This window comes from Glandiceps talaboti, chromosome 2 (genome assembly GCF_964340395.1).
Source record: "Glandiceps talaboti chromosome 2, keGlaTala1.1, whole genome shotgun sequence".
Lineage (NCBI taxonomy): Eukaryota > Metazoa > Hemichordata > Enteropneusta > Spengelidae > Glandiceps > Glandiceps talaboti.
In genome coordinates, this window is record NC_135550.1 from 15,991,353 (window position 1) to 16,052,300 (window position 60,948).

The 60,948-nt window shown below is 36.0% G+C and overlaps 4 protein-coding genes across 4 annotated transcripts in view; all 4 read right to left on the bottom strand.

Moving 5' to 3' along the window:
- LOC144447076 (neuroglobin-like) overlaps positions 1 to 4,425 on the bottom strand; it is a 55,297-nt gene extending 50,872 nt beyond the window's left edge. Inside the window, exon 1 of the mRNA XM_078136984.1 lies at positions 4,133 to 4,425. Within this exon, the coding sequence (XP_077993110.1) occupies positions 4,133 to 4,320 (188 nt within the window). The 5' untranslated portion in view covers positions 4,321 to 4,425. The remainder of the gene's footprint in view (positions 1 to 4,132) is intronic.
- An 18,482-nt stretch (positions 4,426 to 22,907) lies between these two features.
- On the bottom strand, positions 22,908 to 33,939 carry LOC144444726 (carboxypeptidase A2-like). The gene is made up of 4 exons (XM_078134256.1): positions 33,909 to 33,939; positions 23,924 to 24,132; positions 23,358 to 23,442; positions 22,908 to 23,092 (listed from the first exon to the last, which is right to left on the bottom strand). Exons 1-4 carry the CDS (start codon positions 33,937 to 33,939, stop codon positions 22,908 to 22,910), a joined length of 510 nt encoding a protein of 169 aa, XP_077990382.1.
- A 394-nt stretch (positions 33,940 to 34,333) lies between these two features.
- On the bottom strand, positions 34,334 to 42,771 carry LOC144444737 (carboxypeptidase A1-like). The gene is made up of 7 exons (XM_078134264.1): positions 42,677 to 42,771; positions 41,592 to 41,667; positions 40,170 to 40,418; positions 38,308 to 38,409; positions 36,880 to 36,987; positions 35,387 to 35,500; positions 34,334 to 34,519 (listed from the first exon to the last, which is right to left on the bottom strand). Exons 1-7 carry the CDS (start codon positions 42,769 to 42,771, stop codon positions 34,334 to 34,336), a joined length of 930 nt encoding a protein of 309 aa, XP_077990390.1.
- A 3,472-nt stretch (positions 42,772 to 46,243) lies between these two features.
- Positions 46,244 to 57,580, bottom strand: LOC144452012 (carboxypeptidase A2-like). The gene is made up of 10 exons (XM_078142999.1): positions 57,249 to 57,580; positions 54,660 to 54,735; positions 52,809 to 53,042; positions 51,701 to 51,802; positions 50,971 to 51,075; positions 50,085 to 50,195; positions 49,538 to 49,628; positions 47,992 to 48,200; positions 47,686 to 47,770; positions 46,244 to 46,800 (listed from the first exon to the last, which is right to left on the bottom strand). Exons 1-10 carry the CDS (start codon positions 57,359 to 57,361, stop codon positions 46,613 to 46,615), a joined length of 1,314 nt encoding a protein of 437 aa, XP_077999125.1. The 5' UTR covers positions 57,362 to 57,580; the 3' UTR covers positions 46,244 to 46,612.
- Positions 57,581 to 60,948: the final 3,368 nt, after the last annotated feature.

Sequence of the window (60,948 nt, forward strand, 5' to 3'; positions counted from 1 at the left end):
TAGTGGGATACATGGTCAACATATTTTAAACACAAAACTAGCGATGATTTTGAATATATTTTTACAACATTTTCGAGACTTTACACTGCACATACAAAATAACATATATGTTATTTAGTGTTTCATTAAAGTTCTCATGAAACCGCAAATACGAGATCATTGTAATCGGAATGTTGTCATTTCTTGGACAATTAAAGAACGGATGCTAAATTATAATTAGCTAAACACTATTCGTAATACGCATACTATAACCGCGGCTGTATTTCTTTCTTCATATTTAGTTACATATGTTAAGAGTATTGAATAAATACTGTAACGGTAAAATACATTTAATAGATTTGCCTTTCTATAGACGCAAGCACTTGTATCCATCTTTGATGGTGTTGGCTAAAGCTGATTGAGTTGAGAATATCCAGAACGAATCAGGAAAGAGTGATTGGCACACGTGACAAATCATAAGCGTAAGTAAACCGGAACTTGGTAACTTAGAACTTGCAACTACCAAGGTATTTCGATATACAGACTTTCAATTATCAATGCAAGTATTATCAATCATATATTCACCTTGTTTTACATCAGATTTGTGCAAGTACGTTTATAGTATGCGTATTGCAATCTGCTATGGCCTTTAGGAAACCATCAATCATAAGAAACTAATTCACATATCGAAGTTTAGATATTGTACTCAGTAAATGAGAAGTACGACGGGAAGCCATTTGGTAAAATCTGATTACAAATAACGTGAATCCATTATCATTAAATTAAGTCTTCGTAATATGACAGTAACAAAGAACTGCGCTCAGAAACAAATTAATAAAATTGATGGTCCTTTTATACGAACGATTCCAATAATACGTCAATTTTTCAATCATACGGCAATCACTGTGTGTGGTAAAGCACTGAATAATATATTTCCTAATGACGATAGGTAATGCAGGACATGATTATATTATTTTTTGTATGAATAATTGGCACATCATTACAAAATGAATAGGGTTTCTAAATGACATAGTTCTCTAATAACCTGCAGTTGGGATAACAAGAAGGTCAAAATGGGGTAATTGGTTCTCTCTTTTGTGAAGAAAAGTTTTTAACAATCACTAGCTAGCAAAAGTTGAAATTGTCCGAATAGGCCGATCCTAATGGAACCCTGACAGTCCTTGTGGTAGACATGGTAGAGGTCGTAGTTGGAAAAATAAAAGCGTACATGGATGTACAGTATAGATACATGTAATTAGCCTCGGTAAATATCTAATCACCTGTGTTACCTTACACGTAGGCCTTTGCCCTTCTGTATATATATATATATATATATATATATATATATATATATATATATATATATATATATATATATATATATATATATGTGTGTGTGTGTGTGTGTGTGTGTGTGTGTGTGTGTGTGTGTGTGTGTGTGTGTGTGTGAGAGAGAGAGAGAGAGCGAGAGAGAGACAGAGAGAGAGAGACAGACAGACAGACAGACAGAGACAGAGAGATATTTAATCCAAAGACTCGTTACTCGGAGTTTCACTCTTCTCCATTCTGGTGATCGTAGATTAGGAAACGTGAAACTCCGAGCAACGACTTATAATAGACTTATTCCTTGGACTAAGACGATAATGTTTTGGTACTAATATTTCATCGAGCACTGTTCGCTCTAGTGAGACACTTATGAATATGTATGTATGTATGTGTGTGTGTGTGCGTGCGTACACGCATACATGTATGTTTGTATGTATGTATGTATGTATGTATGTATGTATGTGTGTGTGTGTGTATGTCATAGGATGAATATATACACACACTTCCAATCTGACATCAAATGTGGTACAAAAAATAGTGACATTCAAATTATACGTTTCTTCCACTGATGACCCAGTTTCTTAGCCTAGTCACTCATAGTGTAAACAACGACTTGAGACTTAATTAACACTGACCTGTGTACTGTATACAGTCTCATAGCTGTTGGGTAGTATTAAGTCTAAAAACATTAATGAGGACATAGCAGTACAATATATTATTTAAACCCAGAATATTCTTGTCAGGTCTAGGATTTGTCTCTTTAGATGTGTTACCCTTGTAACTGTTATGTATTTGTGTATTGTATTGTATTATCTTGTATTGTACTGTATTACATTGTAATTTACTGTATAGCATTGTTTTGCATTGTATTGGATTGCATTGTGTTGTATTGTATTATATTGTATTGTATTGTATTGCATTGTATTGTACTGTATTACACTGCATTCTATCGTATTGTATTGCATCTATCATACAATACATACAATTCTTTATTTACTTTGAGCACTTTCTGCTCATCAGTTACAGAACTAGAAAAACAAAAATCGTCACAAAGAAAAGAAAACGTGGTGGAAAATGCACTAATACAAACTACGTTAATATATGCACAGAACGTAGGATGTCTGTTTGTTTTAAATATCTACATAAATTGCAAAGCTGCTTTACATTTTCCATGGATAGTAGTTGTACAAGTTTAAAGGCGGGTGGTTTTTTCTAATAATATGGCTTAATAAAACGGGCTCGTACTTTTCTGTATAATGGGCATTTGAGTATAAAATGAAATTCGTCCTCGACATCATTATTACAGTGTGGACAATTTCTCATACGCCTTAGTGTACCATGATAACGCCCAGTTTCTATGGTTAAATTATGGGACGAAAGACGATATTTGGAAATCAATTTCTTATACAAACTTGGTATCGGCTTACCCAAATAATATTGCAGACGGAATGCATCATTCAAGTATTTATAAAATACACATTTTGGCGATTCATCAATTTGTGCCACAAGGCTCTGTTGCGCTTGATCAAAAATTATTTGCTTAATAACCACAAGATACTTTTTATCCAGACACTGATTAGACCAAATACTGCCGAAACCTAAAGACAGTAACTTCTGCTTAATATGAAATAACCAGTTCACCTCGTTACCATTTTCTACTCTATCATACATATATGAATTTCATAACAACTTTTCAAAATACAGTTGTTTGTGTCTAATAATTTACACCAGTAGCTTATCATACGGTACATTCTAGTATATCATATCATATTGTATTATGTAGCATTCTATTAGCATTGTATTTTATTGCATCATATGGTATTGATGTGTATTATATCGTATTGCATCACGTATTTTGTTGAGATGTATCATATCGTATCGTTTCATTCCTATCATATCGAATCGTGTCATTTCGTGTTGTGTTGTGTTGTGTTGTGTTGTGTTGTGTTGTGTTGTGTTGTATTGTATTGTGTTGTTACATTATATTGTATTGCATTGCATCGCATCGCATCGCTCAACATCGTATTGTATTGTGTTGTATAGCATTGTATTAGCATTGTATTTTAGTGCATTGTGTGATATTGGTGTGTATTTGGATCGTATTGCAGTATGTTGTATTTTGCTGGGATGCATCATATCGTATCATTTCATTTCCATCATATCGAGTTGTGTTGTGTTGTGTTGTGTTGTGTTGTGTTGCATCGTATTTTCTGCGTATTGTATACACATACATCAGCATGTGTCACATTCTATAGTTTATCCAGGCCCCGTTGCCATAGCAAAAGTGTGAGGATATCTTCCTGTCCGATCCATTGCAAGTGACGATAACTATTTAATCTTGTTTGTATTGTCAAGAGAAAGACACCAAGTTAAACATTAACAGATAAAGAAAGGGCGATATAAGTCTTGATTACCAGGTATTAGATTGATTCTGTATACTTCTATTTGTCTCTTAAAAGTATGAGTCAGAACATAAAGCTTCTGTAGAAAGCCGCGGGGTTCTTTCCTATCGCACTGTCTATCTTACTGATAGCATGTTTAATTAGTCAAGAAAACGATATCGCCGCACCTGACTTCATGTCAATGATACTCTTAAATCCCCATTTTAGTGGACAAGTGATGGGGCTCCAAAATGTCACGAATCTTGAATTCTTTATGATTCTATTTTGTAATCCACGTTATTATCGATTTAAATAAATACTCTTCACTCCAGAGATGTGTGTCATGTACAGGCCACCAAGGAGGATTTGCTATTGAAGCCTTCATACACACACAAAACACAGACATCCTCCATGATGTTGAAGGTTCATAGTCTTTTGCCACTTACCTTATAAACATAGATTTCCCTGTGTTCTCCATGTTCCTGGCAATACCCTTCCAAGACTTTGTAATTTGGAATTTTTGCCGCGCTGTTAAGGGAAGTCTTTGGTCAATCGGTTGTGTTTTTTTGTCAATGTATGGGTCCGTGTAGTTATCCTGGTAAGCTGTGGGTGCCTTTGATACCGAACAACCCATTTTGCATGAAAGTTTGAACGCAATTGTCGCGTTTCTGTTACCTTATGGAACACAGAACAGTCGTTGACCTAAGTTATCCACGTTAAACGGTTGCTGTCAATAGGGTAGTTATACTGAATCTAGCGACGTCAAGTCGTAGCCTCAGCACAGTCACATTCACGCGTGGTAACAATGTGTACACACCACCTCAATACATAGCAGAAATCCTTGTCATATGTGTGTTTGCGCCTGTAAAGATCGTTGTACTGTCGAACCGATAAACGCACAACACGCTGTATACGTATACCACACCGCAACGTCCTGAATTAGTACTCCTGTAACCTAAGAGCTGACGTTGCCACCGCCGTGCCGCCGAATTCCTTTCAATCACAAGTAGACCTGAGTGACGTCAAGGTGGGTGTATGGAAATGAAGGTACCTTATGGCCACGTTTCAACTCTATGACGAACGGACGAATCACTTCAACACTCATGTGAAGTGAGTGGAACAATATCACAGATCAGTCTGTTGTGTTGCGCTGTAGTCTGCGTAGAAATGTAAGCATCACCTCCAGCCGTACGATAATTCTTTCACGTGCCGCAGTTGATTTGAAAATTCGGTACTGTTTCATTCAGCCTGGCGTGACCTTAATCAGATTTTTTCGTAATAACATCAGTTTTGAAGGATGCTTAATTAGCAGTATATATGCATTAAAGGAGTCAACATTTAAATATTGTGATGAGTGCGAGACTCTATTTAAAACAACACACTGATGAGAAGCGATAATGTAATCACCGCAGTGTTAGAGCGATAAAAAGGAAATTGCAAATGTTGTATTCTGCAATCAGCGCATTGAAAATAAATCGTACAAGTTTGCCCGCGGTGTACTTTTAATAAGACAGTGTTAAATCCTTACATGTGATGTTGTTGTTCCAACACAGTGGAAAAGTTCATTGGGTCCCCTAGGTCTCTCATAATAATAATATAATGGAAATGGTCTCCCCTGAAGACTGTATGTTGTCAACCTGTATGTAATTCGTCGAAACTGTATTCTTTAACCTCTGGAAGACAGTATATAGAACACGTTTAACTGTTGCTGACAGTGCATATGTAATTCGTATGCGAGGGTAAAAAAAAACACGTTTTTTGTTGCAAATGGATATTATTAGTTTGGACATAAATGCATGCTGTCAAAATAATTTTCTCGAATGACGGTGACACCAGATTATTACAAGAGAGAAACCTTATCTTTCACTGAGTATTTCGTACTAAAACGCTTAGTCGACCATTCGTCACTCATACTTCTAGGTACATGAAAGCCTTGTATCGTGTTAAGGATCGATGTGTTTCAAGATTTACTAGTTCTGTATGACGAGTTATTGAGTATGTGGTCGCAAAAGTCAAAGTAGGGACATTAAATGGTACAAAATATTACAAAGGTTAATGATCGCGCAGACAAGGTGAAAACTCCACAGCGAGGTTGAAAAGCCTACGTGTCTAATATACGATAGTAGTCGAAGTTGATCAAGAACATTTTACAGTGCAGCTTTCTCATCGAACCGTAAATCATTATATCTTTCTAACCCATGCTATTCCACAGTGAATAATATTATAATCTGTTATTCTACATTTAAAGGAGGGGAATGTCGTCCTTCGCCGTAATTGTTGTCTTCTCCAAAATGTCATTTCTATACTAAAGAAATATACAATGCATTTTCAATAAGGCATAGTGAATATATCATATTTCACTATAATGTAGGTTACATAATTCATTATCAAAAAGCTGATTTGTTTTGAATCAATATCTTGACTGCTAATATTTTTCGTCTACAACTTACATCCTTGGAGCTAAATACATATCGATTTTAATGTGTATTGATATAATCTCTATTATAATTTCGATTGAAGACTTGTTTATAATGGTGTTATTCCGCAGTGTTTCTCTGTGATGCTATTTCGCACGACGACATTGTTGCATACTGCTAAATATATCGATTCATATTCATTAGCCCAATCAATATGTTCCTCGCCAAAAAACCAACCAGTATTTACATTTAACTGAAAACTGATAAACATAATGTTCAAACATTCATCAACCTTTTAAAACCAACTATTAATAATATCGTTCTTCATATAATGTGTTATGCTGTGTTATTATTGCAACCAGAATACTTTCTCTTTTCATCGACGTATAATAGATAATGTTGACGTTCCAGGTGCATAGAGTCAGTTGTTTTCCCAGCCCCAATCTCATATATTCAATGACACCACTTATAGTTTTTCTCATGAGTGAACTTTCCGCAGATATTCATACATATCTTCTTCTTTTTCTAAATATTTTCATTTGGAAACTTAAAGTCTGGTATATACAATGTAGCTGAATAAGGTACACGACATTATATAGATTGAGTAATTTGATCATGCTGAGATTCCAGTGTTTACCTTTTAAAAAGGTGTACGTCATGTAGGAATCGAAATAGCACCAATCAATCGATCGGCACACTGTATGTAAGCATTTGTCAGGACAAAGAAATGTTTAATTATAGTCACATTCCTATGAACGTCGTTTTGATCATAATAAATGAGGCACCTATTGAAAGTCTTCCTTTTTTCATCTGTGCCAGGAATCAAAAGTTAATTTCTCACTTAGTTGCATACATGCACATTATAAAGTTATATTTAGCAATTTGTTTTCACATATGACTTAATAACAGCCACGGGTTAATAAACACATTAAGCTTCTCTAAGTAGACTTTGTATTCCCTCTTATCTTCCAAGGTATAGAGGTCGGGTAGTCGTGACATAAAACCATTCAAATAATTTTCATACCTCGCACTTGAAGCCAGTAGGGAGTATTTCATGTTTTCATTCGTATGTAGATGCATTTTAAGAGATAATGATTTATTTATTTGAGGTATTATTGGATTTAATAAGCTGATTTAATTTCAAAAGCATTTGTGTGTTTGAATATGATATAATGTTACTCCCATGGGTGAATAAGATAATGTAAGAGAATATTATGGAAATGACCCTATACTCATTATTGCTTTGTTCCAAAATTAGATCAAATTATATTAATATAGAGACGAGTAAAAGTTACCCGAACTATAATAGGGGCCGGGCATTGCACACTCTTCTCAAACCAAACAAGATGGAATGTTACCCATCACTTTCTCAATTCGTGCTCCTCGTGTTTTGAAATTTGACATTACTTCGAGTAAATTTCATTTGACAGGGGGTATTTTTTACACCAATATACTTTTCAGTATTGCCCCGTACTTTATGAGGTCAATTTTGATCGTGAGGAAACAAACAGTTGCCAACAATTTAAAAATAAATCATAATATCAGCTGGGGATGAAATGTGTGCAATGCCCGGCCCCTATTATACGCAGAGTAATACATGTTTGTTGTTACGTCTTTTATCAGTTAGGTGTTTTGTTTATATTGATAATTTTAAAAGTTAGTGTCGATGTAAACAAATACACATTATTATTATCATCATCATGATTATTATTATTATTATTGTTATCATTCTTGTTGTTACTGTTGATGTTGTTGATGTTGTTGTTGGTGGTGGTGGTGGTGGTGGTGGTAGCGGCGGCGGTTGTGGCAGTGGTGTTGTGTTTGTTGTTGATGTTGTTGTTGTTGTTGGTGGTGGTGGTAGTGGTGTTGTGTTTGTTATTGTTGTTGTTGTTGTTGTTGTTGCGGCGGCGGCGGCGGCGGCTGTTCGTGCAAGAAGCGACACGAAAAATGACAACACAACAATACGGATTCATGATTCATGCCAGCGATAGTATTTTAAGTCTGTATTTTTTCGCTGCTCTATTAATATAAAGTGGAGTTGGTCATCATATTAATATAACTATAGTCAGAGAAATAATAACAGATTTCTCACGTAGCTCTTTCTTGTTTATGAGATATATGCATGTTTTCCCATCAATTTATATTACCAAATATTTCATTTATTAATTCTAGACCGCAACTAATATGCCAATAACGACACGGATTGTCATATAATCTGCTTACTAGACAGCGTCTTTGTAACCTCCTCTCTTTGTGAAGAGAAACAATTTCAAAAGCCATGAATACATAATTTTACTATTTTGAAACCCAGACAGAATCTCATCAGCAGATTTTTTTTTCCTTTTTGAGTTTTCCTAAGAGTTTCGGCGTACACCCACTTTGTTTTCTAGAAGAGTTCAAGCCTATATATGCACTGACCTTATGTCACATCTGACTCTTCAGGCACGACCAAATATCTCAGACTCATCGGTGTTTCTATGCCAACATGGATGTGCATTATCCTTTTGTGCTCAAGTATATGAAAAGCTTCATGTTCCCTCTAGGATTGCATAAATATATCTCTAAGACCGTGACATCTCTACAATCTAACAGTGTTATCCTATGAGTACAAGAATCTTATTATTCTTGCCATAACAGTTCCATATGTAAAAGGTTTAAACTATTACATACATACATACATACATACATACATACATACATACATACATACATACATACTTGATCATTTTATACCTCGATAGACTTTTCTATGGAAGGGAAGTGTCTCCTAACATCCTGCCAACTATATAAATATCTCGAACGTTGATGTCTGCACGTACAATCTCTACAGGTTAGCTGCCCAGCGACTCATTAAGAAAATAAGGTGACGATATTTGCCACTTGTACCTTGACCTGGACTGCAACACGAACCAGAAATGGCATACGATATGTAAGCCAGAATGTGATCACCTCTGGAAATAGCATCCAATTTATGTAGCAATGCAGGTCGTTAAAGTCCCTTCTGCTCAATTAACGTACTGAAATAATCACGAGAATATGAGAACACCGGAGGAAAAAAAAGAAATCCACTTGGTTAAAGCCCTTATGTAAAAGTCGCCTGAATTTATATCGTGTGTAATTTCTTAATCTGCTATTGACTTGTTTTTCTTTACAAAAGCGCCATATATTTGGCTTAAATGGTCTTAAGGAACCATTATAGACTTGCCAATATCTCAGTCGTGAATAGGTGACAACACTCTAACTTCAAAGCAGGAAACAAGGCTATCTCATTCTATGGCTTTTCAACCTGGTTAACTGTATTCTATTAATCTACATTAAAGTCGACAAAGATAACGATGATCGTAAATGTTTGCTTTATTGAAAGTACTATTTTCAAGAAGACCCCAATCCATTCTCACTTAAATATAGAGAAGAAAATCTGGGACCATCATGCATATTTTATGAAATAGTCAAATCTATGTTAACGTTAACTGTAATATAAAGCATTTTTAGAACACCTAATGGCCACCAAATACATGTTAATTCTGTAGGTACATAACAGATTGTCAAAATCGTCGTAAACAAGACACTGAACCCCCCCCCCCCCCCAGCTAATTTCTTCTATTGTTTCAAGAGGACCAGATGCACACAATCTTGTTCCTTAGGCGTAGTCTTCGTTAAGTAGTATATCCTCTACACTGCTCTGCACTAGTTTTCTATATATATTTTCCCCCATTTGAAAGTCGTTACGTGTAATTGTTCAGTTGTCGTGCTATAAACGGATATCATCGATCTCTCTGATAACTCAAACAAAACATATTCATAGTCAAAAGCGATGCACTATCGCTAATTAAAGAAAATCAGGTTGGTCGTATTGAATGTCCAAGAAATATCATACTTTGTTATTATAAATATGCAAAAGAATGGCCTAAATTTGGCATTTGACATTCGGGGTCAATTTGAATATTTGTGTTAGAAGGATAATATACATTACTGTATGGATGAAAGCTGTTAAGTTCAGATTTTTGTAGTATAGTTGCCAAGGCTACAATTAATAAATCTTATAAAATACATATGGTACATATCGAAATAAAGTCATATACACGTGTTTAATGTGCCTTTACTTACTTCAACACTATAGTGCCAAACTGCTCGAATCAATACTTTTGAGCTATGTTCATGAGCCAATTTAAAAATGGGATGAAATGATAAAATAATACATTCGACTATAAAGATCGCTTTTCAAGAAGTGTACACGAATCAAGGTGCATTTACTATACCATGTATCATTTTTGTGTCACGTTGTAATCAAATATGCTTGAGACAGGGATATTCGTGTGTGTTGATAAACGGATAGATGAAGTGCAGAGACATATTGTCGGAGGAAAAATGACATAGTAGCTCATCTCATCATGCATTGTCAGCTAGAGGCTACATAACGTAAATGCACACAGGGTCACCTACTAAACTTGAGGTTAATCAGCTTCGTTTCTGTTCTACATCGCCCAATCAATTAGGCTTTGGTACTTACTCAAGGCTAACAGGAAAACAGGCACAGAGATGCAATCTTGCATTTTAAAAAAAATATGACTGAAGAACGCTGTGATTTGATATTTTTTTTGCTCTGATGCCTTCATTAATTGTCCTTGTCCATTATAACATTGCTAATTATTCAAAGCGTAAATATTATAATCAGCAGATATTGCCGTTATATGGTCCACATAACCATATCAGATTGCAAAGGAGACTTTTTATCCGGCGAAGATATTCAAATAACCAAGTTAATGTAATTGTGCAGTATAATTGATACAGTAATAATTAAATGTACGAGACTGTATATTTTTCCATGTGGATAACTAGAGACTACATGGAGTGAATCGAAAGAACTGAAATCCTCGCAGAGTGAATATGCAAGCTTGTGTTCAATACGGTAGAATGCAAAATAGAGAAAACAACAACTTAAAAGTCACAGTTTCAAGAGGAGAAGTCTTTTTCTAGCTAGGTAATAAAGAGAATAGATATTCAGGTACATGTTGTCATAACCACAGACATTGACAATAGTGTTTATTGTGTAACAGAAAAGGCAATGCTTAATGAAAGCAATCAGGGATTCATATCACATGATAGCAACTCCCAGTGAACAAATTGTATCTGGAAATTGTCAAGTAACAGCTGTTGTTGGTTTCCTGTGTTTTTTTAACCATCTTATTATTTTCAATATTTAACAAGGCCATTATAACGTACATTATTTGTTGCTATTCAGCTTACACAAATTTATTTGTGAAATCTATGCGCTATAAAGATCATCCATCCGTTAATAAAGTGCAACCGTTACAGTAAGACATGGTGGCAACAATAATTCGCAGTCGCTATCGCTGGCAACAGTCTTTTTCCCATTATAGGCTCGTCATTGCCATAGACACTCCAGGAAGCCAGCCTGACGCAAGGAAAGGCAGAAAAGTTGTTTTGAGCGATTGTATTGGCAGGAAAATCTGTTTATAGAACAATTTTATGGAATTTTAAGAGTAACATACCAATACAAAAAGTATATACAGCAGTTAAATGTTGTACTTGATATTCGAGTCAACCGCAGAAGTATGTAGGCAAATAACAATAATTATAATGGAATGTGAGGGTAACAGACGTCACAACGGGAGAGAAAGTTGAATTAGATTTCAACGCCCTAGATTCGTGTCGATGACATCAATTACTCTACACGTATTAAAGTAATCTACTATTTCAATACCATGGTGTTGTCGTGTCAAATAAGTTTTCAGCATTTACATAGTTTTGCTATTCGTTGGTACATGTATCCCGGAGTGAAGACAACAATGGACAGGCATTGGTCGGTTGTTGGATTAACGAGAAGTAGGAATCTCTTTATAGGTTAAACGTTGACAAGCCGATATATAATATTGAGGAAACTATGGCATATAGAATTAATATTTGACATTTATTGGGTTTGACGCTTTACATGATGCATGTTATGCAATGTAACAATATATTGGATTTCTTCTTTCTAATCACATTCTGCGATTTATATTGAGTTTCACAAAAGCTTAATGACAGTGTAAAAAAAGATTGTATTTACCAGAAATGATTTCGAGAGCAGACTCTCCGATTGGCGAGAGTAGAAATTGTTGCATATAGCATCGTTAAACCCTAGGCCTCCTTATGACAATGTCCAAGACGCAATTGCGTGAGCAGAAGCATTAAGCTCTGGACAAAAGGAGCAGTGAGCAACAAAGTGGTCTTTTCTACTCGGGATACTAAGCCTGATTTTTTTTTCTGCTGGTTACTTTCATTCCCTGGCTTATCAAATATGTAAAGAAAAACTTCTAATCTACTTCTCTTCTGACTGAATATTCACTCTCTTTATAGACTAAATAAAGACATATTTTTCCCTTAATCTATTAATGGAAACATCTTTAAACTTAAGATTACCAAGGGACCAATTACATTGACACTTTACCTTGCATCCTAACATCCAAACTTCATTGCGTGTAGGGGGGGGGGGGGTTATCACACTGAGTAAACATTCAGCCTTTGTTTATTACTTGCAAGGTCCACCGTAGACATTGCTATTGGTGTTTCAGTGTTAGGAATCGAATTCCAATCAGAATGTATCCTGATAATTATAAAATAAACATGGAATTTACAAATTAATGGTATTGCCCTTCAAAGTGCGCATGACTTTTAATGCATGTGACAGAAACTGTCATTCTCTGCACATGACAGAGGGCGTATTCCACTATGCTCCATAACACCTCTGTCACCGGCTATCTTACGTAACAAAGAAAAGAACAACACTTTGATGACGTAGTGCTATGCCATACCAGGACTATATCTCACTTTTGAACTCACGCACTCACTTGCTCCCAATTTTAAGCAAATTTGTACCGTCTTCATCTAAGTAAGAAAGTGTTTGTCAAACAAAAAAGAACAAATATGCTTAGAATTTGCCATCTTTATTATTTAAACAGGAAAGAAACAAATCAGGAAAATTACATCCAATCCATCCATCAATCAATCAATCACTAACATAATGTGTGCACTTCGGGTTCTGTCATGTAAAGAGGGTTGTACTAAAGGTATAGTGTTAGCGCAGCGCAAAGACCTTTGGAAACGAAAATAGGAAACCGCTTGTACTAAACTGTTCCATTTCAACAATGTTTACTCACGTAACCCATGGTCGCCGCCATATTGAACTCATGGTCTGCACCATATTGGATTGGATCACATGACACATGAGAAAACATTAATGTACTGGTGTGATTTATTAATGAATTAAGATTCTTGAGACGTGATAAACAAAACACATAAATAGACACGCGATAAACATGCATATAACAAGGAATAAAACAGTGTTTTCTATGGCGATACTTGCCATAGGGGATAGGCTTTATGAGAACGTCAGTTTAAAACATGACACCTAACACCGGCGCAACGTGGCAATAGTTTTTCTCTCGACCCAATCATTAAAAAATATGGAAGGTAAATCTGGTGTTCACAGCAACCAAATAGCGAGAGTAGCAAGAACAGTCAGCCACAGCTAGCAAGCTTGTCCACTTTATGAAGTTTGAATGATTATTGGAACATAACCACAACATCAGAAGTACTAATGCTACGATCGGCAAGATCTGAAAGAGCATTCACTGAGATGGACCCAATAAAGGCCGGCCGGATGTAGTCTGCTTGTTTTGCACTACATGTGCGTTGTTTACACATCTGAACACTATGATGAATCTCATCTCCAATACTGATTACATAAATCGTAATAACGCATTAAATGTCCAATCCTGACTTATTGACGAGCTTATGGGTTGAGCCCTAGTATGACCTTAGTCGTCATGTAAAAGGTACTTTGAACGTTTTGTAATAATGCATGCCTCCGGGAAGTCATGTTAATGGCTAATAGATCTTGGTTTCATATTGACGGAGCTGTGTATGAGAATACAAATTGTTCTTTATTGTGTACACATTTGACGAACTTTTAAGGTTTGAGGCAGTGATCAATTGTCGGGAAGTAATATCTCAGAGCACTGAGAGGCCAAGGTTGTTATGAAGTGTAACACTGTCTACTGACGCTGTTTTGGTTTTGTTGATGTCCAGTACTCCCAATTATTTAGATAGCGGTGTGCATTGAATTCAAATCATATACAATGCGTTGCTGCGATGCAGATTACTGTTCAATCTTCGGATACAACCACACAGAAACCAATACAAAACTTCACATGCCATGCATACAATATTGAGTGAATACAGTTTCTTGTTACATCTTTGTCGAAGTGCAATACCGTTATCTCCCAAACCAAAATACAACTTTAAATTTGTTGGAATGTGTTGTACAATGCAATGTATTGTCTGCATATATAGTGGTATGTTACTTCGTTTCAATTAGATAAAATGTTGAATTCACTCAATCTTGCTATCTTAAATTGTAGCATGCGCAATTTCTTATTGGTTTTCCATGTATAATATAAGTTACTGAACAATTCCATTCGAGTGGAAGATGTAAACTCGTCAGGTTACCTAACTGATTCTCTAAACATACCTCGTTTCCGTTTAACACTGGGTGCTTTGAGTATATAGAAAATGTCATGATGTTATATTATGTTTTGTTGTGTTATACTTTGTTGTGTTAGTTCACGTGTGTTTGTTTGTGTTTTGTTTTGATGTGTTGTGTTGTGTTGTGTTGTGTTGTGTTATGTTTGTTGTGTGGTGTGGTGTCGTGTCGTGTCGTGTGCCTTGCGTTGTGTTGTGTAGCTTTGCGTTGCGTTGTCTTGTCTTGTCTTGTATTGCGATGCCTACGGTGGTTCATTATTTGTCATGTTATATTAGGTCATGTAGTATTATGTAGTGTTGTATTGTATTGTATTGTATTGTATTGTATTGTATTGTATTGTATTGTATTGTACTGTGATGTGTTGTGCTGTGCTTCTATGTGTACAATGAAAAAGAATACTAGAATATATCGAGGTGTCCAACTGTTCACTCATAATGTTTTACTATTTCGTTTTCAGTTTTAATAGTTTGAAATATTTCCCTTTGTGTTTGAAAACAATGAATGTATGTGACATATTTTCGATGAATGATCCTAACGTTGAAAACAATGTTTCAGTCATTACTATCCTCAGCATCAAACTCAGCTGTCATAGTTACCAACTTGTCGTTGGTGTATCACCGGACACAACAACAATGTCATGAATTTCACCTCGTCATGTTGCCACATATATATTGCGTAGTACTACAGTCACAAGTTTAATAAACAATATATCTTATAACCCAGTAGGTAACCGCAATATATCCACAATGTAAGATTGCTAAGAAAAACAACTATATGCGTTACAAACACATAGTTATATTGGATTAGATTGGATTGAGGAAATTCAATTTGGAGCTTTCGCCGATGAATGATAGTATTTGCTGGTGATTCACTGCGGTTAATGTCACTGTTATGATTTCTTTCCAAATATTGGACTAACAGGATCGGTAAAAGATTAAAGTGACTGGTATGAAGCTGTAAAACCGACATCTGTAACACCACAATTCCTGATTAATACCGTGAGTGAAATAGCAATACAACATGATGACGATTCTGGATGGCGTAGCTTTCCACGTAGCTCAGTGGTTGTGTGTTCCTCCGCGAAGCCTTAACGTTCAATTACATGAATTAATTATAGTTCAAGGTTATCAGTTAATGTGACAGTCAAACACGCGTACGTATGATTGTAATCTGTGACGGGTGGGTGCATATGCGATTGATAGATGTTATTAAAGTGTATTACTCACGGGATTGCACAGAGTGTTGACAGAATCAGTGTCCTCAACGCAAAGGATAATAACGAATTTACAGGGAGATCTTATTCTCAGAGCGTCATTCTCTGCTTTCATTGAATATCCTTTATATATATATATATATGTGTGTGTGTGTGTCTGTGTGTGTATGTATGTGTGTGTGTGTTCGTTTGTTTTCACGTATTTTATCAGCTGTGTTCATGACAAAATTGATATATGATTGTTTTCTTTTTCTTTTTCAATCTAATTAATTGGCTAACAAACGCTCATGACATAATTAATCATGTTTGTTGGGTTTTGTTTCGTTTAATTAACTAGCAGCTATAGCCATCATCGTCTAATAAACAAAATAACACCTAATTCTGTGTTGTGTCTGCCAAATTCACAATTAGGAAGAATACATGTATGCGTATGTGTGTCTATGTATGTGTCTATGTATGTATGTATGTATGTATGTATGTATGTATGTATGTATGTATGTATGTATGTATGTATGTATGTATATATACTATGTATGTTTGTATGTGTATGTGTGTGTGTGTGTGTGTGGATAGATATTACATGTATACATGCATGCATGTATGTATGTATAGTAGGGTTGTTACCTGCTGTATGTCGTGCAATGTTATCCTTGATAAAGAGCTTTGATTCGAAACGTCGGATTGTATTTATTTATTCCGATTTTACAACTCGTTCCTTATGCGTTTCTATGTATGTATGTATGTATGTATGTATGTATGTATGTATGTATGTATGTATGTATGTATGCTATATAGTATATATACTATAACGATAAAGCATGACTTACCAAATAGCTAAACTGTATCAGAATTATTATTACTCTTGGTGTTTGTATTCCTAAACGAGCATATATAGTAGCATTAACTTGTTTCAAAATAACTATATAAGTATATAATTAGTTTACACTGTACATGAAGTACCCCCCTTGAACTTATCTCAATGATAGTGATCCATGGCTGTTACGAGTTCCAAAAGATAACTGTGTACATGTATGGTTAAACCATACTCGCTGATTTTCTTCGCAATAAAAACCTTCGTTGTTAGAATATCCATAAGGAAGCTTTTACGGTTCCTGTTTGTCGGTTTTGTAATGGATGACCCTAAATAGATGTACGGAATTTATCCAATTGTCGATAGATAGTTTTGATGAAAATGAGTAAATGAGAAAATGAGTATAAGAAACCTTTCTGGAACACCATTTTCTCGACTATCGATGTAATATTATAGTTATTTGTAGGTTGGCAGATGCTGTCACACATTCTTTTAATCGATGTGTACTTATCTTTGCTGCCCACCACAGAGTTAGGTTTAAATCGTACAAACTAATCGTTATGCTAATGTATGACTGCAACTCATATAGGGAACACCACTCCCATAAAATAGAGGCTTATTCATTTATTTCATACAAATTTCAAAACTTTACATCTTGATTCACACTCGCTGTTTTGTAACTGTCTTAGCTGTTATCCAGAGTTGCCTCATGAGAGTGAGCAGACATGCATATATACTCGATGAAAAATAGATAAATAGTCATGAATATTTATTGTTCACCAACACATATTTGCGTATCTGATAACTCCCACGAGGCATCGCTGGACGACTACTATGACAATGAATGTGAAGCAAATTTCAATTTGGTGTTCAATGGTGTACAACAAGACATCATCATCAAATACCATTATTCAAACATTGGGAGATTGTTTTAATTGATTACGTTCGGCTCAAATATTTAAATTCAACGGTGTTTGTTTAGTGCTATCTTATAAGTTGAACCATACTGATTAAATAGGATCATTCTTGCGTTCAGGACCAACTCTTCCTCAAAATTTCTGCCAGACAAATGTTTTTGCATACCCACATACTAATCCTTGTTAATGCCAGTGTTGTGAATAGACGAATTACTGATTTGCCTGTATTTTTAAGATCTTTTCAAATTTGTGTGGACAAATTCGAAATAGAATGGACCTCTGAATTGCATAAAGCATGAAAAGATGTTCACCATATTCGAACTCCTACATCGTAAGTCCCAGTAAGTGTCCAATAAACTTTATAACACTTTTCAGCCAACTACGTGGCACGTACTCCGTTCAATATTGGATATTACAGTCACAACAATACCACACTACTTCAAGGCAACTAACCAAACACATTGCATGATTGGAAACTCACACCTAACTGCTTCTCAATATATCTAGTGCTCGAGCTCACTTAAAATTGTCGACTGCATGCAGTGTGGGACAAAATTGCCTGCAAGCGACTTATTTGTGGTTGAGTTTTTATTCTTTTTTCATTACCTTGGACCATTTTTGATATGGCTAATTACATTGTAAAAAGAAATTCAACTCAATTTACTGCATTTGGTCTCTTGACCAATGAGCACACCGTTATGTAACAATACAAATGACATAACAACTGTGCTGATATAATTCGACACAAAAACCCAACGTGGTTGGAGAAGGTACAAATGACAGTAAATACGAACAATCAAACGTCATATATGGAAGATTTACATACGCAAATCTGAAAACATTAATGTGAAATAATGTTTGCCTGGTATTTTCGTGTGGAGTTTAACAATAAAGAATACCAGTTTATTTATCATTCATGCAGCAGAGAGAGTATCGCTTTTAACGTGTGTACCTCAAAGTGGTTTGCACAACTTGTATGTAGATCCTAGACCGCAGGCTATGCATCAGTTTTAGTGTACGCGATTTTATGAAGAATTCGTTTCAAAAGGTGATACTGCGAATGTATATATGCCATGTTCGAAGACATTTTCACTTAAATTGACAATTTTACATGATAGATGCATCCACTACGGATTCCTAACGCTGGTCACGTCGTGCTGACAGTGATCGTTGCGCAAAACAACTCTGATTCTAAAATGAAAGTTTTGCACGAAATAAAATCCTTATCTCTCATTGTCAATAGGTGGACAAGTCATATTTATTGGTCATTTCAATGCAATCATCAAGAACTTAATTATCATGGATGATGTCAAGTTCTTGCTATTGTATGTCACACAACTACTGCAAATTAAAATCAAAACAACATTTCAACCCATTGTATCTTTTTGACATATAGAAAAAGAAATTCTTCACAAAAATCGAATTCTCACATTCGGGTCTTTGTGAATATAATGTAATTATTGTTAGGCATTTTCTTTTGCCATTGTATGTATGTCAAAAACTGCAAATTACAATCGTAACCAAGATATTAACCCATAGCATCTCTTGAACTATAGAAAAATAAGCTTTCGATTTGTTTGTCTTCCCTTTACAAAAATGAATGAATAAATTATACTAGCAATGACAACTGGACGCTAGAAGTGTATAAATGTATGCACAATATATATAATCAACCTATATACTCAACATGAAAGTCCACGAGGAATTTTCTTGTAACCTGTAATACATCATCGTCCCGCGAGATACTTTATCAAACATCATTTCATCGTGACTGAATTTATATTTTTGCTATTTCTAGTAATTTCAATTAAACCCAATTGCTTATTTACTCATTTGACTTTTCAAGAATGACATAGGCAGCCATGCATGTTTTATCTAATCAAATACAAAAATGAAAATCTTGGAAGATTTACAGAGTTTAAATTTCTCGCAATAGTCCTATATATTGAGTATACGCGAACGATAGCTGCCTGAAGCACATTTCAGTCTTGCCCAATTCGAATACTTTTTTCAGTGCATGTTAGACTATTAGAATGCTAGATAGGGTCGCAATCTACGATAACCTTTCGCAATTTCAAATCTCCCAGTAAGATGCCTTTCATTCTTTCATTTCGACAGATAGGCTTCTTTACAGTACAATTTGTCATTGATTCATCCTCACGACTTTAAATGAATATCAAATTTATTACCCCCAACTGTCAGTTGATTGACCTTTAGAAACATTCAAAATTTCTTTAGCACAACCTCATGCTAATCTTGGTTTGTCACAAACACGAATTTATACGGATGTCTTCAAAACTTGTAATCAATAGAACCAAGACATTGCCAACGCATTTCATCCTCGAATGCGCACTCGATTTCGTCTAAAATGTTTGTCTCGGTAATCCCAAAGCACTTTAAACTTTAATGATAGTTCTTTGCCCTTTTCAAAAAGTGTATCCCGACTCATCAAATTTCCCATCGGAGCTTACAATCGCGACTATTCGGAAAAGATTTGTGAGAAAGCTGTTTGATTGGAGTGCTGATAAATCTACACTTCACTATCTTAACTTTTGGTAAATATAATCCAACAAGGCAAAAGACGCAAGAGACCTTACATTAAAAAAAAAAGCTCCATCGAGAGAATATTTCTTGACCAAAAATAAAACATATAGGCTTAGTCTACACTTTAATATACGATCCCTAGATTTTCTTTATTAAAGGCAAAATATGTTAATGCACAGCGTTTTAATAGGCTGGTCAGCAGAACACATAGCAGACCTCTAAAATTGCAGAAGCCTACAAATCCAATATAAGATTACATGACGAGCATTTAAACATCATGCTTCAATTGAAAATATTAACAATTTATCTGCTAAAGTGAAATTACCTGATCAATTGACCTAATGTTGAAAACGTTAGATGTTTTCAACTCCTTTTTAATTATTTATCGTCCACCAACCAGAATAAAGAAAATTAGTAATAATGGTAAATATTTTTTTTAAATATTTTTTTAAATAATGACGGCTTACAGGCGTGCGAAAAAGACACACATACATACATACATACATACATACATACATACATACATACATACATACTTGATTATTTTCACAACATATATGCGCATTTAACCTTCCGAGCATATAACTTAAGTTTCCTTCGACCTAACGTTGTAATGTCGTATGTGACTCCGTACGTGAATGTCAGGCAAAGTCAGCAATACCCACATACATATTATCGTCTTGTGATATAAACACAGTTAAAACCACGTTTCCCTGTGTGACATTAATTCATATTCTGTGAATTCTTCACTCTAATCTGAAATTCCTCGTTTACCTCATTGAAACAGATAAATGTTTAGGCGTGAGCAACAGACCCAAAAAAAGTGTATAACAAAAGCTCTCTGCTACAACGAATATGAGCATAAATGCAGTACTATGAGTCAATTTTCCTTGAATGACCAGGTTAACAGTTACTTTAAAATAAACTCCGCATTAGTTACCAGTATATTAAATTAGTTTGGTGTTTTTACAATTAAATGAAGAAGCAATTCAAGTCACATTTTAACCATCATCACAAAAAGATCCTCAGTACTATTAAATGTAAAGCTTTTACCACACCGCGGCTATTAAATAGTGTCCTTTGAAGTTAAGTGTATAAATAGTTCGAACAAGGAGTATTAATACTTTACTCAGAGAGGTGTTAACTTAATAAATAAAAGACGCTCGTGTGAAAGTCAATACTTCATGATAATGTTAGGCGAGTCTAGAGGTATTGAATCATTAATGGCATTGTGCCCGCTGGTCTACTCTAAAAATCTATGTAGTTTACGTCAACCTTTGCCAATCCAATAAACCAAACTAACTGTCAAAGTGGCTGCATTAATCCGGTGACTAGATCCTTTCACTGTGATAAACTTCTCCAGACAATCCAATAGACGACTTTCAAGAGGCCGTCAACTCAGCAGTTTGGTCAACGACCAGTTAAAAACTATGTTGGCTGTCTTTGTCCGCCATCTCTTTGTGAAGCGATAGCTTGGTGTGAAGTATCGTGGTGTTTTTTGCTCGTTAACTCATGAATGTGCTTGTGATGGGAAATTTATTGATAGACAGATGGGAGTGTGGGTGGCCGTAGTGATTGGGTGGGGGTGTCATTGAATTGAACGATACTTCACAAATTTCATATCACAAGGGAAAGCGGTATATATTAATTTGCAAAATTAACCTTGTACTTAAACACATTTATCAATATCAACATGTGAAAAAACTACAGGCTCGAATGTTGTAGTATAGTTGGGTGGGTGGGTGGGTCAGTGGTAGACAGACAGACGGACAGACAGACAGACATGTACTTATGCATGTAGATTTGCCTGTTATTCTACAGGCTTTGATTTTTAGCTCTGTTGTCAATGCTGTGGCTTTCTCATTCCATATTGATACGAGTCGTTTTCTATTTTTTAGCAGATTCTTTTGATATTTTCAGTCAAAAAATATACATTTCAGACTTCTCTGAAACCGGTAGTCGGATTGCTTTGACATTTAATTTGCATGGGATAGTCTAATTAGATTTGTTCATGTCGAGTTGACATGTGTCATTTTCTGTTTAGAGCAGATTTATGTGGTAATGTGGCATTGGGTACACCAAAGAAAATAAATTCTACCATGATGATTGACAACTATAGTAGTACTACTGAACAATTTTTTGCTACTGAAGAAATTCTTTTTCAGTATCCGTTCACAAAGCACTCTATGATCGGCGTGCGTCCAAAAGTCACAATTATCAATACACATATACCTTCTAAACTATAAGTAGATCACCAGTAAAACACCAAAACAAAACAAGTTTATAATGGCAAATGTTCAAGATTTACTCAACATATAAATGTCAGCTTTTATTACAAGATACAACCTTTGAGGATAGTTTGAACTCATGTCCAGTTTCATTGAAAATTTCTCAGCCTTGAGCGAAACTGAGTAATTTCTTTACTGTAACAGTTGCTTGACATCGTTTTCAATATTGCATCATGGTATAATTTTACGATGTTTGTTATCACGATAATAGTTCAGTTGTCTTCAAATTGCCTGACTGAATTAGACGTATTTATGAAGTTATTGTAAAATTGCCTTGTTTTTGCAATTATCAACATTTTACAAAAAAAAACAATTGGTGAAATCAGTTACGAGTTATGAAGAATTGATTAATTAATTAATTAATTAATTAATTAATTAATTAATTAATTAATTAATTAATTAGAAAAAGAATTGAAATATCATTAATAGCATGGTGCAGACATTAAACTTTGGATGAAGTCGACAAGCAACAGCAGTTTCATCTTGTCATGGATGGTCCATTATATACAGGAATGATGCTATCATTCCTGCGTACGTTTCTTTTGCTGTCGGCAATATGAATCGTTCTGGTAATAGGAAACCGTACTGTCCATCTCGTAGCTCTAGAGATAGCGAATATTTGATACCTGCATCTTCGTAGCCCCAGTCAAGTGCTACGCCTGCGGCTGGATCTGTATAATAAAGAAGATAAGGATGCAGTGTGAACTTTCTCACTCATTAATCCATTCACCCCACCCCACCCCCTCCCCCACACACACCATCCACGTGCACCCATCCACGTGCAGTCATTCACTCAGTCACTCACTCACGCACTCATGTAAGCACGCACGCACACAGACACGCACGCACGCACACATACATACATACATACATACATACATACATACATACATACATACATACATACATACATACATACATACATTGTTGACTTACATATTATTTCGTAGGTGACTCCATATGGGTACCACGTTCCATTGACAGTTTGTGCTGCAGTAGAAAACGCTTCTCCGATACCCATCTAGAAAACAATTATACACTAAACCATTATGAAATATTCTGTAAAGTCCTACATTTATAGCGTACCAAGCATAACATAATAGTAGTACATCGTGATCAATATTCGCCACTATAGTGACAGATAAAAAGCATTGTATCAGTATCTTAACTTGTCCTTAGGGAAAGTCGTGCCATTCTGGTCTTTAATCTAAAATAGTACTTCTGAATCACATACATAAAGCAAAATGCGCGCTGGTTTTAATGCAGGATAGTTTAGTTTTAATCGGCCCTACTGTCGCCATGTTTCTTGAAGATGTACCATCGTGTATCTTGTTGATCATACGATCATTTGACGAAATGCATTAGTTGGATTGCCTATAGCCATCTATCGTTAGTTTTACTTGAATCCATTCCCCAGGTATCCCGGATGTTCGATTAAACACTAGTATAAGCTATAACCATTATTGCAAGCTGCATTGGGGAGAGTCAATAATGAAACCTACATGATCTTCATAGTCTGGTGGGTGTTCAGTCTTGTAACCATACGGACTCAGCATCATCAGAGCAGCGGAGTGGATGTCATTGAAATATACAAACTTCTGTGTCTTTGATCTCTCAGTGATGAAATCTACGACGTTCTTGACTTCAACCTCAGAATTTATGTAAGGCCCATGATATATGTTAGAACATGGATTGGTACTTGTACCAGGTCCTGTAGGTAAATAGTAACAAAATATAGTCGTTGCATAATGTGTGTCATAGATAAACTTAATTTGATGCCAATTAGTAGTGCATTGGAAAACAAGAATTTACTTCAATTTGCATCACTGACTCGTTCAAGTAAGTTTAGTGCATCATTAACATAGGTGTCAGTCATTCAATCATTCATTCAAAGTTAATTTTAATAGAGCCATCCTCTTGAAAAACACGTCTGTTGAATAAAACTGGAAGTATCAAGCAATGCTTCCTTTATTATAATAAATGAAATGTCTTCAGTTTGCTCTTATTAGTGTGTGTAGACATTATCGAACCGGATATGATTTGACGTATTGACATATGTAAAAAATATACTACAAAAATAGCCGTTATTTAGCCCCATAGCGTTGCAATGCTAAGGGAGTTGTACAAATGCGCATGGTTTTATGTTTAATACCATTGTATACTAAGAATAGCGATGTGCGTGTCAGGGATAAGTTGATCACGGACCGGGACAGACACGCGCACGTACGCACGGACGGACGGACAGCTGGATGGGCAGAATACAAACATACACCCCATCAGGCATTACTCAATAGTGACCATTTGGAACAAATTGTTTACAACCAAGTGTGTATATTAGAAACAGATATGTAGACTGACACTTGGTCCTTTGTAGCTAACTTATTTGCAGGAAGGACGCAAGTGCAGAAGAGATCATTAGTTCATATATGATCAATGTGATATATGAAACAAACTTATTCCGATCAGGTCAAACCATGCGAAGCCATTGTTCTCTCTTTCTAGCACTTGTTACCCACCCTCCTATCTCCCAGTCAACAATGTCCAACTGCTGCTCTACTTTAGCTATTGCATTGCTTCCTTAAATCCCACAGGGTTCGAAAATCATTATGTGTTGTCATCTAATCATTTGATACCTATGTGTCTAAACACACGGTGCTATCGTATTGCAGTAAAAACACAGAACACCATATGCTTAGTTCTTTCATTTGTTGTTTAAGGACCTATACAAGCCGTCATTCATTCGGCTAAGCTAGGCTATTAGTTGTCAGCTGTCAGCTGTGTACGGTTGTACATAGCACATCGTTATATCAGTTTCTTCTACGGGTAAGCCTAAACGCACAAGATATCAACCTGGTGATGATCCAAATTGCTGAAACGAATTCCAGATTAAACAAAACTACACATATGGACTCCATTTATAAAAGCGATCTGCTGTTTATACACTACTACTACAACAGTTTGAGTAAAACTAGATTGAATATAGATGTTGTTGTTAATAGCTAGTAATGTCAATATTTTGTTAATCTGTGTTAACATAATTATATCCTTTTGGCGTAAAAGCTGAGTAAAGACGAGTCAAAACAAAGACGCCCGTCTTCAAGTTGTTCGGGGATACTGAACTAAGGCTTCAATATGTAGCAATATTAGACCATTTGTTATTTGCTTGAATGCTTACGCATCATTTCAGTTAGACTGTCGACAGTCTACATTTCAGTCAATTTGGAAAACATCTATCCAGGGTATTGAGCCTAAAATAGTATAACGTGCTAAAATCCTTTGGTACGTCTACTCTTCACAATCTCACTGTGACAAATCACAAATCAAATGCTAAACCTGTAGCCGGACATTCAGCAGTGTTCTGCATAAAATAATAACAGAAAATGCTTTTGCAAATGTCTATGTTACACATACATTTTTAATGCAAGAATATTTGATGTGGAGTTTGAGTTGATAACTGACGTTCAATGGATGAGCTCGGTGGATTGTTTGAGTTCCAGGGTACCGTTAATCTACAGACAGCAGAGGTGTTTTATTCCCCGGCAGAGATTATGTGTCGTCAAGATGTATGACTGTACTATCGATTCTATTAAGTAATCACAGATTAACCTTTGCCAGAAAGATATGGTTTAGTTTCTTGTGTTGGCTCATTACCTCGTCTTATCTCGACATGATGATATACGACTGCGGAAACCGATCTGTCAACTAACAAACATAGAGACAAACTAAAACTATATTGTTGTGACACATTGATAAATGTAATTGAATGTGTCTTGATTTAAAATGTATTCACATTAGGGTGCTTTTTTCTAATGACTTCCATTATCTTGCAGTGAGGAGTTACGTGTATATCCACACACCAGTTATGGTTTTCAGTTTGTGTCTATTTTAGTCAGCCGAAAGCTAGATTTCCCCCAATCTGATTAAATTCTGATGTTGTGAAAGCGGCTAGATGTCTTTATTTACCTCTATTTCTATCGTTTTGAGACCTTTGTTTTGTTCCTGGTGATCGCCTGGGATGGGGGTGATCACCCGAAACAAAACAAATGACACAACATGATGGAAATAGAGGTAAATAAAGACATCTAGCCGCTTTCATCACATCAGATTTTAATCAAATTGGATTTCCCATACCAGTAGTACTTCAAAGTTTCATCTGTTTAGTTGACTATTGGGTACATTGCAGCCTACAATCTCAAAGTCTTGGAGCAAGGCAATGGATGTCAAACATACTTGGCCATTAATGATTTCCAATCGACATTAGTATTGTTCATTCAGTCACGATACAATTCAGTTGAGCACGATCGTCGGTGTATCAATGGACCTCGCCGAAGGATATGAAATGAATCCTGTCAAATCATCCCTGCATTTGTTCTCAAATTAAACCAAATAGTACTCAAGTTTATCACGGGGGACGATCTATTTATAACCTTCATCAAACCTTGCAAGCAACTAATCCACGTACGGACACACAAACGTCGTCTATAATGATCATACATACCACCGTGATTCGTGCAAAACGGATGAATACATAAACCCAATGACAGCATCGATTATAACTACATTCAAGACCTCGGAACGTGTTCTTATTGACCGCGCTCTAACCCTATGTGCCATTGGGATAGGTCATCAAGTACACACTGACGTTGGTTGTTGACAGCCAAGTATGCTCTCATTGACAACAGTGGCATTGATTTGTAAAAGTCAAACGACAAACCCAAGCTTTATACGCCAAATAGTTGTATACGAATTCGAAATTAAGCTAGAGGCATTTTAAATATCTCAATTCAACCAATTCAACATTAAGGGAATGAACAGAATTTACAGCTGGGGATGCTGACGTGAAAATGGGACCCCACGAAAGTATTTTGGGCCCAATGGAGGTGTCTTGAAAACCCTGATAGGCTGAAAGGGTTGGTCTCATGTATATTTACCTATATTTCAATGAGAGGCAGGTGAATTTTTTTAACGCCGGAAGGGGCAGTAGCCATCATGCTGATGCTGTCCCAAATCCCCTTCGTTACCTAAAACTTTGTGCACATGATTTGATTCTAGTACAATTAGCTCAAACGCTTGTAATCTATTTTACAATGTTAGTCTAAATTTCTTTCACTAATGCTATTTGTGTGTTGGTGGACGGAAAAGTGGTTGATTGAGTGGGTGGATATCAGTGGTTGTTTGCCCGTTGAAAGTAAATAAATGACAGTTTATTTTGAAGTCTCAACTACAAGCAAACTGCAACGTGCTGATTTATCAATTCATTATTTTGTCAATTACCTAATGGGTTTTGTTATCTGTCGGTCGATCAATTGGTCAGTCAGTTATTCATAAGCTAATTTGACTGATGAGACGTGTATGGTTTCTTGTCTGTCGTCTGCATCATTTGAAAGGTTGTTTATCGGTGAATTGATTGATTTTTAGTGATTCAGTAACTGAATTAGTCATATAATCGGTGACTTCCTTAAAGTGCATTTGTCTTTATATCATACATCATTTAGTGTATGTCGATTTTCGCGTTCATCCGTTGCCAGAGCGACGTGTACAGATGTATCTTATAAGATATCGTATGTATTACATTCTATATCTGCTGGCATGGGTCTCCAAATACCAACAATATCAAAGTGACGAATTCAAATTTATTTTAAATTTGTCAATAGCATGTTGTTTAGAACTTGCAATCGATGTATAAATTGCACTGCAGTATATTCATTCACATGACTGCTTGGAAAACGTAAGATACACTATTGCGCTGATTTAGTTTTTTGTTGTACACCGAGCACATATACAGAAATCAATGTATAAGCAAATGAAGACAGACTCTTGATTACACAAACATGTCGGTGATAGTAGTGCCTTGGTTATGTGGATACAATCACGGTGTAATCAAGGTAGTGTAAGCTCTAGTTGAGGCTGAATACGTTTACATTTGAGGAAAACTTGTCAGAGACGTCACCCTACCGTGTACATGTGTGTGTGTCTGTGTGTGTCTGTGTGTGTGTAACAACAGTAACGTCCACTGATAACTAATATATATCTGCATTTTGCTCCATTAGTTTTAGTTTTTGTCTATATCTTAATTTGTCTATAGCGTGATATCCTAGGTAATACTGCATATATTGCTCGTTAATTTCCCTTGACAAGTGACAAGTAGGGTATTCACCTCTGCATATAATATTAAAGCGTGACCCGCCAAAGGCAAAACAGGTTTATGAAATCGTTTGGGTTACACCAAAACTCAGATCACACATCGGAGTTTCAAATCCCCGTGTACTTGTATCTCTCTTTTTGATACATTTCTGCTATACCTTCAACTATTTCTGGTTTTCTAATTTACACCTTATTAGGCGTCACAAATTGATCCCGATAATGAAACACGTGTTTAAGTGCTGGCCACCCTCCAACGAGTTATACATGTTAAAAGTTATTCATGTTCTATGTGTGAAATGAAAATGTCTCAATTTGGGTCAACGTATGTATCCGTTGGAAGATGTTGGGAGATAGGGTAAATATTAGTCGTGTTTCACGGCACTGAAGCAGAGATGATTTTTAGATGAACATAATTCGGTCTGTGGAAAGTTTCAGGTGAAATGTAGAAACTAACATTAACCAACTTTAAAATATTGACATGCCCATGTTACAGATACAATGTGCCATCTTTATTATCATACTTAAATTAAGCTCTTTTAGAGTCTAATTTGTGTCTTGAAGTTAGTGTCAAGTAATCGTAGTGTGTTGACATATTTTTCATTGTACCCTTTCTCTACCTTATAATTTCCATGACAATTTCTGGGTACGTTCATCTGTCAAAGGATGTCATCAAATCATTCATAAAGACTGCTCGAATGCAATGCAGCTACAGATCACCAGGTGGTGATGAAATGAGGTACGGTAAATACAATACCATAAAGTTGTTCTTTATATGAAAAAAAAATATAATGAAACAGAGAATGTTCATACCTGAATTGCACTAAAGTAGCTACTTAACGTAGATAATTACACTCATAGCGTGCATCGTAAGTAACAGAATTTTAAGCAATTCGTGTTGGCTGTCATTTTCCACATTCAGTCATCAATTCTACGGTCATCAAGACTCGTCTAACACGTAAGCACATTTATATAGTTTTCAATGCGTGTTACAATAGTCCATTTTTATCTATGTCTCTTTGAGTTTGCGCATAGTATGTTTTTCATTATAGGTAATTTCTGAAAGTGTACACAATCGTCCTCGGTGTATACAAATGTACGACATCCGTCCTTGGTATCTAGCGGAAATGAGATCCTGTTGACTATTTCCTCTATCATTATATAAAAGTAGGGTCAAAGTTTGTACTGTTTTGTAGAAAGATATACATCACTATGACTTTAGAAGACTTGTCTTAAAACTCGTTTGTTAATCTCTAGCAGTTTGTCGTCATTAATTTTCTATAACCTTACATTCCAACTGACATTGTGTCATAGTCATTAAATTCGTGAACATGTACCTTTTCATTTAGCGTGACTTTCCTTACGTAAAAGAACACATTATTCATCTACACGTACGACAGCTGTACGTGACAATTTATGAATAATGATTTTCTTAGCATTTATCCCTTTACTACTACCCCGTCGCCCCTCACTGACAATAGACATGTCAACATTGAGATGTGACCGTGGTGTGAGCGTGAATGCGAGTGTTTATGTGAAAATAAGAAACGTCACAATAAATATGATCAAGTCATCGCCACAAAGAGAGGCTTGGTGTTAGTAGGAAATATACAACCAACGATCGGCTCTAACATACACGTCGAGGAACATGTATATTTTTTTAAGTGAGGTCTTAATCACCTCTATATTTCTCATGACCCGACCGAACATATATTTCTTCAATATATCGAGTTAAAACAAATCCTCGCCCTCAAAAGCATGATTAGAAAAAATCCCGACGTTACTTATTATGAGATAGCGATATCGATCCAACGAGAATGTATTTGAGCGCAAATTATCGTGGATTTTTTGGCTGAAACTCGGAAACTTTAATCAAATAAACGGCTCAAAGTTTCCTTCTTACAGTTAATTGTCATTTCTAAGTCATTCAGACTATTTAAGTACGTACATTTATGAAATGAAACTTATCTTTAAGTTTTAACGGCCAACGTACATATCATTATAGAATTAACTAGACATGTTATATATATCTACATGTATGTATACATTTATATATATTTATATAACGTATTCAATGTATATAATATATATATATATATATATATATATATATATATATATATATATATATATATATATATATATATATATATATTCACTAATTTGCATATCCGAGTTTGTCGAGGTGTGCCATATATACATTGTATAACACTATACGTGCATGTAACCACTGATATCCTCGTTCTCCTGTGTTAAATTCCACGCGATATTTACAAAACACGACATGTACTGGTACACTGTGTCTCGGATAAACATTCGGTCATATAACAATTAACGGGGTCAGGATGTCTACATTTATCCCACTGTATTTTTACCTCCCGTAAGGGTACGGGAGGTATTAAAAGGGGAATGTATGTCTGTGTGTCTGTCTGTCTGTCTGTCTGTCTGTGTGTCTGTGTCATCATTTTCTAAAAATTGGCTGGCTCAATTGTAATGAAATTTGGGATATATAATCTTTAGGGTAATAGCTAGACCTGATTAGGTTTTGAGCCAGATCTGTTAATGTTTAATTAGAGAAATTTGCATATTAATAAAATCAACTAATTATGCAATATCTTAAGACTGCATACTTCAGTTTCAATATAATTTAGTATATTCGTTAAACATAACAACATACATTTGTCCTATAAAATTCGTTGATGTATCTTACAGCGTTAATGAATAATTTGCATAAATAATTATTTTTGGTAATTAGGCTATATCTTAAGAATACATACTTCAAATTCAACATAATTTAGTACATACGTTAACCATAAGAAACCCCATATGCCCTATCAAGTTCGTTGATGCACCGTACAGTGTTAATGAATAATTTGCATAATTAATGATTTTCGGTAATTAGGCTATATCTTAAGACTGCATTAACCTAAGAAAGCACGCTTGTCCGAAAAACAAAGCCTGTTACCATAGATTTTTTAGTTTAATGAGTTATTTGCATAATTAGTGATTCCCTTACGGGAGGCATTCAGTTTAAATCTGGTCTCACGATATTCTGGTGTGTCTATGAGTAATTACAACAACTGAAGCTATAACTTAAGGATATTTATTTCGGAAGCTTTAATAAATAACCACTTTAAACTAATTCCCCTCTTTATATATTGCACTGTATTTGATTTTTGATTGCTATGGTAAGATTGTTTTATTAGATCATAAATCCCAGGTCTAAACAGTTTCATTGAGATGGAATTACTTACACTTACTCTAAATATACGAACACTTACGCACAGAAGATATAGACAGGGCAAACAGACAGACAGACAGACAGACAGACAGACAGACAGACAGACCAACCCGTAATCAGTGATCACCAAGACATTGATGACGTCACATTTGACCTCATGACAACCTGGTCTTTTATATTTTAATTTCAGAATCATACTACACTGTGTGATGTCCACAGAGCCTGTGTTTATCTGTGTTTTATTCCTCACTATTTACAAGAAGGACAACATTCGATTTTAAATCCTGGAGTGAATCCAAAACACCAATCGATATTTTAAGTTTGCTCACGTATGCACGGTCACGAAAACAGCGAGGTTGGCGAACGTTAATTACATCGATATTGCACTCCAAAATCTATCATTGATCATATCTGTAACAGAGTGTGCACGTTTGTATTTCTTTACACCAGACGTCTCGGATTAGATAATACTCCTTATATATAGAGAGAGAGAGACGGCACAGATAATTTCAACTCTTCTCGGTTCTTCTGAGTGACATCTGGTTTAGAACTTCGTTAAAACGTAATCGTATTCTGAAGCCTATTTTTTTACTATAAATTCTTTAATACGCGTTCATTTCCCAAAGAGAATTTTGATGTTGCCGAGGATACACTTCTGTCATTTTATGGATTAACAAGTTCTCGAAATTCTCCGAAAGTCTATCAAATATAATCAGCATCATGTGGCAAATGGAAATAAAGACGTATTGAGCTATTTCCGGGAATTGAGAACAAAAATCTGGAAATAGTCGTTGTATGGCTGTATGATGATTGGCGATACTTTTTTTCCCATACTCGTGTTTCAAAGTATTGGCATCTGGATACAAATCATGAAAAAATACTACTTCGTGTTCTATTGATACAGAATGAAGGGAACTTCGCTTATCTCAATATCAAACAGTGTGATGTGCCTCAATGAGATAGAAAACAGATCCGAGTCTTCTTCATCGGTGATATTGAAATCAAGTACTAGTATATGCATATTAAATCACGTTGCGTGACGTCAACAGGGATCATATCAACTATCTCAGAAAGCGTAATCGACGTGTTCGGGCTGACACACTTAGAATGCCTCGCTCTTACTCCTAGTATATTGTGAAACATGTTTCACACAAATGAATTTATTATAAAGGAAAATATCTATATTTCATTTTATGTTTCTATTAGCAATTCTGACAGTGAAAATATATCAATTCTAAAATAGTTCATCCGTGCTCCATGCGCACCGTATCATGTTCCACCCACGTTGACAACGTAGTGGGTAAACGGCGACACACATATTTCAAGGCCTCGTGAACGAAAGGAGATCTTTTATTTAAAAAAGCAAACACTCTCCACGTATACTTTTAGAGCGTTGATGATCTTCCGCGCAGTGATAGTATTTAGGTTACGCGCATAATCATGAAAACTCCGTCCCTGGAGATTACTCGTTTTACGTTTTACCGTATTAAACTTCTTTGCGTTTATATTTTACCTTCCTAGTTACACATCATTCAGAAGTTTTGTTCGTCGTTTTCTAATTTCATTTGTAAGTTCCTATGTATATTTACTCGGGTAATTTTATTTATTGTATTATCCTCGTGTTTGTTCATTTTTTCTTTAGTTTGAGAAATTGCTAACTTTGTCTCGCAATCTGTCGTGCATGTCAGTCCCACTGTCTGCCCGTATGTCTGTCTGTTTGCCTTGCATGCATGTCTATCCCTCTGTCTGCCAACATGTCTGTTTGTTTGTTTATTTGTGTGTGTTTGTTTGTTTGTTTATTTGTTTGTTTGTTTGTCTGTCTGTCCGTCTGTTAGTTTATCTATCTACCTAGCTATAATCTTTCTGTCTGTCTCTCTGTCTGTCCGTCTGTCTATCAGAGTGTCAAACTCTGAATACATGCGTGTATAATATTTGTTTCCCTAGTCCATCTGTCTGCATTGTTATGGCTGAGCCGCGTCTCATTCTGTATGCATTTATTGTAGGGTTTGGAAAAAAGTATACCTTGCAATTAGGGTACACTGCATTCCGTTTGCTTACACAGTGTATGTCTACATTCAAGTCACACTACTTGTCCATACACTTACTGGCATACTTGATGACTAGGATACTGCGCATGTTATATTGTGAAGATCTCTCTCTCTCTCTCTCTCTCTCTCTCTCTCTCTCTCTCTCTCTCTCTCTCTCTCTCTCTCTCTCTCTCTCTCTCTCTCTCTCTCTCTCTCTCTCTCTCTCTCTCTCTCTCTCTCTCTCTCTCTCTCTCTTGAAATTTAAAAAAAAAAACACTAGCATATGCCAGATTGTTTCGAATATTGACACGCCATGTATGTGTCGGCCTTGTTAGATATCACTCACATATTGTGAATTACAAACACTTGCAAAGTTCACGGATGGTTAGCGAGCTGCTAGCCTTCCGCATACATTTGATGAACCCCAGCTGCTGTATGCCCCGTGCTTTTTAACGTAAATGAAGTGAATTATGTATTTCTTCAGGAACTCAAATTGGAAGATGTCAACCGTAAATTGGCATTAAGAACGCTTCGTTATGTGCTGTGTTCGCATCATCATCATCATCATCACCACCATATTCTCTAAATAATTCACCTACCTCCGAAACCAGTTTTGAAATTTCTGTTCGGGTCCACGCCAATACAATCAGAACCCATATTAATGGATCTGTTTTCCGCCATAGTCTGTCCTACAAGGATTTGGAGGGACAATGGGGTATCAAGGTCAATGATTTGATTTTGATTCGATCGAATGATTTTTTAAACTGGTCATGCATGAGAAAAAGACGGAATTAAACATAACGTGATGAAACCTGACGGAGGATATACATACATACGTGAATGCATTATCTAATGTAAAAGTCGTCTTTAATATAGTACGACAAAATGCCATCCTTGTGATACTTATTAGATGGACAAAGAGAATAGAACTAATAGGGCTTGTTTCAGTGTGGATATTGTGACAAAAATGGCGGATGTTGATATAGTAGTAAAAGGCAAGTTAGAGAGACAAGCTTAACTGATCATTTCGAAGACAGTGGAATGTAGCCAAATTCTTATATTGTTGTCGTTTGAGGGCGCTAGCCCTTTTTCGAAATCGTAGAACGCACTACAACATCTGACTGTTTTCGTCACATCTTTGTCAGTATCGCTTTCCTTATCCATTACTTTATCTCTTTCTATGTCTGTATATCATTATAAACCCTCCCCTGCCTGTCTGTATATCTCTGTCCAGTCTATGTCTCTCGCTGTGTCTCTCTATGTCTGTCTGTCTGTCTGTCTGTCTGCCTCTCTCTCCTCTCTATCACCCTCTCCCTCTCCCTCTCTCTCTCTCCCCCTCTCTCTCTCTCCCCCCTCTCTCTCTCTCTCTCTCTCTCTCTCTCTCTCTCTCTCTCTCTCTCTCTCTCTCTCTCTCTCTCTCTCTCTCTCTCTCTCTCTCTCTCTCTCTCTCTCTCTCTCTCTCTCTCTCTCTCTCTCTCTCTCTCTCTCTCTCTCTCTCTCTCTCTCTCTCTCTCTCTCTCTCTCTCTCTCTCTCTCTCTCTCATACTCATACTTACCGTGTTCCAAGTATAGTCATAACCGTCAGGATTAACTGACGGCAATACATATATTTCAAATTGATCCAAAATAGCTGTTACATTAGGGTCTCCATGGACAAAATCTTCAATAAACTGAAAAAGAAGGACCAAGAGATGGATTTTTGGAAGAAAAACACGTAGATGTATGTTAGAGTGTACAATGTGTAGATTGAAATAAATATGGCATATGTACGTGATGAAAACAACACCACTTCTTCAAGTGTGGAGTCATTTTTGGAGAACTTGAAGTGGGAGGGGAGTCACTTTGGAAAACAACAAGGTAAATGTATTTCTCATTTTGGTGCCGGGGCCGTGAAATACCATCTGAACAACAGTAATGTATCAAAGACTTTAATTTTGTACCGAGGCAGAGGAATACTCCCCACCTACCCTCCCCATCCATATTTCCATATATGCATGCGCCATGTGCAGTATTTCTAGATCTAAAATACGAAAGGGTTAGCTGTGTATCAGGTTAGGGTTAGGATTTGGGTAGGATTAGAACACAGGGGCAAACACGGTACTTTAATTAATCGTTATTTGAACTGGCCATTTGTGTTTTAAAATAAAGTTTTCGTTCTCGCACATAATACAAACTTGATCAGAGTGAAATTGTAGGGGCATAGTGGTTTTGGCATCATCTCACTTTATTAACAGAAGCCATAAAAAACATTGACAATGAATGTATCATTAACTGCCATTGATTGTAATACATACAGTGCACAGAGAAATTAATGTACAGTTTGGTTACTGGCCATACTCCAGTGTATACCACAAACAGGTGTATACACCAGAGATAACATAATCAGAAATTGGTTTTATGTGAATTGAAAATTTTGATGAGTTGTATTAAGTGCACGGAGTCTCCCACATATTTATGCTGTATACTAAGATACCCTGGGGAATAATATGCAATCATGTTTCATATAGATTCTAAATGTACCAAAACGAGGTAACAGTGCTTAATAATATTCAACTGACGTACTAGTAGTGGAGTATTACAGCAGTAAAGTATTCACCCTGTATATATTTTACATAAAAGTGATGTCAAAATACATGTATTCCTTGTTGGGATGTCCCTTTGGCCATCGGAGCTGGGGGTCAGTTTGAGAAAACTTATGTCCAACGCCAAAACATCGCTGCGCAGTCAGTTAAAAATGACCGCCCCCGGAACCACCAACACACGTTTGTTTACATACATGTAAACAAATTTAAACGTGTAAACTCGTCGACTACCTTATTAATGACACATAGTAAATATGACTGTGTAGCGATAGCAGAAAGAATGGAATTATTTATAGAAGTAAATCGAGTAAATGACTGCAAAAACCGAGCGTTTCATGGGTATTTGATCGTCAAAATCTAGGGAGGCTGAGTGGAGAGCGCCCTCAACGTGAGAATATTGATCTGAAGTAGTCCTTATTTTTATTCTTGCGTATCTCAGTGTAATTACCACTTGTTTACATACAAACCTGGTTCGCCATATAGATATTTGTAGCGGGAGAAATCCATTCTCTGGCATGTATCCCTCCCTGCAGCCATATGGCTTCTTTAGGTTCAGTCTTTCGTGTACCCAGGATCTATAAAACAAAAGACATGATTTATTTGAGTTTATTTATTGTGTTGAGTACATTACTGTAGTCAGTGTGTTATGATTTATGCTTGAATTAAATATTGTATTCGAGATAAGAAGAAATGTCTTATTTGACAGAACTAGTACAACACATTGACTCGGACATTTAATAATAAGATAACATGAACACATTGGTTGGAATGAAATTTGGCAAATCATCACAATTACATTATAGCGTGGACGCGAGTCAACTTTTCGGTTTATAGAATGTATGGCTCAGGTCATCTCATCCGAAAGAAGTTCAAGTTTATTTTTATTCCACTCAGATGGGATGAATATTATAACCGTGAATCCCACTAGTTGTATCTGTTTTCATTACAGGAGAAATGAAGTTGCCTTGGTGTTTCACTCATGGGATATGTTTATGACTCAAAGAAAGAGATACCTCAGCTCCAGACTAACAATAACAGAAAGAGACAACTCACAGAGCACGGTCAGTACATTTACTGGACTCTCTCACAGTGTCATACTAATAACACTTCAACAAAAGGTTGGCCATATGTGATCGATGAGGGCGCACAGTACAGGGATATTCGAGTACAATTATGCAGTAGATATCAGTACATATAAAACAACCTAAGTTTTAGCCATATGTGAAGCTCCTAGGACTGTGAGAGCGTCTACATCTTTACCAAATCACGTTGAAAAGAGGTAAAGCATAATTGAATGTAGATCTGGAAGGACCTACGGAGTGCTGAGTTCATCATATTCCACTTCCAACATGTAAAAAGTAGCAGAGATTCCCAATATCAAAGTTGATAGTGATGTTGTATGCTAAATTATCTGTTCGCCATGGGAGCGGTTTGAAAAGCTAGCTGCACGTTCCAAAAGCACGCGCTAGATATCCGAATACAAATACAAGAACTCAACCAGAATTATCGTACGATTCCTGGAGTCTGATTCCAGTGACGACTATAACTCTGAATGACTGTATGTGTCAAATATTGTTGTTTCACATGTAACTATCGGTCGCCTGTGTTTGACCTGGCACATTTTGATAATGCATCTATGCATCTATGTATGTATGTATGCATGTATGTATGTATGTATGTATGTATGTATGTATGTATGTATGTATGTATGTATGTATGTATGTATGCATGCATGTATGCATGTATGTATGTATGTATGTATGTATGTATGTATGTATGTATGTATGTATGTATGTATGTATGTATGTATGTATGTACGTGTGTACGTGTGTACGTATGTATGTGTGTATGTTAACATATCCGTTACTGTACGAAGTTGACTTCAGGCTACTTACCCTGATTGCACGCTGTACTCGCTTCTCGTATGACCTTCCAATAATAATTTCTTCCGTCCAATTCGGATATCTCGCAACAGTATCTTTTACCCATTGATCAAGCTAAACACGTGAAAGAGTGACGAATGTTAAAATATATTACAATTTGACTGAAATTACAGAGTGTAAGATATTAGTCACGTAATAGACACGTCATACTTCTAAGTTCAGCTACCGATCTCATTTCAAAATGTCTATTCGCTGATAAGAAGGAAAGAAATATTAAACAACAACTAGTTAACAATAGTACCACTTCAACTATCCGTAACAATTGTTTCCATATGAAATATTGTATCTACATCTCAAAGGTCAAATGTCAGAATATGATTAACATTTAGACTGGAAACTGTTGCGTCACAGAGCTATATACTAGAATAGTTAGAAATAGACAAAAGAACTATCCTGTTTATTCTATTCTATTCTGATTTATTTTATTCTATTCTTGAATTCTATTTTATGTTCTGTTCTATTCTATTCTAATCTTTTCTATTCTATTCTATTTTATTCTATTCTGTTCTATTCTGTTCTGTTCTATTCTGTCCCATTCTATCTGACACTATTCTATTCTATCCTATACCTGTAAGCTATTGTTACGAGTCACAAATAGTAAACGATTGTGTCAATTGTTTAAAACAACATCTTGCAATGACAAGAAGACGCATGTAAGGTCATTAAGGTCAACTTGATTAATGAGACAGAGCAGCAGGTCAAGTCATGTTTTTCTATCTTAATAACTAGAGGTCATAGATGTCACAACAAGCTATAACTTGTACCTCAAATGACTTTCAACAACTTTAAGTAAGGAACGTTCTAGAATACCGTTTTAATTGTTTATTTCTTAATTGAATTAACTGTATTAATGAATACTTTCTAAATAAGGATAAGAGAGTGAATTTTGCTGTAAACAATTTGTTTGTTAACCATATTTGTATTACGGAATGAACATTAGTTTCAATAAAATGTTGGTGACGTATACGGTTGAAGCACAACGGAATTTTGTTTCAGAAATACTTGTCAGTTTGCAAGAATTCGAAGGCCTTAACTTGTTTGAAGGAAACGGTTTGGAATGTGCTCAGGGAGCAGAACTCCACAGAGACAAAAACAGTCTTATTCCTGGCTGAAGCTAAATTAAGGAGTCCGATTGGAGCGCTCTTGTTGCTGGGAATCGTACATGTCGTTCAACCCAAAAGTAATTTCTGTGTCTGTTTGAGTTTATTTCCCCTTAGATTGAGTCCTAAATAAGATCTCTGTTACGGATTGGTTCGACACTATAGCTTAGTGGAGACGTTACTACTGAATTCAGGTCAATATCAACAATTCCCAATTCATCTCAATAACACTACTCAGTCTGTTTCCTGACTCCCCGTTTACCCTCTGATACCCATTGTTATATTTATTAGGGGTAAATGAACTGATTATTATTATATTATATTATTATATCATTATCTGACACTATTCTATCTATTCTATTCTGTTCTATTCTATTCTATTCTATTCTAGTCTATTCTAATTTATCTGTCACCTATATTAGTTTTACTCTTCAAATATCAACCAAACTGTTGTTTCGTCGCCATCATCGTCGTCGTCGTCGTCGTCGTCGTCGTCGTTGTTGTTGTTGTTGTTGTTGTTGTTGTTGTTGTTGTTGTTGTTGTTGATTTTGTTGCTGCTCCTGCTGCTCCTGCCTAAATTTACATACTTTTAAATGTTATATTCTATGTTATGGTCCCATCTTCAGATGTACTTTAAATCTCCGTTTTCAACATCAAGTACATCCAATATTAATTGAAATTGAACTTTGATAGTGCAAGATTAAAGATAATCACCTCAGCATATCTATGGTACACAGCATAGTCAAACTCCTCGATACCTGCTATTCCGACAGAAGCGCTTCGAATTATCCTTTCCTCTGGTTGAGTTTCGACTGTGTGATGAATTTCAGATTCGTCTACCGCCTCCTGTACATCACTTATCCAAACTTCATAGTCTATGCCATGTTTGTCCAGTATTATCTTAACGTCATCAATTTGTGATGGTGACACCATGACCTCGCTTGGATAGCCCCAGAAGTCATACTATTGGGGGGAGGGGAATACAAAATGATGTTGTACACAGGGATGTATATTTTAAAATATTGACATTAAAACGGCACAAGCTGAGTTTATAAGGTTTTTTTTTTGCTCGCGCTTGACATAAAACCTATCTGATAATATAATATTGATGTCAGTGCCCAATGTGATAAATCGGATGCATATATATTCTCAATTGCATTAAAACTCACCTCATAACGTTGTTAACACTGTTACTAACACAATCATTTCCTCGAAATTTACTAACTTACTATAGACCTCCTTACATACTACCAAACCTGTGTGACTATACAGTTTAAATTAGACAGCACGATGTTGTTGAAGTTCACACAATGTTTTTGTTAGTACAAATTATGTAAACAAAATACTGACACTGAGAGCCCGCAAGCATATACAATGGATACAGGTTATCTCACTGTGAACACAAATCAACATCACTGTCGGAGGAAGACACAAAAACGGTTTATTTATGTTCACATTGAGATAAAATATGTCATTTTTTCACCTGTACGTGCGTCCGCGCTGTGGGTGTCTGAATTATGTTTGTGTGATTCCTAACAGAAAATGTTGCGTGAGAAGTACATAACTTCGCCTATTAAAGTGAGACTCTAAAGTCTTTCTGGTTTGGTAGTAGCATTGCATGGACTGACTTCTGCCAATAGCAAAGATGGTTATACTTTAGTAGAATACTACAAGTACATTTTATAATACATCAACAATTAATCCCCCCCCAAAAAAAAAAAAAAAAAAAAAAAAATTAAAATTGAAAAAAAAATAATTAAAAATTAAAAAGAGCAAGTCCAAATAAACAAACATCATCATCATCATCATCATCATCATCATCACCATTATCATCATCATCATCATCATCATCACCATCATCATCATCATCATCATCATCGATCATCATCATCATCGATCATCTCTACCACCGCCACCACCACCACGACTACCAAATACTGGACTTTATGTATCGAATATTTCCAAAGCTCTACCTTATAAGTAGAACACGCTTTTACGTATCGATATATGGTCAAGGTGGTCATTTGATGAAGATAAGTGATTTTAATGTGCCAAGAAACTGGCCTTGGGTTGACAGATTCTGATCGACAGAAAGACAAAATACACAGTTAGGTAGTTGGTCATAAGTCACCTTACCTTGTCAGTGTCATATATTGCCTTCATGACAGCGAGATCTTTGTCCGATTCAATTTTGGCACGTAATACTTGGTAACTGTATAACAGAGAAATGGTATTTTTTTATTGCAATATCTCATTTTGAGATAACATGGATTAAAGTTCAGATGTGGTACAGTGTGTTAAATAAATACACGATCTATATATATGCTATATCGATCTACATGACATCACTGTAATATATAATTCGCAAATCAAACGTCAACCGTTCGATAGACAGCTGAATCGACATCAATCATGTATCACGTGATATTGACTTTATGGGTGTCCTTAGTTGCTTCGTTTTGATCAAATATTTATAAGGATATAGCAGCAATGGTGCGTTATAGTGTAGTAGTTCGGTCTTAATTAACAAGTCTTCAATTAAACAAGGACTGTTAGTACTTTATTTTCGAAAAAAAACAATACATGTCGAACGTGGACTGAAACTGTACGACGAACCTTTTATAGTTCGCCGGAGGTATCATAAACGTTCAACACACATTTTCACAATTGGCGGTGTTGCTGATGCTGTCCTTGTCGTCATCATCCGATCAACGTTTCCATATATTGACAAAATTGTCCGAAACAGCCTAATGTGCACAACTCTGCCGCTAGTATATTTTTTCTCTAGTGTTCAGTTTTCATATATCTGCAATATCTGGCAATAGTTAAATCCAATGTGTAAGACCTGACCAATACTTATATAATTTAACTTTTATTTATAAACCCTCCAATGCCTGGAATTTATTTATGTTGTTTGAACACAACAGACAATTATGCCATATAAACTTCAAAAGCAAATCGTAAAATGTTATATATCTTCTGTGATTTTATGGCGCATGTCTTACAACACAACATTACTTTGAATGTAATTCGTATCTAGGTATTTCAAGTTATCACACACATGACACAGACTTCTCAATGAAAACTAAAATTACTCGCTAACGTTTACATTGGTGTGTATTCGTTTAAATAAAAATGGAGAAAAGACATGTACTGCGCAGCTCCATTTTGTTGGTGTCACTTGGCAACTGGCGTTTCTCCATTCAAAAAGTCATACTTACCCATCGTAGCGTGCTTTCTCGGTACACACGGCAAAACTAAGGCAAAGAAGTACTACGAGACAGGTAAACAGCACCTTGTAAGTTGAAGACGACATATCGAACTTCAAATACCGAATACGAAGTGTCCTTCGTCAAGAAACGTTCCCAAATGACCCCCTTTCTAAAAATAGCTGAGCGTTATGAACTGTTTAAGACATGCCCTTTGATATCCAAAGTTGATAATAGTAAACAGACCATAAAAGAAATGTCATGAAATTTGACAGTTGGTAAACAAAGCGTTCTTCATACTATAATAACTTATTCTTGACGTCGGGCAATAAAACAAATAATGAATTATATAGTTAAACCTACATTCAAGCATCACTATATATACTAATATAAATCTCGTATCCCCACCTCATCCAACAACCCCGCACCATACCTGCAACTCCCGAGTTGTTCATACAAGTTCGTCCTGGTGGCATGCAATTTACGGAGAATCCACAATTTGTTGTAATTTCAATATTTAGAAAACTCTCCTCTATAAACTTCTGTAAAGTAACATATACTTGTAGCATTCGTCATGAAGTAGGCCATATATCATCCGTAAAGATCAAACAAAGTTAACGTTTTGGTTGACCTTGCATATTTTGATATATTTTTTTTTAGATTGGTTGCAAATTGGTAGACATAAGATTTAGAAACGCAAAGTCACGCCTGTCAGTGGAATCTACCCATGCTGTATAATAGTTTTTGGGGTCAAACGACTGACTGTGATTTTTTCGATTGTTTTGTGCCTGAAATACGAAAGCCTTCCAATTGAAAACACGTGCATACAAACATTGATAATACGTTAGCACTCCCTGTAGTAATACTCAGTTGACAGGTTGGGCTCTTTGTCAGTGTGGCTGTCAGCATGTAAAATAATGGCGGTGGTGATGGTGGTGGTGGTGGTGGTGGTAGTGGTGGTGGTGGTGGTGGTGGTGGTGGTGGTGATGATGATGATGATGATGATGATGATGATGATGATGATGATGATGATGATGATGATGATGATGACGACTAGGAGCATTTTTAAGAAGCTCGACTATCGTAGTTTACATGGTGAAATCTCAGTGTTATATTTATATACACACACCTTTATGTGTGTTTATTTGCTCAAAAGTTAGCAGCCATGAGGTAGTAGGATCTATAGATTAAGAATCATTGAATTACTACTTTGATTGCTGTAATTCTTATCTGTCTCTCTATAGGTCTATAAAATCTGAAAATAGTTTATGCAATCGTGTATGTCACAAGTTTTAAAACTGACCTCAAAATTTCTCTTAATTTGTTTATTTCCAACATGTAAAAAATAATGTATGTCTACATCATATGAATACGGTTTACAGAACAATTAGACATTATTCCCCAATAGTTTTCCTCGTTCAGCCAAGGATTATACTTGTGGTCTAAGGGGTCTTGTCACTCCGAGTATTGTAGCGACAGACTCCCTAGGTCACAAGTATTATTATGACGAATAATATTTGGGAATAATATACATATAATTCCTTCAAGAAAAAGTGGGAAAAATAATGGTGATTTTGAACGTTTTGTCTCATATGTCGAGCACCACAGAACCAGTGACTATACTGCAGAAATATACCAATGAAATGACAGTTATTTTGTCTTCATCCTTTTGTTGAGATTAGTTGGCTGTCACATTACGGTAAGATGTAATATTAGTTACCATCACGTTCACAGTTGGTGCACAATGGACGTACAAAAAACAGTTGCCTCTCTTTCTACCATAGCGTGACACCATATTGTTTAATTGTAGTTGCCCAGCAGGACGTTGTGATGCAGCTGAGAGTATTACTAGTAAATAGGATAGGAATTGTTGCCATCCTCCACCAGAACAGAAGAGATGACCATTTTGAACACATAGAGAAATAGTTGCACTCGGCCAAATGAGTGCAGCAGTATGAATATATATTCTGTGTACAGAAAATATTAATGAACTACTCTTTTCCTTTGTCAACGTGTATCGTTTACATGTTCGCACTGTAAATTCGACAATGTGTTTAGCGGCTAATACATTTACATTCTCCAAGGAAATGAAATAACTGATGGTTTAAAAAATCGTGGCACTACGTTGTAATGTAGGTATATACACAAATAACACACCCGGGCCGGAAATGTAGCATGCATTGGAGTAACGTTTACCATATGCTAAACCGTGTGAATTCTACATTTCATCTTAGTGCTGCACACACCTGTCATAATTTCGAGTAGATTATTCAACACGTAAATATACGTTTAATTTGGCAAGTATTCATAAACAGAATACAGACACTGATAGTCTACACACATTTATTTTACTGCGAAACAAATAAACGTAACTGCCAAAGATCCCAAGTCAAAATGTATCTTGTATATGATACTCTAGGTGTCTCTGTTTTTATTTTGATAATTGTTTGCATAATTAATGATCCTCTGTAATTACGCTATATATTAAGAATGCAAGCTTCAGACTCAATATAATTTGGTTCATGCTTTGGTGATAACAAAGTGCATGTGTCCAATAATATTTAATTAATTATGTAGCTTCTACTTGTAATGGCTTATTTGCATATGTACTGATTTCAATAATTAGGCTATTCTTAAGAATTCCTCTTTCAAATTCAACATAAATCAACCATATTAACGCGCACATGTTTTAAAAAGCCTGTTGATGTAGCTTTTAGTTTTAATGAATCTTTTTTTTTTATAATTAATGATGTTCTGTAATTAGGCGCTATCTTCAAAATGCTCACTTCAAATTCAATATACTTTGGTACATACGTCAAACATAAATCGGAAATGTTCTGAAAAAGCTTGTTGATGTTGATATCAGTTTTAATGAGTCATTTGCACAATTGATGATTTTCAGTAATAAGGCTTTACCTTAAGAATTTATTCTTCAAATTCAATATACTTTGGTATATACATCAATTACAACAATGCACATATGCAACTTTTAGTCATAATGTTTAATTTGCATGATTATTGATTTTCTGTAATTAACCAAAATCTTAAGTATATAAACGACAGATTTCTTACAGTTTGGCAAAGTTCTAGATTTTTGCCTCTTCACACATTAAAATTGTTGGAATGCAAAATAATTCGTAGTTATATCTATCATGTATGATACTATATCATACTCCTTAATTAATAAATGAAGTAAGTTAAACTCATGAAATTTAAAGTTTTCGGACTAAAGATATTTCCTAGTTACTGAAAACCATTTAATTATACTAAGGAATCATTAACATTTAAAGTACATCAGCAAACTATATCAAATGTGTGCTTTGTCATCTTATGAATAACTGTCAGTACCAAATCATGCGCAAATTGCAGTCTACATTCTTAAGATAAAGCACGACTGATGTAGCCCACGGACTTGTTGGCTTTTAAATCTAGCGATCCTCCATCATCAACATCGCTAGAAGTGAAACTCAGCGATAAGTCTCTCAGATAAGCTGGATGATAAATAGTCACATATGACTGATATTGCATCGCATATTGTCATATATTGTTCGTCTACGCAGTAGTCTTTCAATGCAGAAATATACCAATGTGACAAAAAACGGTTATATTGTTATCCTTTATTCCAAATTAGTTCGATGTCATGTCTGACAAAATGTTCCTTGTCATAATGTTTACAGTTGGCCTTTTAGTCCGCCATAACGTACACAACATGACGTGCGAGTAATTGTATAGATGCCGAGCAGGACGTTAACTATGCACAGAAATGAGAGTATGGGAGTATAAATGAGTCAAATGTGAGTTGGACAACCTATCTATTTTGTCTCCTCTAGATGTAGAGATTTTACCTGTGTATTTAACTTGAGTATTTGAAGGATAGACTCGGTATACGTACAATGAATGTTTCTAAATATGGTGAGTGAGTCAACCCTTACAATGAAAGCATGTATTCTAAGGGTTAGCCATAATGAACTCGTATACGGCTATCATTCCAACGTATGTTTCTTTAGCTGTTGGAAGAATCTGATCTTCAGGTAGGAGGAATCCGTAGTGACCTTGGTCTCTCAGTTCCAGCGACCCAGAATACTTAATCCCGGCTCCTTCGTAGCCCCAGTCCAATCCAATTCCTGAGGCTATGTCTGAAATATGAAGAAGGTGAGTAGCTAGGTAGGTAAGTAGGTGTCACTGCCTAAATCTGTCATACATAGCCTCAATCTAATTCAGAATGTAAAATGATGTGAAAAAAGAGGACATGTCAACATATTAAGGCTGAGGTCAGAATTGCTAATGGCGGGGGGGAGAGAAATTAGTTTGGTCAAAACTTTCTACGCAGAAATTTTACTCTCAATACATTATTATACAACTGTATGGCTATATTACCTACACCTTAACTTATATAGAGATATTCTGACAGACATACACAATCGCTTGGGTATTGACAGTCTCATAATTAAATGTATGGTAGGTAAATGAAGTGTACAGATTTGCAAAGTACAAGGTAAACGACTGCTCCTGATGAGGTTTCAATGTTCAAAGAAGTCTCCACACACAGAGAGAGAGAGAGAGAGAGAGAGAGAGAGAGAGAGAGAGAGAGAGAGAGAGAGAGAGAGAGAGAGAGAGAGAGAGAGAGAGAGAGAGAGGGGGGGAGTGTGTGTGTGTGTGTGTATGTGTGTGTGAGAGAGAGGGGGGGAGAGACAGACAGACAGACAGACAGATAGATAGTTAGATAGTTAGATAGATAGATAGATAGATAGATAGATAGATAGATAGATAGATAGATAGATAGATAGATAGACAAAGGAAGGCATACACACATACATTCACATGGCTGTCACACAACTCGTCACTGAATATGGGTTTTAGCATGCAGTTATTGCGACGAAGCAGAATTTTTTTATTTACTCGATCGGTACTCGGGTCACCACTTTCTGATCTTCGCAATTTTCATGCCCCCCCCCCCTTGAACGCTCACTTTTTTTCCATGCCCGCCCCCTGATATAAATTCTGACCCCAGCCTAACTTACACAAAATATCTGGTGGCGTCCCTACAATATACTCCGTACCATTGACAGCTTCTGTTGCAGCGGCAAACGCATTACCAAGCGCCATCTAGCGACAAGAAATACAGTTGTGTAAGACAAAAACAGGAATTGTATACCCTTACCCCTTGTAAAATAAAATGTATATGGATTATTATAGAGTACACAATATTGGCCCGGATTTTTTTCAGTTTTTTTCAGTTTTGGCTGAATTATTATGACTTGTACGTGGTCTGTATCATATGAAATATGTCTTCTCAACATCTTATGCGTAATATAATTAGTACTCACGTGATCGTCGTAATCTATCGGATGTTCATACTTGTATCCGTGTGGATTCAAGTAATACTGAGAATAACTATGGATGTCCATGAAGAAGACGAACTTTTGTGTTTTAGATTTCTCTAGGATGAAGTCGGTGGCGATCTTCACCTCGCTTTCAGAATGCAGGTAGGGCCCGTGATAAATGAGAGAACAAGGATTTGTACTTGTACCTGGCCCTAAAAAAAGAGCAGCGTGATTATAAAGTCGTGGTCTGATGAGGCTAGATATATGACTGACATGGACATAACAGCTAATTTAAAATGATACAACCCTCTGACAACTTCTAATGAAAAAGTAACAATTACATAGGTGCCGTGCATAGTGGGAATGTAGAAGTAGTCAAGTTGAAATGTGGTATAATCAGTTAGAAAATAAACAATTACATCCATTGAAACCATCAAGTTCATGTGTAATGTTTTCATTAGAAGCCTGTTTTTACTGAAACGTGAAAGAATAGCAATGCTTATCAACGTTCAATATGATTGATCAATATGATTTTGCAGTGTTTATTGTGTCTCTGTTATTGATAGTCTAGAGTTAAAATATGTCTAGCTTTACTTTGTGTCAAAAACGTAATGTCCCATGAGTGAAACACCAAGCCTACATCATTTTAGCTATACTAAGCCAGACTATATAAATGTGTGAATATTTATATTAAAAAACACATTTTTGTGGAAACAGTTGTTGAAGTGGTCAGTATAGCACAAAAGTCAGTCGTTCATATATTTTTAATTCGATTTGGGATTGGTCCAGTGCATACAAAAAGTAATATTTCACCCGAAATAAGTTCGGAAACGCGTAGGCCACTGATGCCAGGTTGGTGGTCTGACGTGGTAGTCTGAACGACGGCGGCGACAAAGGGCGTGCTGTATCAAAGTAAAATTGAGAAGATCGCAATCAAAACGTGGGGTTCCCAATCAAAGAGAAGATGTACTCTCACCAAAGAGTCGTTACCATCGAAAAAGAGACGTGCTCCAACCAAAGAATCCGGCGCTCCCATCAAAAAGAGACGTGTTTTCACCAAAGAGTCGCTCCCATCAAAAAGAGACGTGTTTTCACCAAAGAGTCGCTCCCATCAAAGATGAGACAATGCTCCCATCAGTGTCACCCAACTACCTATGAAAAGTTGTGTACTCCCAAAAAGGTGGCATGCTCGAAGAAAAAGTGGTTCCATCGAAAACCATCTCTGCATACTCTGGCACTGTGTTTTGCGAGGTGCTGTTGAGCACAACATATCATCTCTTTTGCATATTGAATCACTTTTTGTTATGAGCAAGTCTCTAAGTTTTGATGGTAGCTACTCTTTGATTGGAGCACATCTCTTTTTTGATGGGAGCGACTCTTAGGTGAGTGCATGTCTCCTCTTTGATGGGAGCAACTATTTTGTTGGATCATGTCCCCTTTTGATTGGAATCCCTCATTTTGAATTGAGAGAGCCCATTTCTCTGTCCCTTGTCGGCTACCGTAATTGTTAGATTTCTGATAGAAGTATCACTACACTAACAGTACTCACCTCCAAATCCAACCCTCCAGTTTCTGTTTGGATCAGTTCCCACACATTCTGAATTCATATTTTTAGACCTAGTTTTTCTCCATAACCGATTCTAGAATGCATGAATAGTTGACAGTAAAACAACGGTTAAACATTTCTAAGTTGAAACATTGTAAGTTATTTAGATCTACACGAAAAGATCTGTCTTCAGCGCCATTTCTGTAACTGTTAATAATCTCTCGAGTGATTGTATGAGCAGAAACAACGGATGTATCTTCTCAGCCTAGGATAACTCCGAGTCGGTTAAATCTATTTTGATTCATTTCCCAAAATATTTCTTATTTGACGTTCGAATCAGCAGCGAGACTCTTGATGCTGATCATCTGCTTGTTGCACATGGTGCATTACCAACAGGTTCATCAGTCACGTCTTTCAGCCAAAAAAATGTAGAACGCAAGTTATTCCAACAAGTTTTTCTGGAATGGGTTGTAAATCAGATTCTGCGCATGCGTTTTACATTTGTGTTGTTCATGGCAAGAATAACAGCAATGGTAGCTATATAACTTACGACATCCCAGGTGTAGTCATAGCCATCTGGGTTTAATGTAGGTAGAATATACATGTCGTATTTATCCAGTATTCTTGTTACATTATCATTCTTCCCATAGTCCTCCAAGAACTAATACAATACAGAATGGTACAGACACAGAATATTAAAGCAAACAATGAACAATTCAAGATCTTATTCCCAATAGTTTTCTTTTTGTTCAGCCAAGGTAAACACGAGCGACCTAGCTAAAAAGGGGCCTTGTCAAGAGTCAATAGACAAGCAGTGACAAAAACCTACGGTCACGAGTACATTCAGGCTGAATAAAGACATATAAGTGTGTGTGTGTGTGTGTGTGTGTGTGTGTGTGTGTGTGTGTGTGTGTGTGTGTGAACATTGAGCGTGCATTATCTTGATTAGCTTTCGACACAATATATGGAAATGATTGCTATTCATGTTGCTGTATCTATCAATATCATGATTTGTTCTACAAAGATTGTTATATAAAAGACATGGTACCCAAAAGACATATCAAATTTGAACAAAGCAGGACCGGGAAAGAGCGCATCGTAGTGAAGGATCTGAAAGCAAAGCATTGCTCGAATCGCAAGACAAAATTGTAGAACATGTACAAATGGAACCTAACCGAGCATAACCTTATCAGAGTGTTGCAAGCCCTATCAATTTTAGTGATTGTTGTTTGTTTGTTTGTTTGTCTGTCTGTCTGTCTGTCTGTCTGTCTGTCTGTCTGTCTGTCTGTCTGTCTGTCTGTATGTATGTATTATGTTTGTTTGTTTGTTTGTTTGTTTGTTTGTTTGTTTGTTTGTTAATATTCCATAATCAAATCATCGGTTTGGATGATTGAAAAGACCATTTTTTCACACAGAAAGTTACGTATGGTACTCACCTGATTCGTCATCCAAATATTGGTGGCCGGTGAAATCCATTCCCTGGAATGAATGCCGCTGTGTATCCACATCGCTTCTTTGCTTTCACTCGACGGTTTCCCGATCTGACAACGAAGAAAAAGGTTGCTTCACAGTTGCATTGTGTTTGTATCTTCCTTGTCTAATCCGACAGTGCTGTCGATTTTAGTTCACAGTGAGGTAAAGTGTATCATTTTTATCTGTTGTGCTCTCAGTGTCTGTATTTTGTTTTTTGTAAATTGTAACAAAAATGTTTGCATGTGTGAGACATAAAAAAAAATCGTACCATCTAATTAAAACTGTATAGTCTCTCTAGTTTGGTTGTAAGTTAATATAAAATCTCTTCGTTAGTTTTTCAAAACAGGAGAATGACTTAGGTTTGCCTTTAAGTGGCAGGGTGAGTGGGAAATGTGTATTTATTTTAATTATAATGAACAAACCATTTAAATTATTATATTTATGTATGCATGGTGATGTTTCAATATATTGGTAAGTAGCGACGTACAGTTACATAGTACATAGTACTGACTATGATGTAGTGATCACTTTTTTTAGTAATAGATTTACAAAGATGGACTTCGTCTACGTTGTTTCACATTTGTTCAGATAGAAAACGAAAAGTTTCCATGTTTTTAATTATATATATCTCCTGAAAAAGAGACTTAATTAGTAGGTATTCAAACTGTACAGAGAATCTCTGTAAAGGCCTACCTTGATTCCTCGTATAACTCTTTTCTCGTATGATTTTCCGAGTATGAACTCTTCGGCAATACCTGGAAATCTCGCTACAGTATTTTTGACCCATTGGTCGAGCTGAAATAAATAAAAAGGGAAAATGAGCTGACAATGACTTTTCGAACGTGACTAACACTCAGAGGCCCATGTTCGTTATTTTGGTTGGTTTGTTTGTTTGTTTGATTGTTTGATTGATTGATTGATTGATTGATTGTCTGTTTGTCTGTCTGTTGGTTGGTTGGTTGGTTGGTTGGTTGGTTTGTTTGTTGGTTGGTTGACTGGTTGATTTGTTAATTGTTTGTTTGTTTGTTTGTTTGTTTGTTTGTTTGTTTGATTGATTGTCTGTTTGTCTGTTGGTTGGTTGGTTGGTTGGTCGGTTGGTTTTTTGGTTGGTTGACTGGTTGATTTGGTAATTGTTTGTTTGTTTGTTTGTTTTGTTTGTTTGTTTGTTTGTTTGTTTGTTTGTTTGTTTGTTTGTTTGTTTGTTTGTTTGTTTGTTTGTTTATTATCTAACTTGCTCATCAGAGAATGTACTCCGATCCTTTCAACCCTCCTAATGCCCCCCTGAGCTCTAGATTCAGGTTTCATATATCGGTGTCCCAGGCTACGAAAATCTTAAACTAGCTCGGAACGTTAACAAAGAAACATTTTGTTCCCTGAGCAGAAATTTTAATGATTAACGAAAGACAGTTTTCCTTCAAGTGAATATTATGAAAATATGCCGAAGATCAACGTGACGGTCGGAACATTAAGGTATTTAGACCACCCTAAATTACAATATTATTACAGAATATAGTATTTCATGATCATTTGAGTATTTGACATTTAATACCCAGTAAACCAACATATTTTTAAAACTATGACTTTCCTCTATGTATTCATTTTTTTCAAAACGTTAAAAAAATGTAAGTTGGTCACGTAACATTGGAATAAAATTGGGTTAAAATCTATACCGTACGAATGACCGCGACGAAACGCGCATTGTACCTCTACTGGGCTTTAAGGGGTTGTGATATTTTAACTGCATTGCATTTGTTTTCAAAAACACAACCGTGTTTTTATAAATATATAAATATATAAATACCTCAGAGTATCTATGATAAACTGAATAATCAAAATCATGGACGTTCGGCCCAGTGGTATCTCGTCGAACTCGTTCCTGTTCGGCTTCTCCTTTCCGAAACTGGTTTTCTATCAACTCCTGAACGTTGCCAATCCAGAATTCATGTTCAACGCCATTTTCTTCAAGTTTGGCTTGTACTTCTTTAACTTGGTTTGGTGATACCATCACATCTCGTGGATAGTCCCAGAAATCAAACTATACATAAAAACAAAAGAATTTGTCATTACTGCCGTAGAGGGTAAACAGTAATGTACATGTCGTTAGGTACGTTTGAATGTGTATTTGAATATACAATTTAACAGCTTAGATAGTTCGTTTGTAAAATCACTATACTAACGACGCCATTCTTTGAAATAATAGAGTTCCTTAAAATTTAAAATTCCACGTTTTTGAATTGTGATCGAGTAATCATTTTTACCTCCCGTAAGGGTACGGGAGGTATTAAAAGGGGAATGCCTGTCTGTGTGTGTGTGTGTCTGTCTGTCTGTCTGTCTGTGTATGTGTGTCTGTGTCATCATTTTCTAAAAATCGGCTGGCTCAATTGTAATGAAATTTGGAATATATAATCTTTAGGGTAATGGCTAGACCTGATTAGGTTTTGAGCCAGATCTGTTAATGTTTAATTAGAGAAATTTGCATATTAATGAAATCAATTAATTAAGCAATATCTTAAGACTGCATACTTCAATTTCAATATAATTTAGTGTATTCGTTAAACATAACAACATACATTTGTCCTATAAAATTTGTTGATGGACCTTACAGCGTTAATGAATAATTTGCATAATTAATTATTTTTGGTAATTAGGCTATATCTTAGGAATGCATTCTTCATATTGAACATAATTTAGTACATACATTAACCATAAGAAAATACGCATGTCCTACCACGTTTGTTGATGTACCTGACAGTGTTAATGAATAATTTGCATAATTGATAATTTTCGGTAATTAGGCTATATCATAAGAACACATACTTCAATTTCAATATAATTCAGTACACACGTTAACCATAACAATCACATATGTCCTGTAAAGCTTGTTGATGTACCTTTCAGTGTTAATGAATAATTTGCATAATAAATTATTCTTGGTAATTTGGCTATATCTTACGACTGCATACTTCAATTTCAATACAATTCAGTACATACATTAACCATAACAAATTGTGTATGTCCTATAAAGTTAGTTGATGTACCTTACAGTGTTAATGAATAATTTGCATAATTAATTATTTTCGGTAATTAGGCTATATCTTAAGATTGCATACTTGAATTTAATGTAATTTAGTACTTACGTTGACCATAACAAAGCGGATATGTCCTATAAAATATTTGCTATAGCTTGCAGTCAGTTTTAATGAAAAATTTGCATAATTGATGATTTTAGGTAACTAGGTTGTATCTTAAAAATGCAAGCTTCAAATTTCGTATAATATGGTACATATATCAACCATAATAATACGCACCTGTCCTATGAAGTTTGTTCATACTTTTACCTTTAATGAGTATTTTGAATAATGAACGATATTCAGTAATTAAGCAGTATCATGCACTCTTCAAATTCCGTATTTGGCACATACATTAACCTAAGAAAGCACGCTTGTCCAAAAATAAAGCCTGTTACCATAGGTTTTTTTAGTTTAATGAGTTATTTGCATAATTAGTGATTCCCTTACGGGAGGCATTCAGTTTAAATCTGGTCATTATTTTTCTACGACTGTATAAACATTTAAATGACAACACACTGGATTATTTTTTTTATAATTATAGAATGTCAATGTCAAAGTCATTGACTTTCACAATATCCCACCTCTCCAGATTCATGCAGTTGTTTGATGACCTCTTGATCCTTTTCGGATTGAACTTTGATCCGTATTACCTGGTAACTGTAAGAGTGGTATAAATTGTACATAAGTAGAAAATAGTTGTTGACATGTATTGTGATTTATGAGGACGTGTCACGTGTTTACTTTGCGAAACCCTTTAGTTTGCCTTGAAGTCCATGACACAGCCATCCTAGACTTGTAGTTTTACTGTCTATCCAAACCATGTGACGTAGTAAGTCCATAACAGGTCCCACGGGCTACTACACTGTACGATATACGGGCGTGGTGTTCAGCCCTATCAGGATGAGTACTAGTGCTGGCTGCTGATAGCGTAACACGATTGTCTGTATCTTACAGGCTAACGGGCTACTAGAAGCTGAAATGATGATTTAAAGCTGCACTAGCTGTAACGAGAGTATAATAAATTTTCGATCGGGTTAGCCAACAATACACATTAACGTGAAATCAATTTGTGTGGCACAAAAACAAGGAAGGTCATCATGAAATAATGTGTAGACTAGATCTACTCAACACTTCAGGCATTTATATTGCCTACATACCGTTACAGCTTTACTTTCATTCTGACGTACCTTGCCCCAATCTAATCAAGGATCTTTTATATAATATAACCCTTCTAGATCAAAATTATAAGTCACTGACTGTTGTTGTTGTTGTTGTTGTTGTTGTTGTTGTTGTTGTTGTTGTTGTTGTTGTTGTTGTTGTTGTTGTTGTTGTTGTTAAAGTGTTTGTCTTTTCGTCACTAGTTTTGGTATTATACACCCGTTTCACCTGTGAAACCATCCAATTATGCAGTGATTTTACAACTCCTAGTACGGACTTCAAGTCAAAGATTTTATTTGTCCCTGTGTCATTAACTTGGCAGACTGCCCAGTTGGAATTTTTTTTGTTCAGTCAACAGCTACAACTACCGTCTCTTTAATCTGAAATTCTAAAAAGTTTCTTTAATCGTCTCTTTAACGTACCTTACATATAACACCACGACAAATAGATTAACAAACAGTTTGATATAAAGACCCATAATAGTTGTAATGTCGAAGGTAAAACTATAACTGGTTATGTACATGTGTATAGACACGCGTACGTTGTGTAGATAGTCGGTTAGAATATTCCACTTCTACGATTTCTAAAACCACATCATTCACTTAGTTATAACAGTTATGAGAGAGGGACTGCATGATAGCTATAAAAAAACAAACCTTGAAACTAGAAATTGTATAAATGAAGTGAAACCCGGATGTGTCTTATATTAGCGGGGTTGCTTGATCAAACATTTTACAACATCTTAACTGAAAAAATGGCAATAGATCGATAGTACAATATGTTCGTATTCAGCCCAAAATATCGGTAAGTAGGTAATATATATATTATGTACACGCCTCTACCTACCAACATACCTGCTGGGTTGGGATGTGGCCTACTTACAGCAGTTCACCAACCCCCTAAAGTATTTTAAGTAAGTTGTCCTCGATGATATGTGATAAACATGCACCAAGGCGTGTTATGTTTGAAATTATTTATACTCGACAATAACAAACATCTCGTAAATGTGTTTATAGCACCGTATTTACAACTGCTGACATCAGACCGTGGACAAACGGAACCTGTATTACACACCATGTTTTGATAAGAACAGTTTTTATGGTGAAATGCCAGGGGGGGACGACTGGAAATTTGTTTGTGAATGTGAACTATTATGTAAAGGAATGGAATGGAACGGAATACGAGTCTATGTACTTCCAACATTCTGTGCCAAGTGTAATTAACCTGTTTATGACAGGTTCCGTTCGTCCACGTCTGATTTCAACAGTTGTATAGGTTATCGTTTAACCATGTGTATACAGTGAGGGGTATTTCTTTCACCGTTAGGTCACACAGAACGTAAGCTCTTGCCTACTATTCGATATATACAAAGTTATAGCAATGTATACTTACTGTCATAATCATCAACAGCTGCGCTGGAACAAGGTCATGTGAACTCATATTTCAAACCTCACATTGAAAAGACACCGACTGAAAACTACAGTTTATGCACTATATAATTATTTACAATGACAAAGCAATGTTACATATATGTGTAGTTCATGAAATGTTTCCATGTTTTTCGCTGCTCATATCATTAGTTTCTTGTGAAATATTTTTTCTGTAGAAAATAGCCTGAGACCAACCCTATCATACGTGAAGTCCTTTTGTCTGCCATACAACCATGCCAACATGGGTACATGGACTCCAGGTTGCATATGAAAAATGTATTTGGAATTACGGCTTGGTTATGTAGGCAACCAAACCTTCAATTTCGCCAGTGAGGAACAAAATCAACTATCAAAATCGACTGCATGGAAACCTAAAATCTTCATGTATATACGTATGACACGATAACGCGTAAATGTCATGCCATGGTAAATTGATATTCTTTGTACAAATGGTTGCACATCGTCGCAAACCACGGCCTGTTTTACGGCAACGTTAACGTTCTTAACAAGTAATGTAATTGTAGAAATAATAACTCTGGTTTGCGAGAATGATGGTTGCACAGTGTATGTACAGCGACTTACCCGTCAAAGCGCGTTTTCTCGCCGTGTGCATAATATACACAAACGCTAAAATACAGTCCAACGAAGAAACTCCAATGCGCTGCTGATAGAAACATTTTGCTAATTGACACCATGGGAACTAACGACAGTCGATTTTTACTTTGTTGCGTGTCTCTTTCGTCCACCAATGCGTTCAACGGTTCTGGCTCTCCTATTAGCAACAGCCTTTGACAACTCTAGCCTTCTTGTCAGAGTCCGACATGCATGGGCTGTACGTATCTGCACTCAAAATACTGTAAATCAAACTTGACAAGTTAAACAAACCCCCGTTCGAAACAGTCAATACACTTACATGTCACTGCCCAACGTATATCAGATGGCGTTTAGCTAGGCCTGAGTAGTGAAATGACAAGTCGAACGAACACTTTCACCGGCGAGGGACTGTTTAATGGAACATTGATATGGTGTACATGTTTCCTGGCCTACACTTTATTGTCCTGTTTCTTGAAAAACCTATATACACATCTTTATGTTTTCCACAAAACGACAGTCTAAGATCCCAGACAACTATGTACACTGGTGTTACCACCATTTCTTCCTGACCATGATTTGGAATTGGGCGCCTATCTTTCAAGTCAACTAAAATGTACTGTATTTGATTTATTTCAATTGAATTGTAAGATAGGTGGATGTAGACGAAAGAATCACCCAAGCCAATCGTGGACTGTATTGAGGGCGCCCTGTCGTTTATCATGTGCTGATTACCTGTACTCCTGCTTCCATGAGGGCGGCCCTTTTTATTTTTCTGTTTCTCATCTCCCGACCTACCCTAATTTGCAGCTCCGACATCAGAAAAAAAAAAGTTTTTTTATTTCCGACCGACCCCTGAGCACAGCAAAATTGTAAGGTTCCCCATGGCGTCTTTACTTAGACCAGTTCTGCCGAGGCCACGACCTTGCGACATTGGCCCCCTAAAATTACAAATGACGCAATAATTTTCCCACCTTGTGTCGCTTTGGCACATTCATTTTACGGCAGACATCAAAATTATCTAAGTCCACGGTCGGACCAGGCCAGGCTCTGACTCGACGTCAATCCCAGAAGAAGTATACTGACGTGACTGTGTAAGGGAAACTTTTTGTTGACATCATATAAGATACAGTGACAACGCGCAGTTCTATTGTTAACATAAAAATGCCACAAAAAGATCAACTTTGATAAACTTTATCTACAAATTGAAACATTAGAGGGAGTAGAGGAGACGTCGAAATGGACGTCTCTCGTCACGTGTTTTGTCTACCGTCACTGTCGTGACCTCTGACCTACTCACTGACGTGTGCGAAACACTGAACTTGCTACCGGAACGCGGAACATCTATCTGCCACAGCTCAGAAGCCTGAGTAAACCAAATTTATGGGACAGGTTGTGATTTTCATTTGTTGATGGGTTAAATTAAATGAGTGCATGTGTATTTTGATTCCGAAAAAGCTGTGTTAGGGGATCTTGTTGCATGATGTTGACAGTGACACATGTGAATGTTGGGCACTGAATCAATGCGTAATCACTGGCATGGCTGGCCACCATAGACGGCCGATTCATGTGCGCCCGGTCAGACATGAAGAACGAACTTGTGCAAATCAGAAAAAATTAATGTGGTATTTACAGAGCATCCCAATTTTGACGTTGTTGATAGTTTTAGTTAAAGATTCAAGTTCTGAGTTTCAAGGACACCTATTAATGTCAGCTTTCCGTATCAAGTTAAGTTTACGGTATGTAACTATGCTGTCATTTGATATAGCATGCAGGATCAAATCATGATACACAGCCAGTAACGGTTAATTAATAAAAAATAAATTATTTTAAAGTTTGTTTGACTATTATTTGTAAGTTTTTCGTTCACATTTGGTACTTTTTAAAGGGATTTTTTTCTTCAAAATGTCATGAATTTGAAGAGGGAATGATAAACACGGCAGTGTACTACAATTTTAAAAATGAAACAAGTGGTTACAAGTTTAGGATTTCTCAAAGTTTTTATTCAATCATATGTTCACTGTGACTTATTTTGAAGTTGTTCTTTGTCCTTGTCTGAAAAAAGGGAATTATGAATTTGAGCACTGCTTCATTGATATTCAGATTAAAAATTGTGACTACCTGGCTGTCCAATCTTTCTAAACAATATATAATATACTCTGTAGAAATGACTTAAAATTACATAATCTTAATTGCCTTCTTGTAATGTGTAGTACACAATTTTCAAAAATAGCTTACTGGGAACTGTTATTATGAATGGAATTTTTTTATGTAGTTAGGTAATGGTCTATACGTAATGGAATATCTCAGACCACAGTATCTCTATAGTGGTCTGAGATAATCTATATGAATATTTCATAGACAATAATAATTGACCCCACTCCCTGTCAAATGACACCACTTTTGCAACCAAGGGGCCTTTGTCCCCACTTGTTGGAAACCTTGGCAGAACACTGCCCCCCCCCCCCTTTGTTACATCAGAGCAGCATGTGTCTTTCATCATGGCTGAAGCCGTTGAGGTTTGATGAGGGACAGGGCTCAAAATTAATACTGTCGCGCAGTACATTTAGCTGCAATGTAATAATAGCTAAGAATATTTCCATCATTTTCAAAATTATGCTTAAAATTGGTAAAAGTCATACTGCATTCCTAATTTCTTGACCAGTTTTTAGCTTTAAATCAGTTGTATCATCGGGGAAATGATCGACTCCTTAGCGTTTCATGACCCATGACATGCATAATTCCGATGTTTACATTATTACTTTTAATTACTTTTAAAGGAGTTTTGAGTTCTAGAAATGTTTACATGTTATCTGGTGGATTATTTTGACAAGTTCACACTGAAGAAAAATGTTTCATAGAAGTAATGATTTATATAAATGAAAATTCATCTCACACACTGATGACAATCACGTAAGTGTTTCAAAAAGTTACACACTGAAGTTCAAATTGGATAACTTGAAAAAATTGTTAGCGATGTCAATGCCACTTTGATTAATAGGACGAATGTATTAGTACTCCTGATAAAATCGTACAATAGTTCATGGCTACAGATATACATCCATCAGGATGATAAGTATTCAATCATCTTCTTACAAAGTTGTTCTACGGACTTGTCAACCTTGCTAAAATGAAGGAAAGAGACTTGTAACAAGGAATTCAATAAAGAGAAGAGAATAGGAGTTGTAGAGAGACTGACAGGACAGAAAGGACAGAGTAGAACTGAAAAAATACAGATTTTTTTTTCTTGCCCCCCTTTTTTTTTTATTTCGCCCGCCCGCCCCACCTGACTTTTCCATTGGAGATGAGAAACAAAAAAAAAAACCTCACCCTGAACTGTAAGTAAATGCTATAACACACAAGCACTCTAGGAACAGATTAGTAACATCTTCATGAAAAAGTCGTCGACTCGTAGCAAAACTAAACCGAGGTATGATCCGAGAGATATGTCACGCCTAGAAAAAATAGCTTCATAACCAAAAATATGTACAACTTTATTTATGCAGTATATATTGGAACTGGGTATCTATATCGTTTAAGACAACATGTTGAAGATTTATTTTATTCAGCCAATATTCTGAAGGTGTCTTTTCGTTTATAGTTGAGAAGAAGGTCTGTAAGCTTACATATCCATTACTACTGTCACTATGTGTGCTCCATGATAATACGATGTTAGTTGTACTTTAATATG

What these genes read in the sequence shown, in the direction of transcription:
- LOC144452012 (XM_078142999.1), bottom strand. Translation starts at nt 57,361, where the DNA reads ATGGTGTCAATTAGCAAAATGTTTCTATCAGCAGCGCATTGGAGTTTC. An exon ending in GAGAAAACGCGCTTTGACGG is followed by an intron (nt 54,736 to 57,248) that starts GTAAGTCGCTGT and finishes CCACTCTTACAG; the next exon opens with TTACCAGGTAATACGGATCA. An exon ending in CGATAGATTACGACGATCAC is followed by an intron (nt 47,771 to 47,991) that starts GTGAGTACTAAT and finishes TCTTGTCGCTAG; the next exon opens with ATGGCGCTTGGTAATGCGTT.
- LOC144444737 (XM_078134264.1), bottom strand. Translation starts at nt 42,771, where the DNA reads ATGTCGTCTTCAACTTACAAGGTGCTGTTTACCTGTCTCGTAGTACTT. An exon ending in GAGTACAGCGTGCAATCAGG is followed by an intron (nt 36,988 to 38,307) that starts GTAAGTAGCCTG and finishes TTTGTTTTATAG; the next exon opens with ATCCTGGGTACACGAAAGAC. An exon ending in ATGACTATACTTGGAACACG is followed by an intron (nt 34,520 to 35,386) that starts GTAAGTATGAGT and finishes AAATCCTTGTAG; the next exon opens with GACAGACTATGGCGGAAAAC.
- LOC144444726 (XM_078134256.1), bottom strand. Translation starts at nt 33,939, where the DNA reads ATGCGCAGTATCCTAGTCATCAAGTATGCCA. An exon ending in CCTAGTCATCAAGTATGCCA is followed by an intron (nt 24,133 to 33,908) that starts GTAAGTGTATGG and finishes ATTTACCTACAG; the next exon opens with GACCTGGTACAAGTACCAAT. An exon ending in CACCAGACTATGAAGATCAT is followed by an intron (nt 23,443 to 23,923) that starts GTAGGTTTCATT and finishes ATTGTTTTCTAG; the next exon opens with ATGGGTATCGGAGAAGCGTT.